The sequence below is a fragment of the Thalia democratica genome, chromosome 7, assembly GCF_965202585.1.
Source record: "Thalia democratica chromosome 7, ktThaDemo2.hap1.1, whole genome shotgun sequence".
Lineage (NCBI taxonomy): Eukaryota > Metazoa > Chordata > Thaliacea > Salpida > Salpidae > Thalia > Thalia democratica.
The window spans coordinates 48072003-48144091 of record NC_139171.1 but is presented as its reverse complement, the minus strand read 5'-3'; the positions used below and the strand labels follow the sequence as shown (position 1 = coordinate 48144091).

At 26.1% G+C, this 72089-nt stretch overlaps 3 protein-coding genes across 6 annotated transcripts; all 3 read right to left on the bottom strand.

Moving 5' to 3' along the window:
* Positions 1-25778: 25778 nt before the first annotated feature.
* LOC145840521 (uncharacterized) lies at positions 25779-35320 on the bottom strand. 2 transcript variants are annotated; one of them, XM_082947811.1, is made up of 5 exons: positions 35244-35320; positions 29011-29281; positions 27180-27327; positions 26455-26546; positions 25779-26244 (listed from the first exon to the last, which is right to left on the bottom strand). In XM_082947811.1, exons 2-5 carry the CDS (start codon positions 29260-29262, stop codon positions 25993-25995), a joined length of 744 nt encoding a protein of 247 aa, XP_082803937.1. In that variant the 5' UTR covers positions 29263-29281; positions 35244-35320; the 3' UTR covers positions 25779-25992. The 2 variants fall into 2 exon arrangements, with proteins under 2 accessions (XP_082803937.1, XP_082803938.1); XM_082947812.1 differs by having other exon boundaries at positions 29011-29243; positions 35244-35309.
* An 11280-nt stretch (positions 35321-46600) lies between these two features.
* On the bottom strand, positions 46601-52754 carry LOC145840267 (zinc transporter ZIP11-like). 3 transcript variants are annotated; one of them, XR_014370104.1, is made up of 5 exons: positions 52499-52754; positions 50251-50580; positions 49467-49739; positions 47428-48995; positions 47167-47207 (listed from the first exon to the last, which is right to left on the bottom strand). XR_014370104.1 is itself a non-coding variant. In XM_082947459.1 (4 exons), exons 1-4 carry the CDS (start codon positions 52746-52748, stop codon positions 47077-47079), a joined length of 984 nt encoding a protein of 327 aa, XP_082803585.1. In that variant the 5' UTR covers positions 52749-52754; the 3' UTR covers positions 46601-47076. The 3 variants fall into 3 exon arrangements, 2 of the variants coding, with proteins under 2 accessions (XP_082803585.1, XP_082803586.1); XM_082947459.1 differs by lacking the exon at positions 47428-48995 and having other exon boundaries at positions 46601-47207; XM_082947460.1 differs by lacking the exon at positions 47167-47207 and having other exon boundaries at positions 47284-48995.
* Positions 52755-53185: 431 nt separating this feature from the next.
* LOC145840160 (ubiquitin-like modifier-activating enzyme 5) lies at positions 53186-54968 on the bottom strand. Its single transcript, XM_082947310.1, has 2 exons — positions 54879-54968; positions 53186-54824 (listed from the first exon to the last, which is right to left on the bottom strand). The coding sequence occupies exons 1-2, from the start codon at positions 54966-54968 to the stop codon at positions 53721-53723; spliced, it is 1194 nt and encodes a 397-aa protein (XP_082803436.1). The 3' UTR covers positions 53186-53720.
* Between the last annotated feature and the right edge of the window lie 17121 nt (positions 54969-72089).

The following is a 72089-nucleotide window of genomic DNA, read 5'->3' as shown; positions in this document are numbered from 1 at the left end:
TAAGAAGCTTTTTGTAATATTTTGTGCATGATACTGTTTATAAAAGTAAACACCGAACTTTTTGAACGCAGCAAGTATTTGTTGATGTTTAGTAAAGTTTAATTTAACTGTGTTTGTGATAACCTTTTTGCGTCCTCACGTTTTTTACGTTTTTTACGTTTATTTCCAACCTTTTTACGTCTTTTACGTTTTTTTACGTTTTGATTTAACCTTTAGTTTCTTTTTAATTGAAAAACAGAAAAACAAACTTGGAATTTTGATGAATAAAACAAAACAACATAAGACACTTTTTTAAAATCTAACTTTTACTCTTGAAATAGTTATATTCTAACACCAAACATTTTTTTTTGAAACTAAAAGTTATATTTAACTTTTTTTATTTGTTTTGAAATGAAAATTTATGAATTAAATGTATTAAATAGTTTTTTGAAAAACAAACATGTCAATTTTGTTATAACATCCTCAATGATAAAGCGAAAAATAATTTAAGAGATTAAATAATAAAACTAAGTTGTATTTAAAAGGTTTTACACCTAGGTCTTGCTTACGAGTTTTAACTGTTAAAAATTTTATTCTAATCTTTGCGAAAAAACTAAATTATAATAAAAATTAGCTATTTTTTATAATCAGTTTTAGTCACCGTTTTTAGCAGAAATTTTTATTTTATTACATTTTTTAAACTTTAATTATTGAGTTAATTATATTATTTCTTAATTATAGTAATAGTACTTTAAAGAAATATTAAAACACTTACATTTATTAAACTTTTTCTTTTAATTAAAGTTTTAAAGACAAGCGAATAATTTTTTTTATGTGTTTTATCTAAGATTTTCTGTCCAAAGTTTAAATGCTTACAATAAGGCTGTTAACTTTTAACACAAATACAATTAAAAAATGTTTTTGTCATGGATAATAAAGTTTTACAATAATTAAGTGAATATTTGTATAGTAAATATATTTTCTTCGATACTGGATAAAATCGTTTTTGATACTAATTCTACATTTTTATCTAACAATATGTTAAGTTTATTTAGCATACTAAAGTTTACTATAAATAATAGTTTCAGTAACTTAAATTATAAAAAGTAATGAAAGCGATGTAATTGATTTTCGTAGACTCTATTTTATGAAAGCTAAAAATACAAAATACTTATTTCAAAGTGACTAATACAATTTTTCTATAAGAAGTTGTTGATACTTTGTTTATAAAGTTATAGCAATATAAATTTAAAAGTGTAAGAATGCTTAAATTACATGCTATATTTACTATACTTTATGTAAAACTAATCATCAGACTTTGCATTTTTATAGCAACTTGAAATTTCTAAAATTGAATACTAGCCAAAGGTATAATTAATACGAAAATTAGCATTAAACAGCTTTTGAAAGATTTTCTTTACTTTCGAACTAAGTTTAGACCTTTATTGTATTTTATAAAACACTTAAAAAAATTAAATTGATTTAATTTTAATCTACGAATATCATACATAAAATAGAAATATTCAAAAAATATTTTAAGTTAAGAATGCTAAGTTTTTGTTGAAAATGTAATGTTGTAATGTAAATTGTCAATAACAAATAAAAGCTTTGAACAAAGTGTAAATAGAACATAAGTAATATCAAAATTGTCGTTATTAATAAATACTTTAACTTAACTAGATCACTATTGAAGAACTAAAAACAACTTAGTAAAAATGATTTATATAATTTTATCATATGACATAATAGAAAAGTTAAATAAATTGTTATGACTTGTATAGTAAATACTTTAAAATTAAATGCATTTAACAAAGTATAATACGTTTACTAGTTTTTAAGGCCTCTTATACTTTTTTATAAAAAACACTCATACGATTTTTTTAAAGCTAACATTGATAATGTATTTAACAAAAGATCATAAGAGACTGAAGTTAAATTATTCCAAAAATTAAAATACTATTTGTCTTCAACTTTAACTAGTCGTAAAAAGTTAGTAAACGCAATTTGATTTTGGCTTTGCTTTTAAGTGAGATACTAAACTTTTAGAGATCCTATATTTCTAGATTTTACGAAAATGTTTTAAAATATTATTTCTGTTCTTTATCGTTAAGTTTATTATTATTCAATTTTTATACTGCTTTTGAATTTTTATTGTTAAGTTTATATATTTTTTAGTTGAACTATAGTAAACAGAAATCTGTTATTGATTATGCGATGCTTTATAAGAATCTAAATGAAACTAATAGGCAAAACATTTCTATACATCTAAGTCTTTTAAAACGATACCGTATTTTTTACTAGTATGTTTTAACTCATAAATAGCAAATAACTGAATAGACTAAAAGCAACTGTTAACTGTAGAGAAGTCGCATTTATATAGAATAATTAAATAAACAAAAAATACAATAAAAAGCACGACACTTGGTATTTAAGATCAAAAATTTTAAAATAACTTGTAGTATATTAACTTTTTGTTTGTTAAGTTCATTGTTCAACAAACGTTTTATATGTTTTAACATTTGTTATTGTTATTCTAACGTATTAAGAAATTCTTTAAAATATTTAAAATTTTAGCATAAACTTTAAAATACTTTTAATGTGTATGCCAGTGTATTAACATCATAAATAGTATAAAACATCAACATTACTGAAGTATTTTTTTTTATACATAAAAACTCTACATCTTATGATGGGACTTACGTACCACTAGCAAGTTAATGAGTAGTTTTATAACAAACAGTTCAGAGACTAAATCGTACATATAAAATATTCAAAACCTCATAGACTTTACGATTTTAGTTCTAACTCTTGAAGTTACAAATTCATAACTGTATTTTCTCTTTTCACTTTTTACAAATCCTAAACAAAAAACTGTTAAACCAAAACTACAGTATTATTAATATTAACTCGAACATGTTTCAAATTTGAATTAAGTTTATTATTTTCTGTAACCTTTATACAAGCTTTGTAAAACTCACTTGTAACAGAATGTAACAAACTTCACCGATAAAATATATGTAAAGCGAGTTGAAATATAATTACATGTAAAATTAAACTAGCTAAAACTGACTAAAACTGTTTTATACAGTAGATATTAAAAACTATGCTCGAATTACAACTTTATACTAGATAGAAAAAAAATATTCTTTAAAGTAACAATTTTTTTAACTTGTCTAAATATTTCGATCTAGGTTAAGTAGAGTTTAAACAATATGTATATTTTTCATCTTTATTGTCGTGTAAATATGTAAAGAACTATATTTACAGTAGCTAAAAAAAGTTTGTACTTTTGAAAACTTTTAAATTTCAAATATTGTATGTACTGCACTAAACGTAAAAAGCGAACTCAGACAAAACCTTAGGTACTTTTTTAAAGTCAAAAATTAAACTAAACTTTTGTTCCTAAAAATTAATCTTTATATTTTTATAAAAACTATATGGAGAGAGTCTTCATGCTTAATAGAAACCACTAATATTTCTCAAATTTGCAATTTCTAAAATAGTCTATAAGAAATATAGATTATTTTCTTTTTTTTGTGTATTTTGTTGAATAATTAGGTGTTTAAGTCATTTTTTGCTTAGTGTTTGTTTTTTTCTTTACAGTTTTAACAAGTTTATCGATTTTCCTTTGCCGAATAAAAAATCAATATTTAGGTCAGTCTGCTTCAAACATTTGCTGATAAAACTTTTACAGTAAAGTTTTAAATAAAATTATTTAATAAATATAATGATAATAATAAGTGATAAAAAATAAAAAATTTCACTTCAATTGAGTTCGAAAATTATATAGTCTAAGTTATTTTTTAAACATATATCAAGTTACTGTTTGAGTTTAGTTTATAAAGATTTTAAGTATGAAAAACATTAGAACAGTCTAAAATTTATTAAACAAATTTATAAAATGAAAATCGTAGTGTTTAAATTTTTTAAAGTTTTATAAGCTAAAAATTTATAACTATTTTTCACAATGACTTAATAGTTTAATAATAAGTAAAAAGGTAGCATTAAAATTTATATTTTACCCTCACAGTTAATCCTTTAACACTTGAAAATTTTTAACCAAATAATTTTCCATAACAAAAAAAAAATGCTGTTTAGACTGTGTTTAGCTACTAATTATTTATACTTTTAACTTTATATATCAAATAATCTTCTTCAATATCATTCTTTGGTTGCTTTTGCTAAAAAAAGTTATCATGTTGCAGTTTTCGAGGTGTTTTAATTACTATTTAATACTAACATTTGAGAAATAAAAAATTCTAATAACGATTAATGAACCTTTAAACTTATTTTTTTAGAAAACTCATTAGTAGAATTAATTAAAAGTGGCAAACATCTTGAGCGAGTAAAAAACATTTGTTATTTTCTTATTTGCAGGAATTCAAACATAAGCTTCAATTACTTACCGCGCATCAGACACAAATTTCGTGATGCCGGGTCGCGCGCGTTCGTAACAAACACCAGGCACAATATTTTCGCGTTAACATGAAAATAACAAATTCGTTGGTAATTCATTGTCACCTCACAGTTTAAAAGAAACCGGTTTAAACTTTACGGTTGGTATTTGACTAAACTTTTGAAAACTGGGAAAGCGTATTTACAACAATGAGTTTGATAAAAACAACTTTTCTGAGGCTTTATCGTAATTGGATATGGTTTTTCAAACGTTTGTTAATTTTTTATCGTAAATCAAGCGCTAATTATTATTAGTACTAAACTAAACTCAATACCTAACTGTTCAATCTCATTAACTGTACTTTATGACTGGTTTAATACATAACAAACAACTCTTTATAGTAGGAGCTTTAAAACTCTATTTAAACAAATTTGAAGTTTACATCAAAATAAGACGTCAATGAATATTTGTTAAAATAAAACACAAATCAGTTTCACTTTTAAAGTGAAAATTATATAACAATTTCAGTAAGTATAGGTTAAAAAAAAAAATATTACATAACATTTACGTATAAAACAAAAACCGTAATAACTAGCTAAGACTTAAAAAATGCAATAAATAACTTAAGTTTAAGCACATAATAAACTTTTTTGTTTCTGTAATAAAAAATATAGCTTTTTTATCATAGTATTTTATATATTTTTTAAATATTGTTTTACAGTTATTTAAAAAAATAAAGTTGTAATAAAATTATTATGCAAAAGTAGTTTCTAAAAGTTTTCGTTAACAAAAACTTTGATAGATTATAAAAAAAACGCTACGTCAAAAATAAAATTTTAAATACCTAATATTTTTGATCGGTTAAATGAAAACTCATTAGCATCTCTATAACATTCATCGAAGACTTCGCTATCTATGTTAGATATCTCAAAAATAAGATAAACAAAGATAGCTTTTTAAAAAAGTAATTCACTATAGTTAAAGGTTTTAGATCTGTTGATTAAATACTGTAATTGTAAATGGTATTTAAGAATCAACAATTTTTAACTTTTACTAAACTGTAGACAAGAAAAACACTCATACTACATTTGAAGGAAGAAAAATAAAGCACTCACTAAAATAAATAATTTTCTATTAGACAAGTTAAGAACTAAACTATTGCTTACGCTGCGTATTACCTAAACTTAATTTTAAAGTGCTTGACGAAAAGTAACGTTTAAAACACTTTTAGAACATTTTAGACTTACTAAAGTCTTAAGCTACATCAGAAAATATTTAAGGAAGACACGTTTGTATCTATTAAGTATAATTGATAGACTCACAAGTTTACCTGTTTTCAAAAAAAAATTAACTAAAACCAGAAATGTGTAGGTATTTTTTAAATTTAAATCAAATTAATAATAGTAAAAACAGTTAGTATCTTAATTATAATAATAAAAAACTGTTTGATAAATTAAAATTGTAATTTATCAAGTTTTGCTGGCTGTTTTTAAGTAAAACAATTATTATTAAAAAAAAATTGAAACAACTAATGAAACCTAATATAGATAAAATAGCTTGAACTAAAATGTTTGTTTTATTATAATTTACACATTTTGATTCCACTTTTTTAAGTTGGTTTTATGATTAAATTTAGGTTATTTTAGCATTTTAAAGCAAAAAAATTAAATTTAACTATATACATTTATATAGTTATGTCTCTAAATTCATTGGTTTGTACTATAATGAAACTAGTAAACTTTGAAACAAGCCGTTTTTCAAAAGTCTTTCAAATATATTTCATGTTATTATTATATACTTCTTTGTTGTCTTAATTGCTAAACGTTTACACATCAGATAATCTCAGTGTTAGCTGAGATACACATTTAAAACTTAACAAGTATATGTTATACGTTTTACTTTAGAAAATAAATTGAGGAATTGTAGTCATTTTCAGTTTTGGGAAGATAATTAAGTCAACTTATAAAACACATTACACCTTAAGTTCATTAAAGTATATACTAAAAACATTATAGAGAAATAAGTGCATTTTTACACAAGTTAGTTTTGCTGAGATTCTAACGAACAGTATTCTTAAACTTTTTAATCAAGCACGAACATATTTAATTCTATAAACTCATGTTTGGTTTGTATTATACCAGGTGCAAAAAAAAGTTCTGTTTTTTAACTAAAACAACTTACTAACAGGAAATATAGTTTTAGAACAAAAGTTTAAAATCAAACTTGATTTCTTTATCTTATTACTTAAATAATGTTATTAAAATTTATTTGATTATCTTGAAAGACAAAAGGTAAAGCTTCTAAACTATAAGCTTCTCAACTTTTTAAATATAAATACTTATGAGTGCAATCTATCAAACTTTAAAATCTTGAAAAATGAATCAATTAAAAGCATATTAAAACCAAATAAACATTGCACACTTTAAGTTTGCTTTCTAAATACGCCTGTACTTAGGTTCATTATTAAAGATGTAATCTCGACGTTATTTTGTGATAATTCAAAGCCGGATGTTTTTATATATTCAAACACTCTATAACATTTCAAACTGCTCGGGGTAATTTTTGTGTTTAGATAATAAATATTGTTTTCTTATAAAGTATTTAACTTTTGTATTCAATGAATGTGAAAACATTGAAACTTTCTTGAAATTTGAAGATTTGTTTTGTACTAAAAAAAATGTTGTATTAAATAAGACATATTAAATCAACTAATGTTGATTTTAGTTCATATTTGAAAATATTTGAAAGTTCTTCTTTAATTGTGTTTGATAACTGTTTTTAATTAAAATCTATTAAAACTTTTCTTATGCCAGTAGTGCAGAAACTAATCTACTTATTTTCAAATAAATAATCATTTCATTAAAATTAAGTTATAAAAAAGTTAGAATTCTTTAAACTCTTAGGAAATATTATTAACCATAAAATGCAAGTAACTTTACATCGAGTTCTTTAAAAAAAGCATTTGAAATAAACTTAACCGTGTTTAGTTGTTGTATAACTATTTGGAAAAGTATATATTTCAAGTTTTATTAAAAAGAATGTGTTTTCTTTGCCATACGGACGACAACTATTAAGTAGTTTGTTAAATAAATTATACTTGTCAATAAAAACCAGTCTCAAGAGATATTTTAAAACAGTTATAAAAATTAATTGAATTACAGTTTGGAAATTCTAAGTATTTCAAACTTATTTAATTTAGCTACAAAATAAGTAAAGTATGTTTTCATAGGCTTAGTGTTCATACGTTAGTTTTAAAGTTTTTTACATATACTGTTTATGTACACACAAATATTATTTACAATGGTTAAGTTTTGTAGTCATAAAAAAAAAGTGTTATCTATCTTTACTCTATTTTTTTTTAGTGTGTAGTCATAAGTTTAGCTTTGAAGAAAGTAAAGACTACTTTTGCACATTTAAAGAAGCAATTATCGATTTTGCATAGTTTTATAGATTGTAAATGTTCTTGTAGTAGTTTAAAGTTAAAACTAAATAATTTTTTATTCATATCAATATGTTTTCTCCTTATCCAGAAAACTTAAAAGGTTTAATTGTTTAAAATAGCTTGTTCAACTTTATTGAGAATACAAGTTAGCAACTTTGAGTAAAAATGTATTCATATACTCTAAGTTATACTAATACTACTACATATTTAAACTTAAACTTTATTATGATTATACGAAAAGCACAAAAATTTAAAAAAAAAAGCATCTAATGTATTAAAATTAAGTTTATCTTTTTCTTTCCCGCTGTGTAGTACTTTGCCAATCAAACTTTAACTCGACCTTCTCGCTATTTTTTTATGAAAGATGTTACAAAGAAAATAAAAACAATAATTAAAAAGGCACACAAAAAAACTCCAAATGCATTCATGAAGATTTCTTTTCTGAAATTACAATAAATATATCGAATTTGTTTTTTTAAGGTAGGTTTATTGAATTTTTTTTTGTCAGTTCATTTATATTTAGTTTTGTTAGTTTAAACATTATTTATAAAAATATAAAATTTAACTGAAACTAAAAAGACAATATTGAAACAAAGTTTTATTTTTACTTTTAGTCAGTTTTTATATAAAAGTACTTAATCAAAAATAATTTTTTTTTAAGTTATTAAAAGCCTTATTGGCTTATTTATAATAAAAAATCTAAGTTTTAGAATTATTAGTAAGAATTAACTTTGATATCAATAAAACAAAATGGCAACAATTTTTCAAATGTTTAGATGTAAATAGATAAGTTTTATATTAATTTTGAGGTATTAAATAATTTGATTATCATAATGCTTCCTTTAAACTAGCTGAATTACTTTATCAATATGCTTTGTGTATGATCAAAGTTAACCAATATATATAAAAATAATAACGTAAAAAAAATCGTATTATTTTATAGAAAAGTTAGAACACTTTTAGTTAATTACTGAAAAACTCTTTTATAGTATTTTGATTTTATAAAAAAAAATGTAATACACATAAACTAGCTAATAAAAATTAAATATGTTTTAAGAAAATACTTTAAGGCAGTTTCGTTAGCAAAAAAGTACCTAAACCAAATATACCTGATGTGAAGATAACCAGGGTCTTTTTTCATGTTGTTTTCATTTACAATTTCCGCGTTCTTGTTTTCGTGTGGAAAAAGCGCGTCTTGTGGTTGGTGAACGCCCAGGAACGAACAGAGTGGTCCCCAGCCCTCGTTGCAGTTGAAAACTAGCAGTTGATGGTCTTGAGCGATCTAAAAGTATAATTTTTTGAAAGTGTTAAGAAGATAAAATTAAAACTACAAAAATAGTTTGTTTCCTTGAAAACCTTTTCATTGTTTGCCAGTAAAGTATATATTTTTGTCTTTTTTTACTTCTTTAATTTGAGAAGTTTATATTAGGTTAAAAACAAATATATCTACTAAAATAAATTCTTCTGACTATCTAAAAAAAACTTTAAGAGTTAGGCATTTTTATACAGATGCTAACTTAGCATTTGGTACAATTTTTTTTTGTTATTCTTATTCAGTAACTATTGACATAAAAAGAAAGTTAATCCATTAAGTATTAGTCAACAATAATTAATTATCATCTAAAAATACCAATGAGCAGTAGCTCTTTAATTTCCTTTAACGTTTTTTTTATTTCACGTAAGAAATACTATTTTTACCAAAAATTTTAAAGATAGACTAATTCAAGAATACTTATTTTAACTTCAACGACGGCTTTGAAAAAAAAAAAAAGATAAAACAACAGAAGTTTGAAAGTTTAAAATAGGAAGAGGGATAAAACGTTACGGTGTGTCAAAGTTCAAGACAAACAAGAGTCTTTAGTATAAACATACATTAAGGTATATTTGTTGAGCGCAAGATAAAATAAACTATTTAGAAACGCTTTAATGGTTTATAGTATTTATTCAAAAAGCTTTGTTTTAAGTTAAAGCTGTAAAATGAAATTTTATAAATTTACTGGTTTCTATTTAAGTTGTTACACTGTTCAATTATTTTAATTTGTTTGTTATCGTATACGAACCATTAACATTTTTTTATCGTTCTTATTTATCACAACACATTGTTTCTTAAAATCTAATTATTTTTAAACTTCTTCTATCTATTTATTGACCAACAGTTTAACAATTTTACATATTTCAATCGGTAAAATTTTATTTTATAGCTAATAGTACGAACAAAAATATTATCATTAGTACTTTATGTAATTTGATTGAGCTTATGCGTGTAGGTTTTATGCTACAAAAAAATACTAGTAAATTTCAAGCATAAATAACCTTTAATTTTTTTTTAACACGATCAGTATTTTAGATAGTCAACGTTAAAATATACTGATCATCAATAAATCTAAAGAATATCATGGACAAAAAATATCATTTTTAATAACGTCTTTCAAATAATATTTTTTTTCTCTTTTCTGGTTCGTAAAATTTTTCTTAAAAAATGTCGAAAGTAAGTTTTTTTTAAAATTAAAACAAATTTTATTAATGTCGCTTTACTATGACTCATACAAACTTTGAAGTTTTATAGTTGCATGGATTTTATAATTTCTTATAACTCAAATTACTTCTGAAAAACTTAAACTTAAATATAATGTATGAGTAGTTGTTTATTTTAAACTTCATTTAACTTCAATACTAAAAGTGATGAGGAGTTAAAATATTTTTAATTTTAATTTTACGATAAGAAAGTAGTAAATTACAATTAGTCATTTGAAGATCAATTTTAAAGAATTATACTGATCCGAGCTTCCTTTTAATTGAAGCCTACAAAGTAAAACAAAGTTTTCTATTAATAATATATATCTTATGAAAGATTTTGATAACTTGTTTTTCGCTTCGTTTTTCTAGATTAAAAGTAAAATTGGTGTTGTGTCTACCTGCTATAATTAAGTCTACTTTTAAATTTTTACCTGCATCACTCTTGCATTGTGATTTCTGTAAGTAATCTTCAGCGCTTGCTCGTTCGCTTCATAAGCACAACCCCTTCTAATCGGTTCGATCCCAAACACAAGGCGAACTGCAATGGTACATTCAATTAAAAAAACAGTTTTTATGCGTAAATTTTGTCGCAAAATAATTAAGTTTTACTGAATTTAAACGAAAATATCAAACTGACGGGCGCGGTTGAGAAAGTCCTGAAACTTTCTGCAGGACGGGGAAAACACCGTGGCCAAGCTGAACAGGCCGCATTCGGACAGCGACCTCAGCTGGTGGACCATCGACTTGCACCACACCTCCTCGTTGTCCCTGACCATCAGTATTATCTGTGATTTGTATTATTGGACTGAAAAAACTGCTGAGTAAATCTAGTAAAAAAAAAAAGATCTAAACAAAAAAAGATGTTATGAAACTACGCAAATGTTTAGCGAGTGATGTATTTATAAATTTAAATGGCATAAACTAAGGCAAAGCTTTGGAAATTTTAAAACTTTTCTTGTGTTTTTTTATTTGAATTAAGTAATTAGTCGAATAAAGTGTAACATAGATTAAAAAAAAATAACAATGTTATTTTTACTTTGGATTTAAACTTTTTTACTCGTACACGAACTTCTGTATTATTCAAAACTTTTTTTTTGTTGTTGTCTTCCTATAGATTTCCAAAACCTTTTCTATTAGTTTTAAGAACTACCACCTACCGCCCATTTAGAATTTACGCTATAAGCAAATTTTTAGAAATTTAAAGGGAAAAAGTGTATTAAAGCAAAGAATCATTTTCTAAGAAAGCATATAATTTTTAGAAATATTGGCATACTTTTAGCTTCTTACTATAAGTTTTAATTGACTTAAATAAAACAATGTTTTAATCTAATGTGTACAGTCATGGTTAAAAAACATAATATAGAACAAATAACTATGTTTAAAAATCAACACTTCTATTAACTAAACGAAGTTGCAACAGCTTTTATTTTTAGTTTTTCATGACAATTTTTGCAATTAGTACAGGGGCTTATAACATAAAATATATGTTATAGAATATTTTCTAAAGCAATTTTTAACATATTTCAGTCAGTAAAATAGAAGCAACCAAATAAAAACAAAACAAGCATAATCTAAAAACATAAGTTTATTTCAGCTACGTTCAGAATTAAACTATGCTTAATTTGAATACACGTAGCAACAATTTTCACCCATACTTTATTATAATTTATAACAAATACATTTCATCAGTATTTATTTCAGCACTTTTGACTAAGGCATAAATGAATGTTAACGAAATGTGTGTTTTATATTTTAGTAACATTATGCACCGGAAAAAAAAGTTAAACACATTACACCTATCAAACGTACTTTTGTGCCCGGAAAAGCCTTCAAAATTTCCTCCCAATAATAAACCACGGGCACGTCCAACGAAGCGTCAATGTCCTGGTACATGTCCCTGAAGTCGACGGGAAGCCCTCCCCTGTCCATGATCCTCATCCACTGTTCGTAGAAGTGGGTGTAGTTGTCCTTGGTGTCGTACACCCGGTAGCCCAGCATCTGCAGTCCCTTCGCCAGAGACTTGGTGCCGGTTTTCGGCAGCCCGGCTACAATGAGTTTCATTTTATGTATACGTCTGAGTTCGTTTTAGAATTGAAACGTTTTGTTGAAAATGCGGCTTTATGCTATATATAAAAAATTTCAAAGCTTCTAAAAAATAAGTAGAAAAGTTTAAAGAGTGAACTAATTATTAGGAGTAATTGTTTCTGATTATATAATTATAAATTATTAAATTAATCAGTTTTAAACAAAGAGATCGTTTTTAATCCTATTTTAGACTATAGATGTACGTTGTAATTCAATATTTTTATTAGCTAAGCATAAAAAGTTTTTCTATTTATTTTACTTTTACTTATTCTATTGTATACGCATTTTTTTTCCAATATTTAAAAAAGTTGTTTACTTAAAACATTACAGTACAGTTTCAGTGAAGCGTATCATTGAAACTTACTACTCTTATGCAATGCCAGTTCATGCAAGTTGAAAACAGTACTAATAAAATCAACACCGTGATAAGTTTAAAATCTCAATCTTACCGATCTAACTTTAACTAAATTTTACCAAATGGTAAAATTACTTTCAAAAAAAAAATTAAAATCAGTAGAAGTTAGCTGAACATAGCTGACAGATACATCAACCAAAATTTTAGTTTGAATCTTGTTTTCTTGTTAAGCTCTACAGATGTGAAAATACACAAAACAGAAATATTTAATAAAAGTTTGAGTAGCTGTAAGCTTAAATTACTTAGTAACGATCTTTAACCTTCTAATGAAAAACGTAAACTATTAACACAAACCATATGTAAGTTTTTATTGCGGTTCGTAATGCAAAGTGAACTTGAGTTTTTTGAACAATTAATAAAGTTTTATTTAGGTCTTTTATAACTTTTTTTTCTAAAGAATTATAATCTATTTAAAAAAAAATAATTCAAAAACCAACGTAAAAATATTGTACTAATAATATTTTAATCTAGATAACTGATATTCATTACTAAAAAAAAGACAATACAAAAAATCTATTTCTTTAAAATGCGGTTAAAGTAATCAACTTAAAACTGTCTCAAAAAAAAGCTATTTAATGTTTCTAATTTATTTATAATTAAGCTTTCTTAGTTTTCTATTTCTAACTTTTACATATTTATTTAATTAATGTTCAAAAGCTTTAGTTAAAAACTGTACTAATCAGCTAGTTTGGAATAAAAATTTTCATCTACATAATTAAAAAAAAACTCACTTGCAATTAAACGCGTTTTGCTCAAAAGCTCATAATCAAATAAAATCAAAATCAAAAGTGAAAACCTAAACTTCTTTTCTACTACACATTCGCAAGCAGCAAGAGAGTGAACCTGTTTTAACTTTGACGTGGCACAGATCCGATCGAAACCAACTCTCGTTTCTATGAGTCATGTTGCGTAATGAAATGAACTAAAAAGTTGCTGGTGCAGAACCAAAGTTGAGTCATAGCTGATTGTTATGAAAAAATATACTACTTTGTCTTATCCAAGAAAGAATTTTTTCTTTTATTTTTATGTGTTCAAACTGTTTGATTTTTTCTACAAGTAAAGTATTCATTTAAAAAACGCATTAAAAGCGTTAAATTATATAACGAACCACCTAAAAAAAAATTCACGCAGATGGTTTTTTTTCATTAAACAGTTTATTATTTTATCATTTTAATTGTATTAGAAAAAAAGTAGTTTAAAACAAGACTTTATCAAAATAGTAATACTGACTTTCTAATACATAAATTTTTGGCACTCTTACAAATACTCGACGAAAAAAACGAACGTAATTCTTATGTGATTAGTTTTTCACTGCTTTCTTTTCTCAATTCAATTATTTTTTCTTTTTCTATCTAGTTTTTGTTTTGCATTCAAAGTAAACATTGCTTATTTTTTGAATTTTCTTCAATAAAAAATTGTATGATATGTAAAGAAATATATCTATTTAAATGCAAATTTTTGATCTTTTTAATCGTACTGTTTTTATGCACGAAACTGTTGTTTACACTCTCAACTTTACAAACAAAAACTGTTATAGTCTGATTATTACAAAATTTCAAGTATAGAATAACTTTTAGTATTTTGAATAAAGACGATCGACATAAACAATTTAAAAAAAAGTCACTGTTGTTAAAATAACTTTAATAATTATAAATTGCGTCGCCTTTATAATTCCAAATAAATCGTGACACTACAAATTTGAACATGTATCTATGAAAAACTGTAGTCAAAATTCATAAAAACGTAGTCAGAGTCTTTTTTTAACAAACTTAACCAGATGTTTAAAGGTGTTTAATTTGATCAGAGTAATGTACATTTAAGTGCCAAATATTTTTCCGGTGGTTACTAATTGTACTTCTATTTTTAGCAATACTTTTTGCTAAACTATGTGTAGCAAACTGCTTGACCTTTTGATTTTATCAAAGTAAAGTTAGATGAATGGTATTCATTTAGTTTTACTACACCTTGTATATAAAATGGGTATTAAACACTTTTTACTGCTGATTTTAGACTAGTTGTGTAAACTAGTTGTTTATTGTTAACATAATACCAAAGTTTTACTTTTTACTATAAATGTTAATACTTAAAAAAAAATCCTTACGATAATTTAAAAAAAACTTTCTATTTAAAAAAAACTTATAAAACAAAATTAACTATTTTGTATCCAAACTTATTTTAAGTAACGTTTAGTTAATTGTTTTTGTTAAACAAGTTTTCATACTTAGTATAAAACTTTAAGTAAACGGAGATACTTAGACAACTATAATGTTAAAAAAACTTATGTAATAGTACTCATTGTTTAATATTAATAACAGTATAAAGTATTGTTCATATCAGAAAAACTTCTTAGTATTTTCTAGATAGGTAATTTTTAATAAAACTCAATTGTGAGAAACTCAATACTTAAAATAAGATGTTAAGTAAAAACAATGTTTACAACTGCTGAATATCTATAAGTGTTTAAACTAACTCAACAAAAATTAAGGTTAAAACTTATTAAAATGATAAGGCTGACTTAATCGATAAAAGAAGACGCTTTATTAAGTAATATTGACATAAACCATAACAAACTAACAAATAAGTTTTCTTAACTTAAATAAAAAATATACAGCCTATAAAATTATTTTTTTAGTTTACACACGTATATTTTGATAATCTTAGATAAAACTGTCACTACTTTAAACGTATTTCAAACTTGTTTCTTTATTTACCAAGTTCCCACTAGAGTTTATCAGAGTATAGTATAATTTTTCGAATGAAAAATGTTTTTGTATTAAAATTGCAATCATATCATTGCATGAGGTTTGAGGTATGTCAGAACTTATGCAAGTCTGTTTTGTACGACCAAACCATTATCCGAAAACTTTTTAGCGAAAAACAAAAGCTAATTTTCCACATTACTCATCTGTTATTGCTAAGTTATGAAATTTATTAATAATTTAAATATTTGTAGTTGTTATAAAACTAGTAGTTCTATTTTGTTAGTTTTTTTTTAAAACAGAGCATGTATTGTAAAGAAAAATTAGACTTTTTCGGTATAGCAACGATTTTAGTGTAGAATATATAAAAATATAATTGTAATAGCAAAAAAAATATTTTAAAATAAAATAACTCTTTTGCACTTTAATAACTGTTTGAAGTTTAAACTAATTTATTTTCATTCCTTTATGAATATTATATAACTGAGTCTATTTTTTATTTAACTGCATCATTAGTCTTATAAAATTAACAAATTAAAAATATATAGAATATATAAGTGGATATATAATGTTTTATAACAGTTAAAAATCAAAAGTTTATGTTCTGCGCTGAAAACATAACATATCAGTAATAAATTTAAAGCAGAAGCACTGAATAAATTTTTATATAGAATCAAAGTATTAACATTACAAGTTAAATTCAAAGTGTTAAAGCTTTATTATTTACTTAGTTACTGATCAAGAAGCACTATTAAAACACAACTATAATTGTTAAAACGAAATTTACATGTTTACAGTCGAACTCCTTAGAAAAATTAATTTAGTTTGTAAAAATAAGTTTAAAAAGACTAAAATAAAAAACGTTTTTTACTTAAAAAACTTTAGTAACTATAACATTCATAAACTCACGACAAAACTGTTAAAACCTAAGATTACAAAAGCAAAATGGAGCATAATTAAGTAATAATCTATTAAAACATTTTTTTTGAGTAAAAATAGATTGAATACAAGTACTATCGAAAAAATTTGCTTTAAATATTTTAAAAATTGTAAAATTTGTCTTCTAGACACTAATACAAGCAATCTTAACGATTTCATTGATAGTTCTTATAGATAACCAAAACATTAAACAATTTTTCAACTTGTTGCACAAAAGCTTGGAACTAATCAAATAACCGAAACATTCTTCATAGATAAATTTATCTTTAAACTTTATAAATCCTTGCTTCAGCTATAAACTTTATAAGAAAACTTTCATCCTAAAAATTTTACCTTTACACCTATCTAGATATACTCAAAACGTAATAGTTTAAAAATTGACTTTTTCACTCAAAAACTTTAATACAAACAATACATTTTGCAAATATAACACCGTTTAAAAATTTTAGCTGTGTAACTTTGTCTCAATTGAGTATATCTAGATAGGTATAAAGGTAAAATTTTTAGGATGAAAGTTTTTTTAAAAAGTTTATAGCTGAAGCAAGGATTTCAATTTATGCAAACCCAACAAAAGCTTAATTTTACAAACACCGGCTCTTTATTTTCTAACGGGTACTACACATTTAGTTTCTAAAACTAATTTTGAATACAGTTTGAATAGTGCTTTTAAAATTACAGTAAGTTTTAACACAGCTTTTACTTTGAAAACCACAAATCACTATTCATGAATGAACTAAATAAAAAGTTTAATGTAAAATCACAAAAAAAGGAAATGAAAATAAGTGGTTGGGTGTAAGCATAAATAAATAAAAGCTTTAGGGACAATATTAGTATTCAAAAGATTAACACAATACGAAAAAAGAATTTACAAACTTCTAATAACTATCAGTTTCATATTTTTAGTTGTAAAGATTTTTGTCATAAATTACAATATTTGTGAAAAATGGTATAATAGAAGTTATGAATCGCTTCACGCAGCGAACAAAATTACTTTATACCGACGGGAGAATGAAAAAGCAATTGTTATATTCGTAAATTGATGCTTATTGAAATGTTAGATCCACCTGGAACATTTTCTCATGCATTAGATAATAGAATGTAATTGTGAGATTATCTTCTTCTACTATCAAGTATGCTTTAGTATGTCAACGCCTTTTGAAAAAACTGTTTAAGATGATACCTAAAGTTTAAATTAAGAGTTATGGGTAACTAATTTAAACTCTTCTATCTTTTTTTTTGATAAATTAAGATGTATAGCTAAGTTATTAAACATTTTTCCAGCCTAAACAAAGTAAAAAGTACAAATGGCCAAAATGTATGATCAGTTACACATTGTAACATCACTAAAAGTGTATAAAAGTTTAAAAACACTCTGTTGAATAAAGAAAATACATTTCACGAAATTTATAAAGTAAAAGCATTATAAATTTATTGAAAAACAAATCGTAACGTATGCTAAAACTGGCTAAATTACAAACCAACTCAACAATTAAAAGTATTTTATATGTTTTTCTTAAAACAGCACAGTATAAACTAATTTAATTTGGATAGAACTCTCGTTGGTAAGTTAGTATTAGCTAAAATTAATTCGTTGGCCGTCAATGAATTATCTGATGTAAAGCTACCAGTTAGTTACTTATAAGATTTTTTATAAAAGTTTTAAGCGTTTTAAAAGTCTTGACATTGTTGAACTAGATCTACAAATTACTATAAAAAGTTTTGATAATAAGCAGAAAATTTCAGCCAGCCAGAATCTAAAGTTTAGTTTTTTCTAGCGAATCCTTAATTTTAAAGATAGCTACACAAAGAAATTAGCAAAAATAACTTTTTATGTATCAATGGGAAGTTATTTTACTGCAGAAGTATTTGACTTTGTCTGCTCATATGTTGATAACAAAAAACTTGGATATATTTTCAGTATTTTTTGTTATGTAGGGAGGTCAGGTAAGCTAGCATCGATTCAACAAAACCTGCAGTTATATTATTATGTCATGTTCTGGTGTATGACTCGATAACCGAAAGGTTTTTTCGTGCACCAGGTCCTTAGACCAAACATTTTGAACGTTTTTTGTCGTTCAATGAACAATACATTATAAAAAATCAGGAAAGGACTCGATAACCGAAATATATTATTATAAGAAGTCAGCAAAGGAATGTTTTAAATAAAGTGAAAAATTAAGTTTTAAAGTTGACGTATAGTTTTGTTTTATTTTAAAAGTTAAAATTAGAGTTCTTAACTTGAATTAAATAAACAATTACCGATGTAATATTTTAAAGAACTGTTTTATAAAAACTGCTTCACTCTGATAGAAATAAAATACTTTAGTATAAACTTATTAAAAAACTTTATATTATACAGCTTTAGAAATAAAATAGTTTTCATATAAAATAGAAATTCTTTATTAAAAATTCGCAAAGGAGTGTTTTTAATAAAGTGAAAAACTAAGTTTTAAAGTTGATGAACAGTTTTGGTTTATTTTAAAAGTATAAATTAGAGTTCTCAACTTTAATTAAATAAATAAATACCGATGTAATGTTTCAAAGAACTGTTTTATTTCACTCTAGTAGAAATAAAATACTTTAGTAATAATTTCTTTAAAAATTTTTGTTTTATATAGCTTTAGAAATAAAATAGTAATTTAAGTTATTAACAAGTTTATTTTATAGTCTTATCCAAAGTTACTTCAAGCATTTTACTAGTGTACTTTACTTTTTTGATTCTTTGTAAAATATAGTCTATAAGTTTAAGTTAAGCCTTAATGACTTCATATGTATTTGTTTTGATCTTGTTATAACTAAAGATTTCTAATAGAGTGAAACACTGTTTTATAAAATAACTCAATAATTTGTTTTAAAACCATATAAATTGTTTAATAAAATTCAAGTGATAAATAACTTATATGTTACTTCAAGTCTTAGTTATAGCACTTCTCGACTTTGTCTAAAACAAAAATATTGTTACTAATATTGTAACTATAAACTTTCCCACCCTCAAAAGCATATTAGTTAAAAGCATCCAAAATTGTGACCTAAAAGCGTTTTAGCTTGTTGTTTTCTTGGGTATATTTATAAAGTTCGTATTATGTATGTAAATATGCTAAAAGTAAAAGCTTTTACTTATGAAAAATACACAAAAGTGACAAAATAAATAACCATTTCAACCAGTGTTCATTATAACACCGACCTATCTTAATTTTTTACTGAAGTAGTTTAGATGAAAACAAAGACAATTGATCATAATATTATTTTGTTTTATTTACGTAAAGTTATTGAAGAACATAATAGCTGTAACTTCTGATGAAAACTAAAATTTATAAGATCTAGTTTATTTTTGTTATTATGTCTTCTAAAGAACTCAATAACCTCTTTTAAATGTAATTAATAATTATATTTACTACTAATTACTATTTCTCACTAAAAGATAAAACTTAATTTGTACATATTAGTTTATAGCTGTAAAATCTATAGTTTGGAAATAAAAAATTAAAATATTTATTAATTTATTATTTAATATTTTTTTCTAAATGCATAGTTTTTAATTATCGTAAGTGAAAAACTGTTAAAAGTTAATTTGACTTATTTAAAACTGTTTGATTAGTTTTTAGTTAGAACTGTTTTACCCATTTTGAATTATTACTAATTTAATTGTTGCATTTAAGTTTTATTATTTTGCATGTATTTACTTTTTTTAATATATATTGTGAGATTTTCTTTGGAATTTATATTTTCAAAAATTTTCTTTTCTAATCATAGTATTTATATAAGCATGTAGTGTGTGATTCGATGACCAAGAGGTCTTTTAGTGCACCAAGTGCACAGACCAATTTGTTTTTAGCCTTTACATTTTTTTTCGTTTGTGTTCAATAAACTTATTGTACTAACTTAGTAGTGATGTTCGGCAAAATGAGATGCCTTCTCGCTATCACAACTATCACTTAAATGATCCGCGATCGCTAATGATCTTGCGGTTTAGTTTAATTATTAAAAAAAAAAAATTTTTGTTTTTTTGATTGACCAAAATAAAGTTTAATTAAAGCTTTTAGCTGCAATATTAATAATGTAAATATAAAATTTGTAACGAGCGTGAACTTGGCTTGAATAGCTTTTTTTGTAATTTTTTTTAACCCAACTTTAAAACCAATTATTTTATAGTTCTTTAATGCTAATTGGAACTCTTTTTTATTCCAAAGAACGTTCTTTTGCTTTGCTTTTCATAATAATTTCCATCGAATTGGGGTTTGAATTTTGTAGTGGGGCCCTTTAAAAATTTTGAGTTTTTTTCTATTTTTTTAATTTTACAAGTTTTTCTCCGAAAATATTTTTTTTTTTGTTAACATACTTATTAAACTAAGTTTAAACTTGTAATTCTTTTTTTTTCAATTTTTTTATACGATAAGCCTTAATAAATTTTTTAGAAAAATTCCAATTTTGCACGATTTTCGATTTTTAGATTTACAGACTTTTATGGAAAAATAATTTTTCTTTTTTAGTATTTTTGTTTTCAACATGCTTGTATAGTTAAGTTTCATGATGTAATTATATTTTTTTCCAAATTAATTATTGATTTTAAAATATATGACCCATACAAGTTTTACCTAAATTCTTAGCAAAGCTATTTGAGGGATTTCTTGCTAAAGTGCTAAGAGTTTAGGTAAAACTTGTATGGGTCATATATTCTAAAAACAAAAATTAATTGGGAAAAAAATATAATTACATCATGAAACTTAACTATACAAGTCTGTTAAAAACTAAAATTATTAAAAAATAAAAACTATTTTGAATAAAAGTCTGTAAACCGAAAAAGTGAAAATCGTGCAAAATTAGAATTTTCTGAAAAATTTATTTAGGCTTATGGTATATAAAAAAAAATTTAAAAAAGAAATGAATTACAATTTTGAACTTAGTTTAATAAGTATGTTAAAATAAAAAAAAATTGAAAACAAATATTATTTTTGGAGAAAAACTTGTAAAATAAAAAAAAACTCAAAATTTTATAAAGGTAGCCACACTACAAAAGTAAAATCCCAATTTGATGAAAATTATTGTAAAAAGCAAAGCAAAAGAACGTTCTATAGAATAAAATAAAAAAGTTCCGAGTTAGCATTGAATAAATTGAAAATAATTGGTTTTAAAGTTTTATGAAAAAAAAATTACAAAAAAAACCATTAAAACCAAGTTCACGCTCGTAAATTTCTAACTTTAATGCTTTGCATGAATTACAATTCATATAAACCTAACGTGAAATGTAATGACATAGGTAAAAAAATATTTACATCGGTTTGACAGGTGATAAGACAAATACACTCGCCACAAACAAAACTTTAATGACATAATAAAAATGCTAGCGTGCGTCGTCAGATAATGTGTGTCAGTATGTTAACAAGTATAATAACAAGTTCGTAACGAAGTGTAAAATATTGTTGCAAAGGTTATATTCGTGGAGTGAAGATAAATGCAACATAGAGCAATTATCATATGCATTCAGAAAATAGAAACTTCTTAACAAACTCCAGGACCTCTGTAACTACAATGTACTATGCCAAATCTTCTTTAGGTTATACTTAAATAACCCCCTTAAGCAAAAGTAACCTTAAAACACTTTAATTAAATACAATGGTTTAAGTCAATTACGGTTGTTAAAACTAAGTAGAAACTTTATGCACTCTTTAAAAGTTTGTCTTTCATTTATTTCGTCTAAGTTATAATTTTTAATTTAGTTTTAAAGCTTAAGCCTCCACAACAAATTTAAACGTGCATCTTTGTAGTTTCTGGTTAAATAAATCAAGAAAAATAAGTATATAAAAGAATTACAATTAGTACAAACTAGACGTTTATCTTAGTGTATAAACTCTCTAATAGCAGTGAACATAGTCGCAGAATCTACTTTCTTTGTAGCTTAAAATACTTATTCAAGTTATAACTGTAATCCAGTTTGAAAGTATACACAGTTATACTTATAGAACTCATATACATTTATAGATTTTGATAATAAATGAAAAATTAAGTTATATGTTATAACAAAGCATTATTGACTTGACAATTTTAAAACTATCTGTTATTTTAAAGCTTGTACTTTAAGTGTTTTTATAAATTGATAATCCAATAAATTATTAGATTAAAGTTAAAACTTACATAGTAAAATAAGCAAAAATACTTTAATTTAGATATATATCTTTTTTTTTTAAGTTATTGTATATTAGTTTAAATATCATTTCAAACAAAAAGTTAATGTAGAGCAATAGAGTAAGTAGGATAATTAGCAACAAAATCGAGGATAAATTCAAACCTACTTTGAGACGAAAGTAAAACAACCTATTATCCAGGCAGAAAGTATAATATAGCTTTTAACTCTAAAATAGTATATAACTGACAATATATACTGTTTATTGAACGACAAAATAGCTCAAAAAGTTTGGTCCAAGGATTTGGTGCCTGAAAAAAACCTTTCGGTTATCGAGTCATGCACCAGAACAGTTTAACGTCATGTCCAGGACAATATTAAATACTTTATATGATAAAGAATTAAGACTAAATAACATTTGAAAACTCCTTATAGAACGTTTTTTAATAAACCTGATGATTAACTTAACGAAAATAATTTTGATAGATAAAGTCCTGTCAACTTTTGATAAAACTTTAAATGATAATAAACTTACGACGATGTTAGCCTTCAAATTATTGATCATTGTTCTACCTACACAAACCATACTTTGCAAAAAGTTCGACTACATTTGCTATTGTATTACTTAAAATGCAACTTTGTTTTATTGGAAATATACAGTTTTGATTGATAACTTTGCTGAGTTTATTTTCGTCTTTTTTATTAAAACTCTTTTAGATATACGCTTTGTTAGAGGCTTTTTAATAATTTTCGTGGACGCTAAAGTATGTCCCTAAGGATCTATAAAATTTCCTGCTTGTATAACTTTTAGCATTCTTTCCTTGGCAGTTTATCAGTTAATTGTTTAAAGTAAGTGTTGGTACAAACTAAAAATTTGCTATTAATGAATATTGGTGATGTGCCAGAGATTAAAAAAATTAACAATTTTTATTTTTATCTTTTTTAGTAAAACATATTTTATAGAGTTTCTTAAAAATATTTAAGAATGTACTTTTTTTTGCGCTGACAATGCTGTGTACATTTTTATAACTCAGTTTTGCTTTACCAGGCATATTTTTAATTTATGTTCACGTATTGAATATGTTGCTTTGACGCTTTTTGAGCTGTTTGGCTACTTTCTAATTTATTGAACCTTAATATTTTTTTATACTATAGTCTTACAAATATTTATTTTTAGAAAAGTTATGGATTCTCCTCAACTTGTATACATAAGTGTATTTTATTTATATTTATCTTTACTTATTCAAATAGTTTATTGAACGACAAAAAATGCTTAAAACTTTAAGTCCCAGAACCTAGTGCACGAAGAACCTTTTGTGTATTGAAGGTTTTCGGTTATTCAAATTTTTAAAATACAAAACATCTTTAAAATCTGACCTAAATCATCAATCTAATAAAATATTTTTCATAAAATTTAAAAATAAAAGTATCATTTATAGTATTTTGAAACTAGTTTTTATCGGTTAAAATAAATTAAGTTTAAAACAGTGGTTCATTTTTATGTTGTTATATTTATTTTGTTTTGACACAGATCTTTTTCAAATTTAGTTCGCTCTAGTTAGTCAGTTTTTGTTTTTTTAATATAATGTAAAACTTTTCTTTAATTATTAAATTTATTCTGAATTTATAATACTTTTTTTCTATGTTCTTAACAACTTGCTAATATTAGTTGTTACAAAGACATCAACATTTTAAGTCTAGAGTTTCGAAAGCTGCACTTAAAAGCTTGTTGTTATACCTAAAAATTCAAAAAAAAGTTTTTTGTTTTTTACTATAATATTCTAAATTTATTTTACCTTTAACTGAAATAGATACTATATTATGTAGTTTTCTCACCAAAAACTTAAACCTAGCATAATAAGAAAAAAATTATTTATCAAATTTCTATCCTTAACCTTTAGAACTCGTATTTTCAGCAAAAATCAAAAACTAATGTTTAAATAGATAGCAGAAGTTTATTTTAGTAAATATGACTTCTGAAATAAGTTGAGTTTAGGTTTTGTTAAAAGCGTCATCTAAATATCAATGAACCTAATCATTTTACTAGTTTTTTTTTGAGTACTATACTTTTTAAACTATCTTTCTTAAATTATTTTAAGCTATATTTCATGTATATATTTTAATGTCGTTTCAAGGAAACACACTTTAAAAAAAAATGTCTCTGGCTTTTTCACGATATTTTAATTCAATGAGCTGCAACTTTTTTGAAAAGCTGTGCACACTAAGTTACCCTAATTTAAATTCTCTGATAGCTACATTGAAAAAACTAAAAATATTATTAAAAAACACTTTTTGTGTCTTGATGTATAGATAACGTGTTAAAATATGTCAATAAACACTATAGCTATGTTTTTATTTAAAAATAAATTACTTTAAAATGTTTTTTCACTTAAGTATATTTCCTGGTACATTAATATGTATTATGTGCGCTTTACTGTGCACAGTTGCACAACCTGAAGACAACTATTTTTTTTTTCTTTAAATCAGTAATTTTTAAAGTGTGCCTAGAACACTTTTGCTGTGCAAAAAAACTTCTTAAGTGATAAAAGTTTTATTTGTTTTTTTTTTGTTTTTTTGTCAGTTTAAGCGCTTTAGAACTATCTTTAATTAGTTGTTATGTTAATAATTTAATGTAGTTTACATAAATAAAGTCATTAAACTACAATATAGGTTTAAATAAGTTATCCAGTTTTTACAGTTTAGTGTCAGCTATTTTTATAGAATTCTACTTAGCAAATTGTAATAAACCTAGGTTGAACATTTTAGATAGTTTTATTTTGAAAAACTATCATAGAGCTTAATTATAAACTAAGTTCATACTAAAGTAATTAATCTTAATTGCAAACTATTTTTGTTAGTGTTTTTAAATGTAACTGTTTTTAACTGAAATTTTTATTTAGTTTTAAATTAATTTAGTTTACAACCTATTGTACTGTTGTTCTATTGTCCTGGACAAGACGTTAAAAGGTATCCAAGTGGTGTGCGACTAGATAACCGAAAGGTTTTTGTACACCAAGTACTATGATCAAACATTTTGAGCGTTTTTTTATTTCGTTCAATAAACAGTTAAAAAATACAAATTTTCAATTTATTTTATTTAACTAAACCAATTTAGAAAAACAACACATCAACGTTTCACTAATTTTTAGAGAATATAGTTAAATTTTCTTTTTTAATTTCTAAAGCAGTCGAAAAACTTTTTTTAAAGACATATTGTGATAAGAAAGAGTAGAATATTCCTATAAAAACTAGTTTGTTGTCACAACTTTCAAAGCTCGTTTGAAACATAGTTGTTCAAACTAATTTAAAGTAGTTCAGAATACAATTATAAAAACGCTCTTACGAAGATTTGTCATACTAGCAGCAAAAAGTTTCAAAAACAATTCTACAAGCTCCACCTCATAAGCAAAGGTACACAATCAACATGATAACGCCAATGATGAAAAGACCTATAATGCAAAAAGCCATCCGCATCTCAGTTTGTATCTTTATGAAACCGGCGTTGTCTTTCAAGTTTTCGTCCTTGCCAAAATTTCCCTCCTTGTTTTCGTGCGGAAACGAGTTGAGTGGAATATTTTTTCCAAGGAAGGCGCACAGAGGAGCCCAGCCCTGTGAGCAGCTGTACATCAGAAGCTGATGAGGTGGCACTACCTAAAATTTGTGTTTCGAATTAAATAAAAGTTATAATGTTATATGATATTTTTTTAAGTAATTAGATATAATAAAATGTATTACTCAAAGTTTTTATTTATTATATTTTTGCGTTTGATTTTACATTTAAAATCATGTAATCTATATAAAGTATTGAAAAAAAAGTAGATATGAATATTAAACAGATAGTGCAAATTATTCTTAAAATACCTGAACAACTCTTGCATTGTGATTTCTGTAAGCGATTTTCATAACTTGAGCGCAGGGCTTTCTGATGTTGTCAACACCAAGTGCTATTCTCACTATTTTTTTAATTGATACACTTTATTTTATGTTTATACTAAGGTTTGACTACTTGTTAAATTCATAGTAACTTATTTATAGATTTTCTCTACGCAGTATTATATATGTTAGCAATTAGTCTTTGTTTCAAGTTTATTACTACACAAAAGCCTTTTTTTTTTTAAGTTGTACAAATACATTAATTTAAAAGTATATATAAACACATAACATTAAGGTATTATTTAAAAGTATTTTAATTACATCTGTTTGTTTTTTACTAAAGGTTTAAAATCAATTTTTTAGTTAGTTTATAACATGATGCTTATAAAATACAAAAATTTTTATTAAAAATAGCATTAAAAACTTTATTATAAAATTCTTGTTTGTTTTTGTTCTATCTAAAACGAAAACTTATTCGGTTTTTTTAAGTAGTTTAGCTCGTTCGTAATTTTTTTTTTTGAATAAAATTGATGATATCAATCTGTTATGCATTTTGGTTACTTGAGCTTAACAAGCAAGTAAGATCATAAGCTTAAAAACTTATAAAAAAAATATTAGCTTTAATCTAACTATTTTAGCAAACTTAAACGCTTTTACGCCGCCTTAACATTAGAGCCTGTAAAAAGCTGACAAAAACCAAACATGAAAACTACTTGTGTGAGACATGATCCTGTTGAGCATGGCAGCCGAGGGGGAGATGACGCTAATGCACCTGTAGAGAACACTTTGCGACATGATCTCCAGCTGGTTCATCATCGACTCGCACCACACATGTTCGTTTTCGCGCAGCATCAGAATCACCTTTGAGTTTATAAAGTTTTATTTTTTTAAGTAAATGTAAAAAGGTTTTGCAACATTGGAAAAAAAATTATCGAACGCTCGCTGTAGTTTAAAACATGGTATTTGATAAGTTTTTTCAACATCATAAACTAGCTAGTTTTATAAGTTTTCACATGTTATTTTAACCAGCTAACACATAAGTAATGGTTAATAAGTTAACATATTTTGTAATTATTCATAATGCCTTCATATTAAATTTAAGATCAGGTTTGCAAAGTTTAACACACCAATTAACTAAATGTTCCCTTGAGTTGTTCAATACACTTGCTTTGACTAGAATGACAACTTTAATTTAGACTTGATGTCATTATTCGTGTAAGATGTAACTTTATTCGTAAGTAACTTATAGATATATTCAAATTGCTTAACAGTTTTACTTTAACTTTTCTTAAATTTTACACTTGTAAATTTAAAAAGTTATTCTTTTGCAAAAAAAAAATTTAGAAGCACTTTAACTTTACCATAAGTAAAATTTACTAGTTATCAACATTTATCTAGTAAAGTAGCATAAAAAGCTCTGAAGGACAAGATTAAATTATTTTATTGCTTTACTTTTTAATTATTATTTTTCTCAATTTATATACGAAATTTAATAAAATTTCAAAGTTTTTTTTACATTTTTGTTAGTTTTTATAAAAACAGTTGTACCTATACAAGTACTACTACAAGTTTTATTAAGATAATAAACTAAATAATGAATTTAACTAAATGAATGACTTTGAATAATTAAAGTAAACTTCTAAGGATATAAAATAACATAAAAATTCATTATATAAAATGATACATCACTTTAGAACTTAATTTTAAAACGCCAGTATAATGTATAGCAGTAGTTTTGTAGTTATAATAAAAACATTATAACTTGTAAAAAGTATTTTTTTAGCGTTTACTACTTGTAAAGGTTTTTACAGCGAAAGCCTTAGATGTTTGTAGCCGTGAAATTTTTATTTGTAAACTGTTTGTGTGACTTTATTAATTCGAAAGCAATTTCTTACAACTGATTATGGTGTGAACTGGTATCATTTTAATCAGTTTCAGTGTAAATTAAGTTTATTTTTAGTGTATAATTAATGTTCTTTGAAAGCTAGTTTGTCAAATTTTACATATAGAATATTTCAAAAATATTTCCTTTGCACAATCTTGTTTAAGACTAAATAGAATTAGTTTTTAATTAAAAGCAACTAGTTTTAAAATAATTTAATTATTAGACTTCAACAAAGTATTTTGTTTTATTTTTTGAAAGCTTGATAATGTTCGCTTCTAAAATTTTTGACAAAAAAGTAATGTTCAATATTTCCAGAAATTTAATATTGTAAGCTGCAAAATTTTAAAGCTTATAAATAAAGATTAAATACAAACTTTATATAGCTTAAACTGTATATAGCAAAACAACATCACTTTGTAGTTATTTTATAATTGCCTCAACTTTTTGTTTTTTGCACTAAAACTCACGCCACTTTTTAAGATCTTTGACCGCAGTGTTTTCCTATAAGTGCGGCTTAAAAAACGCCCTGGAAAATGCACTCTCACACTCAGGAATTTCTTCCAACCATCATTTTGGTTTTTAGAAATAAATAAAACCATTAAAATTTACCATGTCTGTATTCAAAACATCCTTTTATTAAATAGATCACAAAAACTCACTTTTGCATCCGGAAACGCCTCGAGAATTTCCTCCCAGTAGTGCGCCGCGGGAATGTCTCCGGTAGCGTCCACCGATTCGTACATCCTCCGGAAGTCCTCCACTGTACCTCCCTCCTCCATGACCTTTAGCCATTCCCGCCCGAGCATGGAAAAATTCTCTGTGACGTCATAAACGCTGTAGCCGAGGACGCGCAGCGCCGCGGCCATGGACTTAGTGCCGGTTTTGGAGAGTCCTGCCAGGATTACTTTCATGTTTGTAATTTGTGTAAGGCTGTAAAATGTTAATATTGATGAACAAGTAGAAAATTTTGGTAACAAAATTATTCATGTTCTAAATATTATTGTTTATTGAACGAAAAAAAAGCGCTCAAATATTTGGTCCAAGGACCTGGTGTACGAAAAAACCTTTCGGTTATCGAGTCATACACCAGGATACAGTTTAAAGTCATGTCCAGGACATTACTTGAATAAAAAGTTACTCACAAGCTTTGAAACTTTTTTTGTGAACTTGTATTATCTATTTTATTCTATAGTGAAGCAGAGTTCAAAAGAAACTTTCTAGCAATTCTAGCAATATTTTAGTTACAAAAGTCATATTGTTAAATATATCAAAACACTTAAGGCAAAACAATGCAAAAAGTTCATAAACTTTTAATACCTAATGCTATTAGTAGCTCTGTTTTATCGTCTATGACTCTCATAGCTTATCTAAGAATTAATTCACGGCGCAAAAGTGTTTTATGAGTGATCGAAATTTTTGAAGTAGGTTAATGTTTTTTGAATATTCAGTCTATATTCTTTATATCAGTTTTATTGTTATTTTTGCATTTTTTATTTTGTATGTTAAAAAGTATAACTCTGCTAAAGTAAAATCAGTCCTTTTTATACATATTTTTAATCTTTTTTGCACAGATATTTTTTCTTTACTACTGGATTGTGCTGGACAAGAGGTTAAAAGGTATCCGTCGTGTGCGATTCGATAAACGAAAGATTCTTCGTGCACCAGATCCTAGAAAAAAATATTTTGAGCTTTTTTTTTTGTCGTTCAATAAACTATGTGCCACAACTTTAAATGTAGAAATAATGATTAAGTACAAATATAATATACAAATAATCTTTTCTTTTATAAAAAAAACTTTCTATTTGCGATTATTTGTTTTTGAAGTCAACTAAATTAAACTCTCATGTTTTAACTAAACTTTTTTAAATTGGATGAAATAAAACATTTACCTAAGAAAGATATGATAAATTAAAAATATTGAACAAATAACTGTACTGAAACTAAAAAAATAAGCTAATTAGCAAAACTTGCACTGACAACTAAGGTATAACGAAAATTGACTTTAAAATACGTCAAAAATTTTACAATATTAACTCCGACTAATAAGTTTTTAATTACTTACAATTAGATACTTATAACCCTGTTAATTTAAACAGTTTTACTAAGTTAAATTAGTTCCATATAAGTTAGAATAGTTTAATTTACTACAATAAATATATTTTTTTCGAGTACTAATTAATAAAACTTGAAAACTTTTATAATTGGAACCTGAAACATTTTTTAAAATTAATTTATGCTAGCAGTAAAATATCTAATTAAAAGTAACTTTGAAAAGTTTTATTCTAATTAGAAAGTTATAGAATTAGAACGGCATTATAACTTATTTTTAAACTATGAACAAAAGTTATATAAGCTAAAGACTGTTTATCAAGTTTAACACAGACGTTTATTTATATATATAATTTAGGTTAGTTACATATGTTTCTTAAGTTTCGAATATAGCTTTTCCAAACCTTAATTTTTCATAAACTATAAAAACTAGACATCATAACTTAGCTAATTTAATTGTTCGACAACAAAAAATGTTCAACTCAACATAAGTGTGTACCGGTTCTTTTATTAAGAAAAATATTGAGTTAACTTTTTTCCTACACTCGTACGGCTGCTCTTTTTTCTTAAGTTTCTTAACTTTCATATCAAACATGACTTGATAAATATTTTTTTCCAAATCAAAGCATCTGTAAGTGGCGAGAAACGGCGATGACGTAATAATACACCTGTTTTGAACGAGCCGTAGCCGAGCCGCTCGCTCCCTGTGTCTTTTTTGCATAATTTCAGCGTAAATAACAAACGCTCCGAACTCAAATAAACTTTTTGGCGCATCAAAGGAATTTGCACTTTCTCGGATTTTCCCGCAACTATTTGTGTGCGATCTCCGAATGTTGGATGCGTTGGTTGTTCTGCACGGTGCGCTGTGTGTGTTGTGTAACGCGGAAATTGAACGTGCTTGAATTTGTACGTGCGGCCAAGTCGTCGCATATTTGGACGCAATGTTTTAAAATATTGGGAATGTCTAAAAATAGCTGCTTGATTGCAGCAAGTAACGGAGGCAAAAAAAAAACAATGTTAAGAGCTAACGGGTGATTTGAAAGTGAATTGTTTGAATTATGTCATTTAGAATTAAACATACTTGTAAACGTTATTCGGAATTTCATGCTATAAACGTATTTAATAATTTTTTATGCAGTAAAAACTTGGTAAACTAATGAATAGAAATCATAAATTGAATTTTTAACATTATTAACTTTAAAAAGCAAAATTTCATAGAATTACAGAGGATCTAATTGTATAATTTGTTTGTAAACAAAAAATTTATTTTGTTTATACTTCGACTTATAAGTTCACAAGAAGCTTTACTTTAAGTTACTTTAATTTGGCTATATAAATTATAAACATTTATACTGTACTAACAAAAAAAAAGAATTTCAATGTTTTTATGTTCAAATAAAATTAGGTAAATCATTTAAAAATATATTTTCCTCGGTAAAATTTTCTAACTGAAAAAAAAAATTCAAGCATTTTAACAATTTTTTTTCTTAATTATTGTAGACATTTTACAGCAAACAGTATATTGTTACAAATTTGTAATTAGATTAGTAATAACTTTTTTAATTTATATATTTTCAACACAAACAACAATTATGTATACCTTTAAAAAAAAATTATAATGCTAGTCATTAAACGCAAAAAAATGTTATATATAGTTTATAAAACGACAACGGTATTTTATTTCTAAATTGCTTACATTATGTTAATATTTACTATTTTTTAGTTTAACTTTTCTTAAAAATTTTTACCAGATTAATTATACATTAACTACGTTCAGTCGAGTTAAAAAAAATTTAAGACAAAGCAAAAATCCTGCGAATAGTTTTGTACAATGTAAGCAGTTTTAATCATAGTTTGAAAATAAAAATAAAAGTTAATAAAAAGAGTCTGGTTCTTGTGCATTTTTGGTTTTATTAATTTAAATTCGTTTAATAATTGTAAAAATATAAAAAGGTTAAATTCTAAATAAAAATAAAAACGTTTTTTTTAATTTTATTGTAATCCGAGCAGCTTTTAACTTTAAAGCTTTTTTTAACAAAGTTCTGTAACTATTAAAATGTAATTTTTATTCTTTAATAAAAATATGTAAACAAATTTTTGTAAAACACTTATAATTGAGCTGCCTAAAAAGTCACAGGGTTCGTTGAAACATTTTTTCTTAAATAGCGCGGGAAACTTAGGTCATGAATCGCTACAATAACTCAATTAATTATTCAATTATTTAATCAAATAGCATATTAAAAAGATATCTTATTTCCCCGCTTTTAATTAAATTATTATATGTCAATTAGAAACACTCAGGTTTCTGTTTATGCAATAAACAAACAGTTTTTACAGTTTCCTTTATTGATTTTTTATTTTTTTAGTGAGTTTTTGTTTACAATACCCAAGTTTTAAATGTATATAAAATTCTACCGAATTTAAAAGTTCAACTGAGGTGAATAAATTGTAAAATGCATCTGCAAAGACATTTGCAGCAACTACACAGGTTGTAGCAAACGATTTGAATTTTAATTAACTATTTTCAAAAGATAAAATTTATAAATTTTAGCTTATTGGTTTTTTAAGTAAAATAAGTAGTTTTAAGTATTAGTTAAAAAATTAATTAAACATTGTGCTAAAGAGGACAGTTTAATCTAAAAAGATGTAATCATTTAGGCTTACATAATAGTAAAAATGCTTCACATTTTTTTAGGGTCAAACTTCTTACACTTTACATACTTGATACTTGTTAAACATTTCAATGATTTTTTAAAATTTGCAGCATTTTTAACTAGGGAGAATCATATGTAGGTTTAATCTTAGCCTAATCTTAAAGAATATTGTTATAAAATATAAAGTAAATCAAAAATACATTTATAAATGACATAAAAATTAAAAACATAACAAATATACATTTATATATTTAGATACTTAAAACAAAATACATTATTTAATATACTTGTTTTTATTTTGAACTATTTTTTGTATTTGAACTTTTTACTTTCAGAGCAGTACTTCACTAAGTTGTAGTCTAATGACTTGATGAATTTCGTCAACTTTACTAAAGTGTCAAGTAAAGCGTTAGTACAAAATATTTTCAAACTACACAATGTAACATTAAGTTTTTTGATTATGTTGTACGTATATTTAAAAATATGTAACTAATCAGTAAAAACTACAAAGCAATTAACATTTAACCACTTCATAAAAGTTTTTGTGTTTAAAATAGAGCGTTGTTAAAAAAGCGTGATCGGTAACCACATGAAGAGTAATAAAGTTAAGAATTTTTTATGTGTTTTTGTTGTTTTAGTTTTATAGAATTTAATACAAATATTACATATAATTTTATAGTATCAAACAAAATTACGTAACAAAGTATAAAAGTATAAAACACTTAAATTTGTAGTGTTCCTAAATATAGTTTTCTTTATTATAATTATACTGTAGATTAAGTTAAAAAATCTAACATTTTAGACTCTTCACGAAAAATTAATTTATATAAAAGTTATGATACGACTTTTTAAGGTTTGATGCTTTTTTATTGTTAGTTTTTCATAATTTATACAAATTACGTCATATAAATACCTTTAAATTTTTGTTTATTTTGTTTACATTTTACATAAGTAACAAAACTATAGTACATTCTAACTTTTAAGATAACATGTATAAACATAAAAACTAAAATCTTGCTTTATAAACATTCAATTTAAACAAGATAAAGTATTCTTGATTTCTAATGACAATAGTTTTTTTTACTAAATTTAAAATTTCCTCCTTTGTAATTTCTTATTTATTTAAAACATAAATATACTTTATATTTAAAAACTATATGCAAAATAACTTAACAGCATATTTGTTTTATACCTTAAACTTCACTGTCTGTTGACTTTTCTTTTAGTTTTAACCTAAATTTCTTAACTGCATAACATTTTTCATTTAGATTTATTTAGACTTCATTTTTATTTTACAAATTTTTTAACATAGTATATAAAATGTTGTTATATTCAAAGGGTAAATTATGGAAAGACATAGTAAACTCTACAAATTGCACCAAAGAGCTATAATTTCTTGAAAGTTTAAAACAGTTATTACAATTAGTTTTTATATTAAGCTATGTTTTATGATTCTAATTTAAGCAAAAAAAAATTAATTATCTAATTAAGAACTTAAAACTGATAAACTTAAAATTGTTTAAGTTATTTTTTTATAAAAAAAATTAAGTATAAATGTTTTAGGTATAAAAAATTACGTTTTAATAAATATATACTTTTAATTTTCAATTATCCTAAAGTAAGAAATGTCAATTTTTTAGCTATCTAGTTTACTACAAGTCTGTCTATACTATTTGTTGTTAAAATAGACTAACAAAACTTTGCAAAAACTAACAACATCAAACATGCTATGTATTATATACTTTTACCTTATTATAAGAGTGATGTTAAAGTTCTAAACTTAAATCTACCAAGTACTGTACAAATTGAAAAACCTAATTTAAAAACAGATTTTATATGTTTTTTTTTTTTACTTTTTTTTAATAATAAGCTTTATACTGAACTTTATTCAATATAAGATATTTAGTAAACAAAGCTGTTCTAGTTGAACTACTATTGTAGTATATAGGTTAATTATGTTTAGTTGTTTTTATAGCCATATGGTAAACCCATCACTTTGTTTGTGAAGTTCAACTAAGTTTTTGTATGTTTTATAAAAACAAACTTATACATATTTTTTAGCAAATAATAATATTATGTCATTAAAGTTCTTAGAATTTTTGTAACATTTCTGATACACGTTCTGTATTTTTTTATAAAACGTTCTGGCATCATTATCGTTGCATTATAAAATATTAACAGTTACTAACCTTTAGAATACAAGAAATGTTGCGTTTCTTTTTCAAAGTTTAGCTACTGGCTGAGAAAGTGTGATTAAGAAAATTTTCTAAAAAAAGTTACAGCGTAAATTAAAACAACACTGTCTTAACATGTCTAAGTCCACTCTCAACCGTACAAGTTTTATACTTTTTCTTATTATATTTTCAGGATTTTAAAGATCTATATTCTAAAAAAACAGTAGGCTCAAATAGAGCATCAAATATTAAAACATTCAGTACTTATACACATTGATTCCAAAAAAAAAAAAAAAACTACAAAAACTCAACACACTAGTACTCTAGGTACTCTAACAAACTCATTTGAACTTTGGTAATACAAACTATGAAACGCGTCGTGCCGTATATTTGAGCAATCCGGCTGAAAGGTGAACTCGAATGAACTTGCTGCTGCTAATTGGCACAGCTTCTCACAACTTCTTGTGCGTCGTCTGAACAAGCAGACTGACAATTGCAAGTGATAGACTGTTTCTAAGACTTATTAACTATCAGCTGATCAGGCAGTTAAACTTAAATGTTTTAATGTGCATTAACTGTTATTCAGGCTCGTGTTGTAACTGGCAAATAAATATCATGACCGTTTTTATGGGTTTTTGAAAAGTAAATAAATACTTATTTTTGCATTGAAAACAACGTGTAATAAACAGTGTAAAAAAAATTTTAAACAGATGGTTATAACTTATTGTTTTTAATGAGCTTTCCTTAATTACGTAAAAAAATAAAAACAAAAAACAAACATTGCAGTAAAAATAAAAACAAAGTCTCAAAAATAAAAACATAAGTTCAATACAAATAAAACTACACTTTATTTTTGTTGTTCATATGTACAATTATACTTTACATTGCATGATGTAACGGTAAAACGTTTTATTTTATTTTTTTAACAAGCTTTATTTTTGTGTAAAATAAAAAGTCTAATAAAATTGTTCTATACTTGAAAAAACTGAATACTGCATGTTTTTTTAAATATGATAACGTATAATCTATAATATATAACTAATACCAGCTTAGTTGTTTCTAAGAAATCTTAAACAATTAGTCTCTTAATCTAGATTTGTGAATTTTTTTTATTTCCTTCTTTTTAAGATTCTATTGTCTAATAGCTTAAAATAAAAGGAACTGTGTTTTAAAAACTCTGTAAAATCATTTTACACTTCTAATTTCTAGGCTAAAGCAATAAAATAAAATAGTCAAAATTGCTTAATATTTATTTGACCTATCGTTTCGCTTTATAAATACTAATTAAAAACAAGTTCTACTCTAGCTTTACGAAGTCTTTAATTTTTTTTTTTGTTAGATACATATTTTAAATTCAAAAGCTTGGATTTCGGCAAATTATCAAAAAAAGTCTTTATAGATATCATTACAGAAATTAGTGCATAAATTAATTGTAGCAATTATTAAAATTGTGTCTGCATAGAAATATAGTTTTTGTATTTCATCTTTACATGAATGGTTTCTAAATGTAACTAAACCGCTAAAGTCATAAGTAAATTCATTTATTAACACCTATATAAGTAATGAGCTTTTTATTTTTACAAAGTAGTTACTTGAACAAGTAACTATTTTTTTTAACTATTTTTGTTAAGTTATCAAATAAGCCATTATATTTTTTCAAACTTTTCTTTGCCCTTTACACATATAAAAATTATTTATGTAAAGTAAACAAACGACTGTAAGTAAATAACTGCTAAACAAATAAAACAATAAACAATAAATATTATTACAAAACTTATTTTTAGCTATCGAATATGTATCTTTAATATTCAGTATAATTATTTTTAACATTAATAAAAAATTGCATAAGTCTGAAGCTTAACAGAGTTTTTAAAATAGAAAAAGAGTACGTTAATTATTAGTTTATAAAGTGTTGAGACTATATTCAAAACTTACTTTCTGTATAAAATTGTTATACTAAATAAGTATAGTGTTTTACAATTTAACTGTTATACATACTCAAAGCTAAAAATACTTTTTCTTTAAACTAAGTTTTTGTATCTAATCTAACCTCGATATACTTTTTACTCCTGATCAGTTATTCATAAAGTTTCATAAAGTTATGAAATTTTTTGATGCAACTTCTTTGCACAATAATACTGTAATGAATTAATTGTATGAAAGTTCGAAAATTACTATAAATCACTACTTTATAGTATATAAACCATTTTTTTTAAGTAGTTAAATAAGTTTATAGACTATTACTTATGATCTAAAAAGCGAATTTATAAAATACATGTTTAATATCTTAATTTTTTAACACAAAAAAAATGATTCATCACATTTAAGTATACATGTTAGCTCTTTGATAAAAGTTGCTTTAAGTAAAGGATTATATATATTTCTCTTTTAAGCTGATTATAAGTTTGCAAAATTTCATTCTCTAAAAACTAAAAATAAATATACCCTTTCTTTTTTTAAACCTTTTCATAATGTTAGACTTACACAAGTTAGTTTTTTTTTGAGGGGCTCTATGTTGACTATCAATTTTAATAAGTAGGAGATGAAGCCCTGGTAACAAGTCAGATTGAAATTATCAATTGAAATTAGTTTAAACTGTCAAAAAACTGGGTTAATACATTCTGAGGACTTTATCAACTAAACAAGTTGAGTAAAATATTACTTTATAAGTAGTATTACAAAAATCCTTAGGGCCGTTCAGACAACCACTATTAAAAAACTTATATTTAAACTAACCACTAATTTTGGTTTTACGATTATCAAGCACGTAATTTGTGCAAAAACATTAAAATATATTGCATGTGCAAACTAAGTTTGTGAGTTTGTATAATCATGTTTTAATAGCAAATGAAAAATCAAAAAATTATAGCAAAGCTACTTCGAATGTTTATAAATTCTTAACTACAAAAAAAAAGTTGCACTTTGCAGATTTACTTAAAATAAAGCTAATATTTGGTATTTATATTTCTAAAGTGCAGTAGTGTTAGTAAACAAATATTGTGAATATATAGTTTTAGTTGATAATAAGAATATTTTATTCACAAATACATTAATACAAGCTTATAATAAAAGAGTTTTAGAGTTTCTTTTTAAACATTTTAAACTAGATATCATTTAAACTACATTTTACAATGTAATTTTTGTGGAAACGCTTTTAAAGTTAATAAATTAGTTGCTGTAAGCCTAAAGTTCAGGCTTAACTTATATAGTAAACATCGATAAAGGTTAATAAGTCTAACTAATTTTTTTAACGGATAGTTACATTCAAGAGAAACACTTTGAGAATATTTTTCCATAGATTTTAGAAAACCAATTTTATGGTTTTACATATTGTTAAAAAGATGTTTTTGTAGTATCCGTATAGAAATTAGTTTCAATATAAATTTATTCTTTATTGTTATTCTAAATGTTTTACAAAATAATATCAAGAAAAAGCTATGATAAAAGTTTGTTTAGTTTTACAGTTCTTAAAGTTGTTGTTTTATTCAAAAAAAATATTTGAAAAGTTTATCTACTTATCTTTAAGTTACTTTTTATTACTTTTCTTGATAAGATTACAAATAAAACCTTTAATAAAGTAATCTTAGTTTTTTTTGAATCGAAGCTACGATGCTAACGGTTTAATGAAATTCTAAAATGTATTTTGACTTAGTATTGTTCTCAAAGCTTTTAAGAATAACATACTTAAATTTCTACAATTTAAATCACAGTAAAATTCTGTTAAAACCGTTCGACACTAACTTAAAGTGTGTTTAAAACAGATTAATCTTGGAAAATAAAGTTTTAGTAATCTATCTATACACATTAATGTAACAAAAGTTGCCATTTAAACATGTTAAAACAATAAATTAATCTTACAATAAACAAAAGACATTTTTATGATTCTTATAGGTTCAAAAAAACAAAAAAAAAGTGTTATAATTTTAAATAAATACAATTTGTATTATAGTTTCAATTTAACTAAACATTTAACTAAACAACTTTGAAAAATGCTGTATATACAAAAAATATTTTTCGAACTCCTATTTTAGACTCTTAGTTCAAAAACTTCATTAAAAATAATGATAAGCTTATACCTTTATTCTATTTTGAAAATAATTTTAACTTAAACTAATTTAACAAAAAAAAATGTTCGATTTAAGATAGTTAAAACTATCGTTTTTTGTTTGGTTTTATGTTTAAACATTTTTCATTTGAAAAAAAAAAGATTATTTTCCAGTTAAAAAACTGACTGAGACTAAAACTTAAAGTTATTCTAAACGACTATTTGCATACTTTTACTCTTTGCTTATAATAATAAAAACAATTTAAAAACAACAGTCTTTAGTTATCAACTTAAACAAATTACGGCGTTTCCTAATACTAGTCTATTAAAATGTTTATACGAAACTAATAAAGTAGTCTTCACCGAAGACTCTTCAGTCACGTGATAAACATTTGCAAAGGATGAGAAGGAACAACTAAACTGTGTGAAATTTTGTGAAGTAAGTGATTGATACATTTAAAGGTTTTTTCAATACTTGCCTAAAACCGATTTAGCGGAGAAAATAAACTCAATTTAAGATAAGAAAATTGCATAAAGTCTAAGTTGTATAATTTTTAATAGAAGTATACTTTTACCTTCTGAGTGGAATTTTAAAATACAAAGCTGTATATTGAACCAATAAAAATGTTTTATATAAATTCTTTCAAGAACAACAAATCATTTTCAGTAACAACTTAATGCCAAAGGAGTAATAAACTTCAAATAACTAAACAAGCTACTATAAATATTTATGATAAATAATCTTATGGTGCTTTTTCAAAGTTATACACAAAAAAAGCTAAAATAAATAAAATACAAACATTATTTTAGATGTTGGGGTTACTTTTATCATTTTACTTGAAATATTAAAATGGCTTCTTATGAAAAAAAGATAAAACTTTGCCCATCCCTAGTTTTGTTAAACGTCTGAGAAACTGCACAATTTTATATTAAAAAATATGTTTAAACTATTTTAAATAAAGATTTACATATAAAACACGCACAAACTAAACACCGATAAAGTATATTCTAAAACTCAATAAAACGTACACCAGGGTTTCCCAAAGTTGGCAATATCGTTTCTTTAGAGACGACTTTGGCTATCAGGAGGCGTTAATCAGTAAGGCTGAGAAAAAGTAAATGGGTAATTAGTTAGTTGAAGGGCGATTATTATTCTATTTTTTTGCTAGGGAAGCGTTTATGAAAATGTGTTTGAAGACCCTGCTTTACACCAATATCAAACATGTTTAAACTCTTTAGATTAGGTAAAAAAATAATGAGTTTAAGATTTATTTTACAGTAGCCTTATATTAGAAGCTTTTTATTGTTAAATACAAAACAAATATCAATAAAATAAGGTTATCAACTTTGAATAATACCCCACGAGAACTCTCTCGTGTTACGGCATGCCAGCAAAGCATTACGGCGCGAAAACGGGAGTCGACGTCAATACCACGAAACTTGCTCGAGTCTTTCCAGGTTGAACGTCGGAGTTCAGCACCTCGCGATGTCTTCTCTCTCCACATCTGACCTGCAGCTGAAACTTCTCTCGTGTTTCCGTTTTTTACGCGAGCTTACGTTTCTCCTGTTGCTGTTCAAAAAGTCCCTGTAAGTTCTGTTGGCTTGAAAAATAAAGGTTAATGTAAAAGTTACACTGAAATCGTTCAGACACTTATTTAATAAAGCGCTATGAGTTTTAACTCTTCTAATTCACTCAAAAAATAAACTTTGTATTTATATTTCATACAACTACTTTCTAAGCATGAAACCGGTTATTTTAAACATTCAAATTGAAACTTGAGAATATTTTTAACACTTGTTAAACTAAATCATGTTATCTATACTACTAAAAAATCAAAATTTAGCTGTAAAACGATATGTATTATATTTAAAAAGTAATATATTTATAAAAAGTTCAAGTAAGTTGGATGAAAAAAAAGTAACTGATCTTTACATAAAAATTAATAAATTTTTTCAACTTTTATGTTTGAAAATTTAGGAAATATAACCATTCAATAAGACATCGTCATGAATATTAAAACAAGATTTAATTATTAGATTTTTGGTTTCCATGGAAATTAATACACACCGAAAGAATTTATTTAAATTTTACTCAAACTTACTTACACGAACAGTCGTAAGCAAGCAATTCAAAGTTTGCTTACCAAGAAAAGTAAAAAAATTGTAAATAAATTTACACTATACAAAGCGAAAGACAAAGAACAAGTTTAATTTTTGCGTTCTGCATTTGTTTGACGAAAACCAAAGCCGATTTGATAACAAATCTTTCATTGATTTTACTCTTGTGTACCTTCGAGTTAGTTATCTTGTTGATATATAGTCAAATTTACCTTAGAAAAAACTGATTTCAATTTATAATTTAAGTTACGTACATTATCACTTTGAATAATAAGCTTATTTTTATTGAATAAGTTTATAAATAAGACTAAAGTAAATCAATAAATACAATAAATGTTTTAATAAAAAAAATAAGTAGTTTTGTAACTAGTATAAACAGAAACTTAGTATAAAGAACATAAAGAGTGCTTAAGAGAGAGTATATTTATACTAAAAATGTAAAGTAGTGTACACTTTTTTTTTTACTTTGTAAAAAAGTATGTCATGCTATGCATTTAAAGCAGACATAATATATGTTTTAATCCTGTAACTTTCAACCTTTTTAAAGGCTCATTTTACGCATTATTATTTGAGCGAACCAAAAAGTGTTCTCTTATTTAAACTAGTTTAATCAAAAAAATAAAGATCAGAAGTACTTAACTGATGTTTTTTTTTTTGTTTTTAAAGCATTGTATACATTATCAAAAACTTACGAATCAAATATAAGTTATACAACAGTTTTAGTTAGTAATTTAAAAAATTAGAATACTTGGTTGATAAAAGGCAACAGGTAGGAATGTTTATTATAAGCTATCTTTCAATTTATAAGCCATTTTAATTAGTAGAACAGCAGTCTAGTAAATGTAAAAATAAAAGAATATTTTCGTTAGGTGTGTAACAAACTTATTTAATAAAAACTATCAAATGAAAAGAGTTTAATATTCTTTGCGCAAAAAAAATAAAGCATAAAAAGTAAATTTATTACCAAAAATAATATTCTTTCAAGACTAAAAAAAAGAACATTTTTATCTTTTTTTTATCATAAGCAAACAGTGGTCGTTTTTTTAAACTTCTCTCTCAAACTACTTTAAAAAAATCTCGTAAGAACATTATCGACTGTTTCAAGCATTTTGCTCGCAACACAGAGACGCAATGAGCGATTGCCACTTGATGCCGAACCGGCAGCCGAGAAAAAGCAGCCTGTCGCAGACGGACGAGTACGAAGAAGAGGAGTTTGAGTGGAGCCCGGCGAGGATCGGGTTCGCGGTCGGAATGATCTTTCTGGTCGTGCTTGCAACCTACAACGTGTACTACCCGGCTCCCTCGCAGCACGCTTTCGTGAGACCGTGGGTTGAATTTTTTTAAACATATAGAACCTCATTGAGTTTAATTTAAAGCTGCCTACTTTGTACACAAACGTTTATTTTCTTCAAGGTTAAATGATAGCTCCATTATAAAAAAAAAATAGTGTATTTAAAAAAAACTCACTAAGTTTGTTAATTTAAACATTTTTAATTTTTATCCTTTTCTTAGAAAAATTATTTTTTCAAATCTTAGATAATAGGCTAAGAAATTAACCAAATGTTTCCACAGGAGACCTTACGATGACCAAAAGTGGTGGCAGAACAATTTCGAAGAAGACCACTACGACTATGATTCCATACCTGATGACGAGTTTTTTCCTGATGACGACTTTTCCTTTGATGCCACTTATAGACATGATGCTCCCCAAAAGAATTGGTATCAAGAAAACTTACATGGAGATGACTACGGTGATCAACTGACGCATTATGATGAAGAAGGAACGTACGACAAAAACTGGGACCGCCCGAGATTTACAACTGACAAGAGTCAAAACAGGTTTGATGACAAAACCGAAAATAATGAAGTGTACGACAAAAACTGGGACCGCCCGAGATTTACAACTGACAACAGTCAAAACAGGTTTGATGACAAAACCGAAAATAATGAAGTGTACGACAAAAACTGGGACCGCCCGAGATTTACAACTGACAAGAGTCAAAACAGGTTTGATGACAAAACCGAAAATAATGAAGTGTACGACAAAAACTGGGACCGCCCGAGATTTACAACTGACAAGAGTCAAAACAGGTTTGATGACAAAACCGAAAATAATGAAGTGTACGACAAAAACTGGGACCGCCCGAGATTTACAACTGACAACAGTCAAAACAGGTTTGATGACAAAACCGAAAATAATGAAGTATACGACAAAAACTGGGACCGCCCGAGATTTACAACTGACAAGAGTCAAAACAGGTTTGATGACAAAACCGAAAATAATGAAGTGTACGACAAAAACTGGGACCGCCCGAGATTTACAACTGACAAGAGTCAAAACAGATTTGATGACAAAACCGAAAATAATGAAGTGTACGACAAAAACTGGGACCGCCCGAGATTTACAACTGACAAGAGTCAAAACAGGTTTGATGACAAAACCGAAAATAATGAAGTGTACGACAAAAACTGGGACCGCCCGAGATTTACGACTGACAAAAGTCAAAACGACGATAAAAAGTAAATTTTCTATGTTACATAGTGTCTTGTTTAAGTTAAGTTTCAATTAAAAGTTGCCTGCTTTGAGCAAAATATTAAGTTTCTATAAAGCTCATTGTCAGTTTTTTTTTATAAAAATTATAACTAATTTTAAAAAGTACTCACTAATTTTTTTTATTGAAACATTTTATAAAATTTTGTCCTTTTCCAACAAACGTGTTATATTTTGTTTACCTTTTAAAAACTTGGCTTAGAAATGAACTATATATTTCTACAGGGGACCTTATCTAACGCATAATGACTACGATGACGGCTTAATGCCTGATGATGACTTTTACTTTGATGCCACTGATAGACAAGCTGCTACGGAAAAGAAATGGTTTGAAGAAAGTTACTTCGATGATGACTCAACACCTGAGGACGGCTTTGACTCGCCGGTGAACCAAAAGAAGACCGACGAGGGATGGTACGACCCGAGCTGGGACCGCCCGAGGTTCACGGTTGATCACGACGACGATCTGATGCCGGTGTGGGAGGATGAAGCTTTCGAGGAAAATAATAATAACTTCGGTGAAAACGACAATATGTTCTATCAATATGAGAAACCTAAAGGATTTAGAAGGAGACCTACCAACGTCCAGTGGTAAAAGACGCACGACTGACATAAAAGAAATATAATTAAATTTAAATAATACTAAAACATAAACGGATTATAAAGTAATAAAGTAAAAATAACTGTTAAAAGTGCATGATTTGTTTTTTATACTTTATTTAATTGATAAAACAACTTTAAAAAGTGACTTTTTTTAAGTAGATTTCTTAGGTGCGCACTTGCGCTTGAGTGTGAACTTTGGAGCGAAAAATTGTTGTGTTCAAATTTACCGTTTAATATTTTTAAATCTTTACCACTGAAACGCAATAAATAAACATTTTATTATAAACAAACAACTAAATGAAAATAAAACATCAGTATAAACAGTTGTTACAAAAAACACATATAAATAAACAGCAGAATCCTAAAAAAAATAAACAAATATAATGAACAGCGCATTTAACTTTTACATACCTCATGTTTACCATAAAAGATTTTTGAAAAACTGTAAATAAAAATATACAAATTGTTTGTTATAAAGGTAAGGTTTGTCAAAAATGGTAGGCTGGCATATGAGGTAGAGTGGTTATAAAGGGTATAAATATATATCTGACGTATGATTAAAATGTATAAAGCAGGGTTTCCAAAGTGGGTCAGAATGCTCAAAAAGGAACTATTTAAGATATTTAGGGTCTAGTAAAGGGTCATAATTTGAAACTTAAGCTAGATTTCTGTAGTTGATGATAAAAAGCATAAAAAAGGTCTTTAAAATAGTTTTAGGGAAATTATATTAAAGGGTCCCATAACTTTTTCAATTTCTTCAATCCTTATTAAAAAGATTTGGGAAACCCTAGTATAAAGTGCGTCTTCGTTTCGCTTAATAGATCGTAATAGAGTCAATGAAAGCAATATACAAAGGCATGTGCTTTTCTTTGCATCTCTGTAGCTGAAGTACGGGTAAAAAAATCGTAGCTTTTAGATGTGAGTTCACATTACAACTCGGAACACAATCATCCAACTTGAACAGGCGTAGTAAGATTTACATGTGCACAATTTTTCTTAAATCTTGCTTGACAAGCGTAATCTGATCAGCGAACTGTTTTCAGCTGTATTAAGTTTCACTGAAAACTAATTATCAATATTTTTTTTATTAAAAACTTCAAAACATGATATAAACTTACGTGATTAACTTCGGTGCGATTTTGTATCAATTTATTGGTTATAAAATAAACCTTTTTTTAATAAGGTTTTAAACACTACATCATCCCGCAATAGTATATGTTCAACAAATGCGGTGCATTTTGTACAAAAGACTGCCACATCTTGGGACTAAAAAAACACGACAAAAAGTATTATACTTCAATATTTAAAAATTAAAAGCACTCAATAACGTGTTCAAAAGCATAAAGCCGTTTTCCATTAAACGAAACGATATTAGTAAAAAGATGTATTTTTTTACAGATACAAATTTGTTAACCTTATAAACAATACTACACGCTCGGAAAAAACCGTCTCAGCTAAACCCATTCATCGGAAATAGCATTCGTTGCTTAAAGTTAGCTTTACTTTTAGTATACATATTTCAAATATTTTTTTTCTTAGGTTTATCAAAACCAAAGATAGGTTCAAAAAGCATAAAGATTTTTAAAAAAAATAAAAACGTAAATATTGTTTATTAAATGGAATGTTATAAAACAAAGTTTGATGAAGCAACTAAAAGTATGACGACAAATTTTGAATATCAATAAATTGAGATTTTTTAAGTATATTTTACTGTACTTTGTTAATATAAGCTAAAAGATAAAAACTTAGATACATTATTACTTTACTGAATCAATTTTTTGCTCTACTAAGAATAAGAAATAAGAAACATAAATTTACTTTTAATTTTAGTTTTTGAATAAATATGTACTGTAAACGCTGATGCTACACAAATAATATTAACTTAAGAGGTAAGAAATATTTGAAAACAAAAACATAATTTTTCAAAACAGTAACGATCTATACTATGTACAGTAAAATAACACAATTAAAAAAGTACACTGTCTAACATAAAAAAAAAGTACTTTTAATATCGAAAGTTGTGACTAACTAAATAGTTTAGTTGCTACTAGTAGGTTATATTTGTATAAAACAAACAGCTTAAAAATAAAGATATATATGTATTTGTATAATTTAAAAACACAAAAAATAATTTACGCAATAAAACTATTTTAACACAATTAGAAAATGTACTATTTAAAAAACTTCATGGACACTCATTAGCTTCGAAACAGAATAAAAAAGCACTCAAAAAAAAAGTAGAAAAAAAATTATAAAATCAGTAACTCTACAAAGTGTAACTATTCCGAAAGAGCTCAAGCGTTTGAAATACTGCATACAAATATAAACTTGTGCAATAACTGATTACACTTTGTTTAAATTATTTTTAAAAATATTGCACTAGAGGGTCACAAGAGCGGGGTTGCCAAGGTATTTAAAAAAATTGTTCAATATTCTAGGTTTTTCTATGTTTTTTTTTTGGCCTAAATTGTCAAACTTTAGGTTTTTCTAGAATTCCGGGACTTTTGGCAACCCTGCAAAATGCTGTTTAGTTAACCCAACCCGACATCCAGCACCATCATTACGATGAACCCGATTACGCTCATCAGGGATGCCAGTTTTCCGTTTCCCCTGGAGTGGGCCTCGGGAAGAATGTCGTCGTTAACCACGTACACCATCGCGCCTGTATCAAAATAAAGGAGATGATGATAATTAACAAGTTGAACAATTTTGAATGTTTAAGATAATTAGGAGTAGCTTGAATTTTTTTTTTAATGACCAGCACAGTTGAAACATTAAATGGTCGATTTTTATTTAATTGTCAAAAACACAGTAAATTTATAAATCAAAGTTTCCAAAAATTAAACTATATTAAGCTTTACATAATTTTTAGTCTAGCTTACTTCACTATATATTCTGTTGTTAATTTTTTAGGTAGAAGGAATTTATTTCATCTTTATTTTTTTCAATAATTATCACACCTAGTTTTTTCATCAAACATAGTCATCATTTCTTCGAAACTTCAAACATAGTTCAATTAACCTACTACAAATCAAGTCATGCTATCACTCACTATACAACTTTAAAAGTAGAAAGTTACATTTTTCAAACAGGTCTCCATTTAAACTACATTCTATAACGAACTCACCAAACTTTTAAAGTTAAGTTAATTAAAAAAAATTACTAATTAAGGATCCGTATATGACAGTACTTTTAATATATCAACACATGATCTATTAAAATAGGATATAAAAATATACACTATTTTAAAAACAGTTAATTATTCATATTAATAACTTATAAATGCTTCAAAGTTGTGTATTTTTATAAATTATTAGTTTAAACTCATCATTAATGATGATGAATTTCAGTTTGTTCTGAGGTTTTTACTAGATGAATCTAACAATGTTTTATTTCACAACCCTTAATAAATACATATTTTATCTGTTTTACTTTTATTAACTTGGGAAAAATTAATTTACTTAAGTTTTAAATAAACAACCGATAGTTTTAAAATATGCTTTTAATTTGAATTGTATACAGTCATCAAATCTACAAAAAAAAAAACTTTAACATATCACGTTTAAACTTTGAATTCTGTAACAAAAAAAAATTGCATGATTTTTAGTAAGCTTTGACATTCAAAAGAATTCAGAACAACTTTCATTGTGTTATTACATTCTATATAAAATTCTAGGACTTTAATCATCATCTAAAACTACTTTATTTTATTTAGGTTTTAATACAATTAGTAACTTACAAATATAAGAAAAATGTCACCAGATTAAAGATATAAATACTATTGAAAATAAGTTTTAGTTTAATCTAATGGAACACATTAATTCATTGTCTTATTTTAACCTAGATATTTTTATTTATTTTTAAAACAGTGATTCTCTTTGTTTTTAAAAATGTTTAAGTACGATTATAATTAAATCTCATTCATACAAAAGCGTTCAATCTAATTAATCATAAAGTTCTTCAGCTTTTTGTTTTCGTAAATTATGTCTAGGTAAGTACTTTCCAAAGTGTGCTTAAAATTTATTTCATTGTGCACATCATAATGCTTAAGTTAGATATAGAAACAAAATAGCTATTCTAACAGTTTTTTTTTATAATTTCAAATAACCTACTTTTACAGGTTTTTTACAAATTTTGTGTATGCATTTGAAAAACACTTTTTAAATGTGTTAAGTAGTTTATGCACAAATGTTTTTTCAAAAACTTTAAAACTATGAGATAATTTTTTTTAATGTATTTGACAATCATATTGTAATTGATATTTATTCAAAGATTAAAATCTAATTCAAAAAACCACAACCATTTGGGCTCACAATAAGCATAATAACCCTTTTACACCAACATATGATTACACACGTCACTACTTCATTCGAAAAATATAATAAAAAAACTTATCTGAACGTTGGACTGCTAAGTCAAACTCATGTCCAAATTTCAATAAAATATTTTTCTGTATAATTATTTATTTTAGTGTAAGTTGTACTGAAACTGTTAAATTATTCAAAATTTTGCATGAATTAGTTTGAATATGACATTTAAGTTAAAATTCATAATAAAAGAGTTATATTTAATAAAACTTTACAAAGAGATTTTACAAACTGCATAGTTGTAAAGTTATTTGTGTTTTAGAACTCTTACTAAAATTATTTCAATCAATTTATATAGATATACATATATATACAAATCTATGCAGCTCTGTTTTATTATATATCTGCATTTCAATTTAACTGATTTGAATACTGTATAGATAGCAGTGTGCAATGTTGTTTTGAGATCTTTTTTAAACTTTTTAAACTCTGAAATACGTTTCTTAGAAAACTTTACGTTTATTAAATACAATGAGGACTACTTAATTGTAAATACCAAAATTTCAAATAGGTTTTTTTTCAATAAATATTATACATTATGAAATCACAACAACCTGCAGCAAACGACAACGCGTACGGCAAAACGGGTTCAGCAATCCCAACCAAAACCGCGCCTAGCAACCCGGCCACGGGCTCCACCATGCCCGACATCTGACCCCAGAAAAAAGCGCGCCACACCCCGACGCCCGCCCCCCTCAACGGCAGGCTGACTGCCAGTCCTTCAGGGAAATTTTGTATCCCCACCCCGACGGCCAGTGAGACGGCGTTTTCGAAAGTGGCCAGTTTGGATTTTCCGATGGCGCCGAAACCAACTCCCACCGCCAGTCCTGTAAATTATTTTTGTTGTAGAATTTTAATTACTTTACCTTTGCTTAGAACTTTTTAAACTCCTCCCAACAGTAAAAAAAAGCAGTCTATAACTGTAACTATTTTCTAAATTTAGTAAACTAAGTTTAGTTATTTAATTCTAAAAAAACACAAAAATAGAATACAAAACAAATTAAAAAGACACCTAGATTCTTGCAATTTTAACAGTTAAGTCTAACTAGGAGAATAGGATTAACTATAAAAAATATAACATAAACGGAAACGAAATTTTATAACGAAAACTTTAAACAAACTAATCACATTTAAAACAATGTTATTTATAAAAACTTTCTCTAGTACACTTTGTACACCAACAAGTTAATTAAAAGTAAAACCGGTTAATCTTATAAACACCGTAATAAAACATTCACTTAACACATAAATTGTTTTCGTCAATTAATTCTTGTGAAACGAATTCAACCAAATATTCTTCAAACATTTACTAACAAAAACCAAAAACAAAACTCTCACCCTCGGGTATGTTGTGTATCGTGATGGCGATTATCAGCAGCAAAATCCGCCTCCACGAAACTTCCTTGTCGACTTTCTCCGCTCTTGAAGCTACTATACCGTCTTCCATGTCGCTTATCTCCTCGCTCGAGTGCCTCATCTTCCTCCGCATCTTCACCCCGTTGTACTCCTCCTCCTGGGACGGCATCTCGTCCACGCCGCTGTTGGCGTCCAAATTTTCGTTGTAATTTTTCGGGTTGCCAGCCACGGAGGCAATCAGGTTTCCGCTCAAGCCTAATTTGTCCATCATGATGTCTGCTGAGTACACGAAAAAGGCGCCAACTAGGAAACCTGCCAGGTTGTTGGTATTTTGAGCCAATATTAGTGGCTTTTTATAAGGATGCTATTAAAAAAGGGAATAATTCACAATATAAGCTAAAACAAAACAAATTGATTAATACCTCCTACACAAAAAAATTAAAATGCAGAAGAGTTAAAAGAAAAAAGCCTGCAAGTTTAGTATTCGAAGCCAACAATGATAATTTTTACAAGGATGCTACATCTAAAGCAAAATGAGTATAATTCACATTAAGTTGAACTGAACCAAAGAAAATGAAGCACCTCCTACGCATTATGATATGCAGAAAATTTAAAAACCAGAAAACTAAAGTTTCTGAGATCTGTAAACGCATAGTGAGTTGATTAATAAAATGGGCTAAATAAATGATTTCGGTGCACACTGGGTGTACAAACTACGAGAATAAATAGTTTACTATATCATCAAAACTATCATTAAAAATTATGAATTTTTATAATCCTCTAAAACACAGTTTGAAATTTATAAAAGTATATTAAAACTTTTGAGTGATTAGGTAGAACCAGTAATGTTTCCCAGCACGGAACAAAAATGCTTGAAATATTAATTTTGAAAACAATATCTTAAATTGTTAGTTTTTTATCTACTAAATGTTTTAAAAAAATAATCCAAGTTGTTCTAAAAGTTAAAACCGTTGCAAATTTACAATTTTGTTAATAGCAGAAAATTAATAACACCTATGATTTCTATAATCGCTACTTGTTTAAACTTGAGCCAACAATTTGTTGCTAAAATATTTTTAAAATCTAATACTTTAGAACATTTTAAAATTAGTTATCAATTTGAATTCAAGTTTTTAATAAGTTACTTGTCAGGGTTACTTTAAGCTAAATTATGTTATATTTTTAATATTTCAATTTCTTTTTACCAAAAATGATACTAATTATTCCCTACCTTACTTATTTATTACACTAAAAGGTATTAATGCTTTCTTTCTCCAGCTTATTTTAACCATTTACTTCATCAAACTTATTCATGCCAACTAAATTTTTTTAACTAAATTTATAACAAATCTTTAAAACTTGCTTTAACATTTTATCAAGCAAAAATTAAACTTTAGATTATTTTTATAATATATTAGCTTTAATTTAATGATGTGAATTATCTTAATCAACTAATCTAATGTTTTTTAAACAAACATCTCAACAGTTTGTCCCGAAATCTTCAGTAAAGACATCCAGAAACACATTATGTTTTTAGTAAAAACAGCATTTAGTGAATTTTGTTGAAAGTTAGTATAAAAAAACTTGCATATAGAAGTTTTAATAACTAAAATGAGTGGCAACACTGTATATACAGGGTTTCCACTCGTTTTTTTCAAAATTTTCCTAGTTTTCCAAATTTCTTCCAGGTTTTTAAAAGTACACATTTTTGGGTCTATTTTTAGTTTTAAGTAAATATCTATATAAGAAACTGTGCTAAATAGTATAAAAACATTGAAAAGATACTGTAAAGTTATTTTAAATGTGTTTTAAAAAAAATCTTTGATGATAACAAAAAAATCTTATTTATATGATAGATTTTTTGTGTCAAATAGAAATTTTACTACTAAAAATGTTAAAATTATTAAAAATTCGAGGTTTTTCTAGGTTTTTTGATCAAAATTCCAGGTTTTTTTCAAAATTTCTCAAATTCCAGGTTTTTTTTTGCCTAAATTGTCGAATTCCAGGTTTTCCCAGGTTTTCAGGTAAAGTGGCAACCCTGTATGTATTTTTAAATGAACAAGCTCTATATTTATCATATCGTTTTTTATATATTCTAAAAAATAATATTAAAAAATCTGTTTACAAGTAAACCAGTTTGCGTAAACTAAAAGCTTAATTAACGTATTGCATTAACATTTTACTCAAAATCTAATACATAAGATAAATAAACACATCTTACATCACTTACCTATCATTGCTGGAATGTAGGTGTGATTTCCGTAGCTTCCTGACGACTCGGTCATCTCAATGCAAGGCGCGAGCAGCGACCAGTAGGAAGCGGCAAGCATGACTCCCGCGGCGAACCCGAGCGACCCGTCAAGAACGGTTCTGCGCGCTGAAGAAAACACAAACACCATGGCGCTGCCCAGCATTGTCAGGAACCATGTCAGCAGCGTTCCCAGAAACGCTTGCGTCACCCGAGAATAGCCTTGGATCATGTTAAAAGTTATGATCTGGGTAGCATTTAGATAAACTTTATTACAGATGAAATTAAAACTTAGACACAGAACAAGACAATAGTACTTTAAATTTAGTTCAGCTATTTTCAGAAATAAACATCAAAAAATGTTTTCATAAAAAGTTTTTATTCTTTGATAAAAATCAATTTGAAATAGTATAAAATGCCTATTCTTTTACTAAACATAGTTGACGTATGTTAACAAATAAAATTATTTATTTGAGCAGGTAATAAACATACAATTGGAATTCTTCATTTTTAACTCAGAACACATTTTATACAGTATATCAAAGATAAATTAATAAAACTGCATTATAGATCTACTTGATCAAGCAATCTCAAATTTTACAATTCTTTAATGTTAAAAATACTTAAATATTATTTATGCTAAAAAATATTCATCCAAAATTAGTATTTTTGATTTAATAGTAACTACAACTTTAATCTGTATAGAAAGTATTTTTTGGATGAATAATATTTTGTAGTTCATTACAAAAAAATATATATATAAATTTAGTCAATTTAAATAGAGTTAGATAGTAGCTTTAACATATAAAAAAACATTCCATATATTGTTATAAAACATAAAAAATACATAACAATAAAAAATTTGATATTGTAATAGTACAGTATTAAATCAAACTTAACTAAAACTAGATTATCTATTTACTTTTCATATGTTATCAAAGATTTTAATTTATTAGAAATTGAGTTTTTAATTACATAATACTTAGCACCATTAAAAGTTCACTAAATCTTAAACCGCTTTCACCAAAAATTATTCTTTCAAAGAATGAATTGAGTTTTTAATTAGGCTAATAAATATTAAAACAGTAAAAAAAAATTTTAAGTTTTAACAAAATTGAACCCTAAGAAGTAAAACTTTTTTATCTAATATTTAGATACACCAATTTATTGAAAACAAATAAGTCATCATAGTACCAAATAAAGTTCACATAGAGCTTAATTGACTCATAAGGTCACTCAAGTCAACTTTCGACTTTTCTTCTTCTTTTTCCTGTTCCTTATTTTGTCTAGAAGGAACTGTGTATGCATATTTTAAACCAGTATCATTGTTCGTACTTTCATCAACATCATCATTATCCTCATCACCACATAACTCTATTCCCCATTCGTTTTCTGTAGACACGACCTCCTCTTCTTCTACTTCTGTGACTTCTTCAACTGGTCTGTTTTTTAACTCTTCAATGTAGGATTCTTGGTTGCAACGACAGACTTTCTCGTCGCAGTCTGGGTTTGGTTTCAAAGAATATTTTTGGTAAAAATCCTTAAGTGCATTATAGCCAAGATAATCTGAAACCTCTCCAAATTTTAACAAGTACTTGAGAGTGTTTTGTACTAACATTGATGAAACCATTCCCATTGTTGTTGGTAAGCTTGCAGCACAAACACCTTCCCTTTTGAGAGTTTTTTCATCTGTTCCCATGGCTACAATTAAAGGAGGGGCACAAGCAAAGCAGGCAGTTTCACCCGGTCTGATTAATTGAATGTGACCACTCACAGCGTTTTCACTAACGCCAGATTCATACCAAGTTTGTTGCAGATCGTTGCAAGCCATGTTGATCGCCATTCTAGCTTCAAAATTGTCAACACAACTCAGCACAATATCAACAGAAGTGCCTTCATCAATACCACCATTCTTAAGGCGGCTCATGAAATGATCAAAATTGTCAGTAGTAGTTATGTTGTAGTTATAGACTTCAAACTTGACATCAGGGTTTATGTGGACAAGAGTCTCTTTAGCAGCATGAACTTTGCTTAGACCAGCTTGCTGTGGCTGGAAGAAAAGTCTGTTCATGTTTGCAATCTCCACCTTGTCATAGTCAAACAAAATTAGTTTGCCTATACCACAGCGAGTTAACATTTCAGCAGTAACACTGCCAACGCCACCAATGCCTACAACAGCAACAGTACAATTTCTTATATGTTCATAGTTGTCTACTATTCCCATTCTCTGCAACGCCATCAGTCTGCTGTAAGGGTTGCTATCAAGTACTTCGGAACTCATCTTTAAAATCTTTTCTCTCTGCACATGCTTTGTTTGAAGCTCATTTGTTTTGTCTGTCAATAGCTTTTCTAAACTTTTAACTTGATCCTTGAATTCAACTGATTGTTGCTTTAAAAGAGCATTTTCTTTTGCTAAAGCAGCTATTTTTTCTTCATACTTAGCAGAGTCCATTTTTAAACCAAAGTATAGAATATTAACTTATAAAAAAATTCTAGATAATGTTTTTATTAGCAGTTTAAATGTTTTATGGAGTTAAAATATATAACTGTTCAAAATTTAGGTTTAATTGTTTGCTAACAAGTGAAGTAACTTCACTGGAATATAAATAAAAACAAATTATACAGTAATCTTCCTTTATTCTACCAACATATGTTTCTGTGTGTCAACGAATCAACACACTTCAACTGGGTTCTGTAAAAAAATAATTACTGTAATGAGAGAATAGAAGCATAGAATAAAGTAGGTGTATACATGTTTTAATTAAAATAAGATATTTTCTACAGATAATAGTTATTAATAGGTGAAATACTTAATATTAAATCCGACTGTTATAAAACTATATGATATTTGTTATTATTAAGTCTAAAATAAGTAAATTAAGCTAAACTACACAACAAAACATAATATAAACAAACAATTATTTGTTTTAAATTAGTTTGAAATTTTGAATTAGTTATCTTTCCTATTAACATGAGTTGTTTGTTTATATTATATTTTGTTGTGTAATTTAGCTTACTTTACTTATTTTAAACTTAATAATCACAAATATCATACAGTTTTATAACAGTCGGATTTAATATTAAGTATTTCACCTATTAATAACTATTATCTGTAGAAAATATCTTATTTTAATTAAAACATGTATACACCTACTTTATTCTATGCTTCTATTCTCTCATTACAGTAATCATTTTTTTACAGAACCCAGTTGAAGTGTGTTGATTCGTTGACACACAGAAACATATGTTGGTAGAATAAAGGAAGATTACTGTATAATTTGTTTTTAGTTAAAATATATATATATATATAAAACTTTTATTTAAAGTCTTATATTAAGTGTTCTAGAATTAGCTTTAAACTGTAAAACGAGAAAAAAGTTTGTGATAAATTAATTTTAATATTTAATAGAACCACACGAGTTTTTTTTTAATAAAAAACCATTTACTGTACATTTTTTTCTAATAAAACCTTTTTTAGAAGTTTCTCTAACTCAAAAACTTAAATATGTATTTTTTCAATTCAATAGAAAAAACTTAGAAGCATTGGAGAACAAAAACTATCTTATAACTTTTTTATAAAAATACTTGAAACTATAAATTGTTTACATTCAATTTTTTTTTGCATGATAAAAATAAAAATTTATACAAAATACTATTGCAAATTTCAAAAGAGTTTTGTTCATTTATAAACTTTAAATTATTGTTTAAATAATGTTGTTTTTAACTTGCACATGCTTTTGGTAAAACATGGTTCTATATTTAATTTAAAAACAAATCTTTTAGACCATGTCTTTAATCTTTTATAAAGTTTTTTGTTTTTTTTTAACATTGTAGTAGTATATTACATACTAATATATCTTAGAACATCATAGTAATGTTAATCCTGAGTTTCCTAATTTCACTTTTACAACCTCCCTCTTGGCAAAAGTTAAAAAAATTGCCCCCATTTAATAGATATTGCCCGTTTATTAGTTAATTAGTTAGTTATTTAATTTTTCACTTCCTTACTAAATAATGCCCCTGATAGCCAAAATCCCCTAAAGATCAATAATACCCACTTTAGAAAACCCTGTTTTAAAGGCTTTTTTTTTATGTGCCAATAAAAACATAAAACTAAATAATACTTTGAAGTTAAATAAGTACAATACAAAAACACTATTTATTAACTATTTTTATAGCAATTACAGTAGTATATATGATTATGCATTGCGTAATATAGCTATTAAAACAAACCAAGTTTTAAAATACTGTTTGTTACACTTGAACTACTAAATATATTATATTGCAATTTTGGTTTTATAATAGTAATTTTGATTAGTAAACATATTATATCTGTTCAGTAAACACTACTAGTACTAAACTTTTCTTTGTTATCTATAAATCATGTTACTGTACTTTTTGCAGCTTAAGTTCTGTCTGATGAACTGCTCTTGCAGCAAAACATCGTTATGCAAATAAAGTCATAACAAATTAATTGCATTAAACAACTACTACAGTCAGGATTGATTATTTTTACACCATTTGCTTTTATCTTAAATTACATATTATATACTACAATATAAGTTTTTACCATGAGCAATTAAAAATAAAATATAAAATTTTTGACTTAAGCAAAAAAAGATAAATACCTGGGTTTTTTTATTAACTTTATTCAGTGTTGTTCTTTGTTTTTCTAAACTTGCAATTTTCCATTCAAGCAGGCACCCTTCTTAAGAAACTAGGACTTATTAAAGTAATTTTCCAGATTATAATGAGGAACTTTTCATAAGATAAAAACTAGGGTTTTCATTTAAAATTGATTTTAGCTACCTGCTGGTAAGTAAGACGACAAAAAGCAATTAGATAACTTATTAGTATTTAGCAGACACGTAGCTTAGTAGGTTTCTGCAAATCTACAGAAACGTAAACATTTGTGCAAAAAAAACTTGCTTTTCTTTTGATTTCTTTTAATACCTTGTTTCTTCAGCTTTAAGTAATCGTTTATACTTAGTTTTGCACTCATGAGATATAATTTTTACATTAACTGTACTCTCTAGCACTTTTAGTGTCGTAAATATTGAACAAATTGAATACATCTAAAGTGTATACAAATTGGTTAGTGTAGATTTCTGTTATCAAATAGCAGACTATTGTAAAAAAATGTATTTAAAAGCTGTAGATTTTGTTTAAATGATGCAAGAGAATAAAAAAAGTAAGTGTGAGAGAGGATCTTGTACTATTGAAATGTTTGTGGTGAGTCAAAAAGAATTTAACATTTTTTGAAATTTACATTTTTTTGTGTTACAAAAGAGCAAATACAGATAGAAGATATATAACAACATAAATTTTAAAGTAGATGAACCTCAAAGTAAACTAACATGAAGAATTAACTTTTGTTTTAAATCAAATTGACTCTCTGAGTTAATGTTTTAAGATTAAATCCCTGTGGTTGACAAACATACAAAAATGAAAAAGTTTTGAAACAGTGATGATAATATCATTTCCTGAAGTTTCATCAAGAAGATTAGAAACTATCAAATCTATTTTTGAGTTTTATTTGTATTACTACTGTAAACTTGGTACACTATGTGTAAATGTTAACAAATATTGTTGTTTTACAGGTTTTTAAAACTAAGTTTAAAAGTTAATAAGTTTTCTAAGGTTTGAATTATGCAAATATTATTTGAAAGTAAAACCACCCAATTGGTACCATTGACACTCAAAGCTATAACCAAAGTCAATCAATCTGAAGTTCAGTTTGTTACAAAGAGTTCCAGATAAGTAATTCAAGAAAAAGCTCTTTAAATGATGTTTTTAGACAGCTATGTAAAATATAAAGTTTGTTTCAACTTGTTTTTAAAAAATACTGTAAATTTTATTTTTCTACAAGCATTGTTGTTTACAATATGAAGACTTTTGTATTTTATTTTATCTTTAAACATATCAAGAATATGTATTGTATCTGTTGTTTTAAAATAAGTTCATAAATTTTAGAGTGGTTTACTAAATTTATAAAATATATCAGTTTAATTCTTTAATCTATCAGGGTTGCCACACACTCAAAGAACTCAGGGAGCTCAGGGAATTTTCAAGTTATAGAAAATCTTAGGGAAACTCAGGGATTTTTGATTTTTTTTTTAAACTCAGGGAAACTCAGGGCAGTTTTGTTTTTTTCTAAAAATTTCAGAGAAATTTTAAGATTTTTTATAAAATCTCAGGAAATTTTTTTTTCCAGATCTAGAATTAAGTTAATCAAGTTTCAAAATTTTGTTTAAAACCGTCATTTTTATTTATTTTTAAGTGCTTATTTAGAAATTTTTAAGCCTTGCAGCAAATTTTTCAATATTCTTAGAATTAACATTGTGTTTTTTTAATAAATAATAGAAATTTTAGGGATTTAAAAAATACTCAGGGAAACTCAGGGAAGTTTAAGGTTACTGAGGGAAGTTTCTAGTCACTCAGGGAAGATTTTTTGACTGAGTTGCAAACCCTGATCTATGTTTAATAAATGATAAAAGGTTTTTAAATAAGTTTTATATAATTTTTTCAATCTAAGATTAAAAAGAATAAGTTAATACTATTTATTTTAACAAGTGTATAGTTGTATTATTGATTCATAACAAATTAAAAAAAAAAGTAATATATTTTACGTTCAAAAATCATTATGTTTGAATTTATTCATATGTTTTACATGGTATCTGAAAAACATTGATGCTTAATACCTAAAGTTTGTGGTTATTTAACAAGTTTTTTTATTTAACAAGTTTGTTTTGTAAAAAAAAAAGTTTGAATCTTTTTTACAGCTTTTATTTAATAAATTTTATTTTAGTAAGAAAATAGTCTTTTCTTTTTTAAAGCTTAAATCTTTATGCTACCAAAGCTAGAAATAACATTTACAAAGTCGAGTAGTCTTCCTTTCTTTATGAATTGTTTTTGACAAAATAAAGTAATTGTACAACTGAATTTTATCTAATATTGTGAACTTTTTTATTTTATATCTCTTGCTTTTATCTAACTCCTAAAAATTATGATTTTTATCTAATAAAAGCAACAGTTTTTGCAAAATTTTTCTGAATTGGGGAAACTGTTTTCAATAATATATATTTTAGGCCTATCAGTAATACTATTAAAGTTAAAATCTTAATTACTGTTTTTATTATAAATGAAAAGTTTTATAGGTTCACAAAAGTTTCAAAACATAAAGAATTATAGGGGTTAAGAGCAGTACAAATTTCCTTGTATTCAGTTATTCATTTTAGTTCAACATTCAATTTAATTTTAAACTTTTAACAATACTGCACACTTTCATATAAAATTAAAGGTAGTTAAAACTACTCTATTCCCGTTATGACGTCTTCACACATTATTCTTGATTTTTTTTTCAGATTTGTAACTTTTTTGAGCTAGCTACGTCCCTGGTATGTAGGGATATCAAAGAAATAGAGAAAATTATATTTTTTTGTCACTCATTTCAGATGTTACTGATAAATTTGAATCTTACACTAGATCAGGGATTTCCAAAGTAGCCTATTTTAAGGGAGCCAAATGCTGCTAAGGGAGGAGGCATAAGGCCATAATTTGAAACTTACACTAAATATTCTGGAGGTGATTGTGAAGAGTAAAAAAAGGTCCTAGGTAGTTTTTTAAGAAATGTTATTAGAGGGGGGCATTGCTATTTTAGTATTTTTAAATGGTGCCTTAAGAAAACATGTGGGAAACTTTGGTAAAACCATCTTCATTACAACATTTATTTCTTTTTTTCTAAACAAGGGATAAAAAACACTTAAAAAACTCAAAAATTAAAATCACATAATTCTATTCATTTTATATAATTATATTTGTTCTTATGAGTGCATTGCAGGTTTTATTAAATAAAAATTATTATTTAAAATATTAAATTATTATACAAATATAAACAATTTTAACTGTAATCTTGAAATATCTGGTATTGAATGGAATGTTTTATTTTAATTGAATATTTTAATTTTTTAAAGTTTTAAAAACTTATTAATTTTTAAATTGTTAGAAACTTTCCAAATAAATTTTATGGTAGTACTCTGCATTTTATATTTTTTAATCAATCTATAAGAAAGTATGCAGTAAATATGAGCAAACTTCAACATATTATTTATTTGAGCTTTAAAAATGTCACCTAGCAACTTAAGTAGTTTAATATAGTTGAACATAGTTAATTAAGTTTAATTTCAAAAACAAACAAAAGGTAAAACTAAAAAAAAGGACTTTTCAAGATTCAAACTCAGGACCACCCGCATTTCTTGGTCACCCTTCTAATACAAGGTATCATAGCGCTAGACCAATGGGCCACTTATTAGTAGCATTTTATATTGTCAATATTATGGGTGCAAGACTACTCAAGCTTTAAAAAAAAATTAAGGGCCGTAACTCAAAAGTTAAAATATATTTGAAAAAATATATAAAAGTATGTACGTCTAGTTAATACTTACAGACCTCTTGTTTTCTTTTTGCTAAACTTAAATTTTTTCAGATGTATGGTAAAAATTAGCTTCAAAATATAGTAATTTTTATTAATCTATAAAATTCTTCTCTAATATACCTTCTTTAATATATATTTTATGCAATTACAAAACTGTAGGTATTATTTAAACCTACATATAGTTTTTTTTTTTTTTAATTTGGCCCTATAAATACTTTTTAAATAATTTTCATTGTCGGAACTTGAATTGTCAGAATTTTAATTGTCATGTGTTTAATATTATATTTGTTATATATTAGCAACATATGATGCATTATTAATTTAATGCTTTTTGTAAGTGTAGACCAGGGTTTTGCAAAATGGGCCAAATGTGGGTAATGACTAACAAAGGAGTCATAAGTGGCAATAAGATCATAGTTTAAAACTTACAGTAGTTATTCTGGAGTTGATGATGATAAGCAAAATAAAAGATCAGTGTATTAAGGAGTAGTTTTTTTTTAACTACATATTACAGGAAAATTCAAAAACCTTAGACTAGGGCCTGCCAAAGTGGGTCATAAGCTTCAAGGGGTTTGGGAGCATAAGGATATAATTTGAAAATTACACTATATATTACAAATAAAGAACAACCAAAAAGAGGTCTTGAGCCAATTTAAGGGTAGTAACTTGAGAAATGTTATTTGAGGGGGTCATAGCCTTTTTAGTTTATTCAAAGTTAAAAGGATACCTTATAAAAGAAAGTTTGGGAAACCCTAGTGTAAAGTTAGGGTAAAGGTTTAAAAACCAGAGTTTACAACAGGGTTACCACTCTTTAAGTCAAAAAACTGTCTTGAGTGACCTTAAACTGTCATGAGTCATACTGATTTTTTTCAAGGCTATAAATTTTTTTTTGCTTTCAAAATTAATAAAAATTAAGTTTTATAATAAATCTGGTTATAAAAACAATAAATATCCAAAATATCAAGCTAGTTTCTACTAATAAAGATTCTAGCAAAGCAAGTTTGCTAGAATATATAGTTACAAAAAAACTGAATAAACTAAATCTCATTCAAAATTTAAAAAAAAATTCTAAGACAATAAATTAAAAGAACCTAAAACTATCCTGAGTTTTTCATAATTGTTCAAAACTATCATGAGTTATCTTGTATGTTTGGCAAACCTGATACAAAAATTAAATGTTTTTAAAATCATATATTTGTACACTTTTTAGTTTTTTTCTATAATGCAGGGTTGCCAAATATTTCTGGCAAACTTTCTCAAGGTTTTCAAAAGTACACATTTTTGGGTCTATTTTTAGTTAAAAGTTTATTTGTAAGAAACTGTGTGAAATAGTATAAAAACATCAAAAAGATACTGAAAACCTACTTTAAAAGTGTTTTTGAATAAAAAAATTCTGATGATGACAAAACATTTTTATCTGTTTAATAGATTTTTTGTGTCAAATTGAAATTTTACTACTGAACATGTTAAAATTGTTAAAATCTCAAGGCTTTTCCAGGTTTTTTAGCCTAAATTGCTAACGGCAACCCTGATAATGCCATAACTACTTAATAGATCAACTTGAAACTTAAAAAAATTATAAAGGTCATTAACATAGCATATAAGAAATTTTTGTAAAAACTGTTATTTTTTGTTTATTTTTAAATAATTTTTTTATTCTTTTTTTTTTAATTCTTTCAGACAGAATCTTCTTAGTATATCAAGAAACATTTCTTAGCCAGACTCTTAAAAAGTAAAAGTTTTTTTATTTTTTTTATGGCCATAACATTTTGGAAAAGTAATACTTTTAATTTTTAATATACATAATACATTATTTCCAAAGAATTTTTTTTTAAGTTTAATAATGTAAGAAACTTTTAAATTAGAAAAAAAATTCAGGTTATTTTAAGAACAAGTTTTTGGTGCATTTCAAGAAAAAAATTAAAATTAAGCTAAAAAACTGTCTTAGATAGTATAGCATCATTCAAAACATACTGTTAAGCTACTTTATATAACTATTAGTTATAAAAAATTTTAAATGATACACAAAAATTTTAACTTCTGATGTATTTTTAAATCTAATTAAAATTTTATATGTTTAAAATAAATGAAAAATTAATTAGAATTATAGGTTTTTTAATAACATTGTTTGAAATTTCTGTTTAATTTTAATAAGTTTCTAGAATTCCATATTCTTTTTGCCTAAATTGTCAGTTTCAAAGTTTTTTTTTGTTTTCATGGATTCCAGCTTTTTAACACTGCTACTAACAGATATTATATAGTAAAGTATATAAACATAAAGTATGCAGCAGAGTTTACATAAAAACAAATATTGTATATCATATAAAAAAGCTTAAACTTACTTTTACAGCATTAGTTTATTTTAAGCTAAACACAAGTGTCAGGCAGAAAATTTTCTTGACATGTTACATTTGGCCCACCACATAGTCCACCCCTGCCTTAAACACTTTTTTTTTCTAGATTTGAATAGTGGAAAGTAAAAAAAGTTTATTAGACAAACAAGCATTACCTTAGCTTGGATAGCATTTTTTTATGTATTTGTTTTTTATCCAAAATTTAAAACCTGATATTTTCGATTTCTTTAATGCCAAGTTGGAATTTTTTATTTATTTCTAAAGAAGTTCTTTTGCTTTGCTTTTTACAATAATTTCCTTTGATTTGGGGTTTGACTTTTGTAGTGGGTCCTTTATAATGTATAATAACATTAAAGATGCCTACTAGATAAAATCATCAGGGCTTACACATGTTAAAATCCCCTTAGTTGAAACATGACGTTATATAAAAATATTAAATGGTTAAAAACTTTTAAATTAACAGTAACTCTTAAAAAACAGAACCTATTGAAAAAATAAAAATAAAAGCAGAAAAATAAGCTAACTTGTATGAATGTTTTTATTTTCTAATAGCTAATTAGTTTTTATTCGTACATTCAATTAAAATTGTGAATTTTTTTACAAGCTTTTACTTATAACATAAAACTAAAATCGAATAGTTTGAGTTGTGTTTTTTTAATGAATATTAGCTTGTATTAATGTTTATTAGAATACAAAAACTTTTAGTAGTGTAAGGTAAAAAAAAATCACATATGTTTTTATAGTACACTTTTTAGAGACTTTTTAAATTACACGCCCAGCCAGTAAAAACTATTTATAACAACGCCGACCCGCCGACTAAAAAAGTTTCACCGCTATCTTAGAAACAAAATTGTCAGACTTAGAGTAATAGCAAACTAGAATTTTATTTTACATTATATCTTATAAAAAATTGCTTTTTATAAACTAAAAAAAAAGCATTATACCTTAACAATTTAAGAACAACATATTCTTATAAAGTTAATTAAGAAAATTATTGGAAGAATTAAGATACAATTCGTGAATTTATTTTTTAGACACCAACTATTAGATACTTCTATAAATAGTATAGGCATTGTTTTATATAAAAGATAGTTTGTGTTAAACTCTATAAAAGTAAGACTATATTCTGTAGAACAACGTCTGTTATGTTTAAAATGATAATTGTAATTAAAACAGTATTTACTATAGTCAGTAAAAAAAGTTGAAACAGTTTAAAAAATTTAGAACATCAGAGTATTTTAAAATATTTTAATTATTATTCATACATTCACTAAAAGAAATTTGGACAACCTCAACTTTTGTAAGGTAAGGAAAGGACCACCCGCCATGAACAGCGGAAACATAAAACAGATTATGATAAAATTAATTTTAAGCGTGGCTGGATTAGAGCGCTACAAATTTTTATTGTTAGCTTTAACATACACTAGTAGACGACTACAACAATTGCAAAAAAAAAGAAAAACGATAAACATGTCAAAAAAGTCGTTAGGTTTGGAGACTTTCATACGTTTTATTTTGACTATATTAAAACTAAGTGCAATTTTTTGGAGGTAAGTAAAAAATACTAAAGAAAACAAATAAATAACTTTGTATTACTTTTTTTTAGTATTAGTTAAGGCATTAAAAGAAATTAAATAGTAATAAAAGAAGTAAACAGTTTTTAATTATGTTTTATATTTGATAACAATCGTTTATTTTAATTTTTTTTATCTGTTTATTCATTCAATTTTGTCTTTTAAAACTTCTTTTCAATAAAACTCTTAACTTTTTAAAATTCAAGTTTTAACTTTAGAGAAGAGTGAATTATTTTTCTTAAACTTATTGATTATAAATTTTTTGTAAACACTATTCTCAAGTTGTTTACGGCAAAAGTTTAATGTTTAAATTCAGTAACTAAACGCTTTGAACAATATATAAATATTATAACCAATTTACCCAACTGTGTAGTCCTAAAGGGCCTGAGGTAGGAACTACCTTTAATTGGGGGAAGTCCCCTTTTTTGTGCTAAACGCTTAGCGCGTTTAGCTTTTAAGGTTTTTACTGAATTTACCTTACTCATTAGGTTTAACTTAGTAATTAATAAGTATGTAATAAACTTAATATATATAATTTCTTTAATGAAGTGAGTTTATTGAAAACGTGATGTTAATGTGAAAATTAGGAAGTAGAAATAATAAAGCAGCCAATTTATCAGTAGAATAAAACTGCGAATATAAACACAACAAGTAAACACCAAATTCTACAAACTAAAATGTCTTAATAATGTTCTTAAAGTGTCTTAATGACACAATCTTAAGCACAAAATAGGTCTTACTAAAAATACTACTAATAATACAGAGTCTTAATATATGTCGTGCTTCATGCACAACGATGGCTAAACTAAGCACAATATAATACAATCATGCAAATAAACATCAAGATCTTATAAAATAATAAAACAGTTCTTATAATCAGTTAATGTGCATCTCGCACGGTCTTATGGCCTAACTGAGCACATTACAATACAGTTATACAAATAAAGATAAAGTTCTTATAAAATGACAATCATAACAAAGTTCTTAAATTCAATCAGTGTCTTAAGTTCTTAAAATTAGTGTGCTTTTTGCACGATCTTATGGCTAACTGAGCCAAAAACAAAAATAAAGAACAACATATCGAACTGCGCGTAGTGCGCAAGCTAGGGCCTAATGAGCATTATCACAAACATTTTTAAAGTTTTATAGTGTAATTTGATATAAAATCGTCTAACGCCCCCTGGCGATCATTTAAAATACAACAAAATGCATATTTTCTTACAACTGCAGCAAGCTTAAATGTATGTTTTTAAGCAAAAAAGAACTAATTTAAGTTTAGTTTTTCAGAAAACTTTATAATGATTTTTTAAAAGGTTTTAAATAAATTTTTTAGCTTTTAAAAACAAATATTTTAAATATTTTTGAAAGCCTGACAAACCATAGATTTAAAAGCTAACTTAACTTTTGTAGCTAAAAATGTTTCTTAAATGTACACCAATTACTCGATTAAATTAAAATTTTAAAGGGTTTTAGCTTGTTTTAAAACAATACAGTAATCTCTCGCATCTTTACGCACTCGTGACGTTACGCACTCTCGTTTAGTTACGCATTCTAGAATTCTAAAAAATTCAAAAAGTAAAAATTTTAATTTCAATTCCTCAAAATTCTTATGGCATGAAATTTCATTCCTACTCAAAAAATTCATTTATATATCTTTAATACAATGCAAGACAAGTTTATCCTTAAGTTGGCAAAGGTCAAATTAACATAAACAATTTTTATTAAACATTTTTAAAAATTTTATATATTTTTGTTCAAAAAAAGAAATCCATTACAGCACCAAATGGATATTTCTGTAGAAGGCTGTGGAAACAAAGTAATATATACACCACACCGTTTCTTAATTGTAAACATATGCTTAACTATAAATTGAATTTGCTAAAAGGAATAGAATATAAATGTTAAGTATCAAATAAGTCACGTATAAATAAAGTTAAAGATAAAATATAATTATTTTTAAAGTTAGTAAAATTTTTCTAAAAGTATTATTATTTTAAATAAATTTAAATCCTCCATTTTTAATAGATGCATAGTTTTATCTTTTGTTTTAAAATTTATAAATAAAGTAAACAAATTGTTAAAAGTGGGAAAGTACCCAGTCTGCTTTTAACTAGAAGCAATATCGAAAAACAGCCATTATAGTAAGTATACTTGGTACCTCTCGTATCTTAACGATATCTCGTATCTTTACGCATTTTTTCTGTGAACACAATATGCGTAAATAAGCGAGAGGTTACTGTATACTTTCTATTATATCGTTTTTTATATTTGTAGTCTTACGACTAATAAAACCTATTTAGTTTTAGTAAAAAAACGTTGTTTGACATAATTTTCCTTTTAGAAAACATCGGCGAAACCGTTTGCCGGTATGATTAGTGATGTCAGCCTAGTCTAATTACCAAAACGTTCAAAACAGCTCCAAATTGGCAAGACAGCTAGTAGGTTGGTTTTAAATACTGTAAAAAAAATCGGCAAAAATATATCAGAGCCAAAGCCTGTACTTCAATGGAGGGTCTATACTTGTTAAAGTTAGGTAACCTTTATTTGTCTTTTCTAATGTTTACGACGCAAAAAACATTATCATACAAGAAAGTTCGACTTTACAAGGTTACTTTTTTAGGCATCAGAACATATTAGAAAATTCATTAAACTTAAACTACAAAGATATTCGATTTCATTTAAGTAGGGGTGAGAAAACTTTTTGGTTGGCGGGCCAGATGTGTAAATAGTTAGTCTTCGGTGGGCCGGTGTAATTTAATTTTTTAAAGTTCACGAAAATTACTTTTTCTATTTCATTTCAACAAAACATTAGTTCTAGGTAGCTTTGTTTTTTGCTAGATGTAAGTGCTTCAAAACTCCCATTAATTTAGGTAAAAACTTTTATTTTGCTCATCATTTCAAAACCTCAAGTATCTATTGTAGTTTCAAAATTTGCTTTAGCAGGTCGAAGTTTTACATTTTTGCGGGCCGGATTTCACTAAATTTTGTAAATGTTGCTTACCTCTGTTTGAGCTATTCAAACATAAGTTCAAATATGTTTTATTACTGGTACAAAGGTTTTTAAATAAAAAATTTAGAAAGTTTCCAGTAAATCAATGTCAATAAAGTATCGGTAATATTTCTGTTATTTTCAAAAGTTGAATTTTTATGCAAGTGTATTTGTTTAGTTTTAATCGAACTCACACTATTAATATACCTAAATAAAGTAAGTTTATATGGCTTTTAAAGTTAGTCTTAGCTTAACTTATATTGTTTGAATGTTAACCAAGATAAAGATATATTTAGATTAATTCTAAATTTAAAACTTCAAATAGTCAAACACTGAAATCCACATTTTGAATTTATTCTAATTCTATTTAACTTAAAACCAAGACAATTTTTAGATTTAATAATTAAGCTAGCAATTTGATGTATAAAAACACTAGTAAACATAGTTTTATAAAAAGATAGGTATCATTTTATACAATAAAAATATACAATGGAAAAACAAACAATAATAAATCACAGATTTCAAGTTAAAGAGGTAAAAATTGTTTTATACAGTCAGCTACTACGATTTACAGTCATACATTTTTTTAAACTAAACACACGGTACTTTTATACATATGAACCACTTTACACTCTGTGGAATTTCAATTGGTATTTCGTACCAATGTGCTTTTTCTGTATCAAAACATAACATTTTTTTCGAATATTCCGCTCCTAATTGTGATCCAACATAATCAGTATTAGAAATAAAAATTCTGCTACCGATCGCAACAGCATTGTTTATCCAGTTTAATCTATCATGCAACAAATCCGAGTATTTAAGTTGAGAGAACTTATTCCCGTCGTAAACCTCAGCCGTCGCTTGGAAATTTCCGCCAATGGCAAACAACTTGTCTCTGACGGCAACCAATGCGAGGCCAGTTCTGCCGTACACCATATTAGGAATGCGCGACCACGTGTTGTTTACAGGGTTGTAAGCTTCAGCGGTGTTCGAATCAGCGTCTCCCTTGCGTCCTCCGCTAACAACCACTCTCCCTTCGAACGCTGCCGAACCCGCCCACACCCTAGCTTCATTAGCTTTTTGACGCGTAGGTTTTTGCGGGTCGTGGTGTTCACCTCGATGCAAAATTCGACCGGTTTATTGAACCTGTCGACTCCACCGACAAGGTATAATTTGTCCATGAGCGCACAAGCACTGAAGTGGCTGCGATCGCTACGGATGACGCTAACGTATTTCCAATCGTTGCTGATGATGGAATATTTGTGGATATGGATATCTTCTTCCAATAGCTGTGTTAAACTGACAAACAATAAGTAAAACCCATTTTTGACATTAACTACCAAATGTTGTTCACCGTATTTTAGTGCTTGTTTGGGAAAATTAGTAATTCTTGTAATTTTATTAAAAATTTTTTCGTTAGCTTGATAAATTCTTGCTTAAATTTTTTTTTTAACTGTCTTCTTAAGTCCAGATAGTAAAAGTTTATACTTTGTTTGACTACAATACCTTGTTGTGTGGTTTAAAAGCGGATTTTTTTGATAAAAACTATCTTTATCTCTCAATATTTCTTTCGCGAGCAGAAGACACTTTTCATTTCTTTGAAACACATAAGAGTCTTTGTATTTGGACTTGTGCAAAACTTTTTTCAAAACTTGTTCGGGCAGCAAGGTAAAACGAACTTTTAAGAACAAGTCACACAACGAACAAGTCTTGGCTTCTTTCATCATTCTTGTGAGATATCCATGCACTGGCTGCTTTCATGACTTCCAATTCCGAAGTGGTGTTCAACTCAGAACTTGACAGGATTTTCTTCACGAGCCAAATATCCAGTTCTAAAAAGCCTTCAGTTTCTGCAACCATGGTGAAGCAACGCTGTATATATTTAGAAGTTTTTTCAGATTGAGTCTTTAGGTTGAATATTTTTGCCAGCATTGCAAGTGTGGCCACAGTTTTAATGCTTATCTCTCCGTTGCACAACTGAGTGATTTGGTTTTTGTTGGCTTCTTTCGGAAATACGTTGCATATTTTCAGAGCTTTGGTCAAGATTTTTTCTTTTTTACGTAAATCTTCTGAAAAAGTAATCCAAACTTAGCTCTTAAATATCTATGTTACAACTTATTGTTGTATTTAATTTACGACATTTGGAATTTAGGTTTTTATTTTATAACACCATTTCATTTTAATCATACAATAAAAGAACGTTATTTTAAAAAATAAACTATTACACTAGAAAAAACAATGCTTTTGTGTTTTAATTTTAACAAAATGTTTTAGTAATTACTCAACATAACAGAGTTGATCCAAATTAACATGTAAAAAATAAAGTAAGAAATAATTAAACAAAATTTTATTTACAAAACGAATTCAGCTGCTCACAATGTATTTCCTGTAAAAATTAAATTAAAAATACTTTTTTAAGAAACTTGAGAAAAAATGCTATAACTAAGAAGCTAGACAAGACTTATTCATTGCTAACTAAATTGTAAACAACAGTTAGTAACCTTGCAGAAGATAAACTAATTTAATGAAGTTTTTAGAAATGATCGGCCAAAAAATAATTGCAAGTGATAAACTTAATAGTTTGATTTTAATACAAATACCAATGTGAAAAAAATTAAAACTTTTTTTGTTTAAGACAAATTGTGTTTAACAATAACATTTAGTTAAACATTTTAGTGCTTAAAAGATGATTATTTTAAGAAAACATTTGTTTTACGTATGTATACACAGTTTGAACTTTTATCGTCAAATAAGTACTTAAGGCATGAAAAAAATATATACTAAAAAGTTTTACAGCTAATTATAAACATAAAAAATATTTTAATTTTGTTTGCAAGTCAAACTCAATATATAAATACACCCTTAATTATCAAAAGTCAACTTGAATATTTTAAAGGTATCTTACCAGGCGTGGAAAAACCCTTTAAGATGTTTAAAACTTTCACGTCAACTTGTTTTAACGAGTTGAAGCTGCAGGTGTTTTTGAATACTGAACCTCTCGTTTCTTTACGATTACCTAGATAAGCAAACGCGTTTTCATGGAAAATTTGAAGATCTTCTTCACTTTCAAAGTATCCTTTCCCTTTGCTTGCTGATGCAGACAACTGCTTTTCATTTCATTTAGCTTGTTTGTGTGCATCTTGAACATAATTAATTAACCTGTTTTAAACCAAGCATTTAAACTGAGCATTAAATCATTAATTTAAAATTATTTTTGTAAGAAAATTACAAAAATATTAAGTTTATCAAGTAATGAAAAAATTTAGTTCAACATTCACTACAAAATTTAATTACTCTAATAAACACCTAATAGACATAAATTTTAATAAAGTTTACCTTTTTAAAAGAAAGTTATTAGTTATCAATAAAAAATTTCTTCTTTTAGATGAAATTAAGAAAATAAATTAAAAGTCTTTGCTTTTTTCACCTATAAAGTAAGTCTCTTTTTTTTTCAACGAATGTAGCATTTAGTGCAACTATTTGTTTTAAAATTTTAGGAAACAACTTTATGATAATGTAAGTCTATTTTCTTTACAATGGCAATAGTTGAGTTTCACTACGCAATAAGTAGATTCTCAGAGAGTAAAATATTATTGAAATTAAATGATCGATAGTTTTTCATATTTTAAAAAGAATCAAGCAGCTTAATATATCAAAAAATTGTCATAGGAGAAAACAACTACGCAGTTTTTGGATAAAAATTAAGGTTAAGATATCTAAAAAGAATAAGAAGGTATCTGAAGAAATTTTCTGGGAAAATAACTGAAGATTTAAAGCAATTGAGATCTCAATAAAAATAGTAATCAAGAGTAATCGCTAACTACTTCTATGCAATAAATGAACGACAAAAAAAAACGCTTAAAATATTTAGTCCTAAGATCTTGTGTACGAACAGCCTTTTGGTTATTGAGTCGCTTACTGACATTATGGAGAGATAATGACTCAAACCTATTCTAAAGCAAAAAAAAAAGATTAAGCAAATATTCTTTTTAATGATTTATAGGCTGGCACGGTAGATCGTAACTTTAAATCAAAATTATCACAAGTTGAGCTTTGGTGAACACTTAGAGTAACAAAGCGTCTCACTTTAAATATTGACAAAATTAGTTGTAATTTATAAGTACAAGGTCTTTTGAAATCCTCCAAATCGAAAAAGTCAGCATGAAAGACTAGAAACAAATCTGAATTAAACTAAACTAAATTTTACATTGATAATAAGTGC

Coding starts and splice junctions, on each gene's coding strand:
- LOC145840521 (XM_082947811.1), bottom strand. CDS start 29,262: ATGAAAGTAATCCTGGCAGGACTCTCCAAAACCGGCACTAAGTCCATG. Junction 27,328..29,010: donor AGGCGTTTCCGGATGCAAAA/GTGAGTTTTTGT, acceptor ATAAACTCAAAG/GTGATTCTGATGCTGCGCGA. Junction 26,245..26,454: donor ACAATGCAAGAGTTGTTCAG/GTATTTTAAGAA, acceptor CACAAATTTTAG/GTAGTGCCACCTCATCAGCT.
- LOC145840160 (XM_082947310.1), bottom strand. CDS start 54,968: ATGGACTCTGCTAAGTATGAAGAAAAAATAGCTGCTTTAGCAAAAGAA. Junction 54,825..54,878: donor CAGTTGAATTCAAGGATCAA/GTTAAAAGTTTA, acceptor CTTCAAACAAAG/CATGTGCAGAGAGAAAAGAT.
- LOC145840267 (XM_082947459.1), bottom strand. CDS start 52,748: ATGATCCAAGGCTATTCTCGGGTGACGCAAGCGTTTCTGGGAACGCTG. Junction 49,740..50,250: donor GATACACAACATACCCGAGG/GTGAGAGTTTTG, acceptor AATAATTTACAG/GACTGGCGGTGGGAGTTGGT. Junction 47,208..49,466: donor CGCGTTGTCGTTTGCTGCAG/GTTGTTGTGATT, acceptor ATTTTGATACAG/GCGCGATGGTGTACGTGGTT.